The 71,509-nt window shown below is 46.9% G+C and overlaps 3 protein-coding genes across 3 annotated transcripts in view; 1 reads left to right on the top strand and 2 right to left on the bottom strand.

Moving 5' to 3' along the window:
* The window catches only part of LOC120853034 (stimulated by retinoic acid gene 6 protein-like), a 41,126-nt gene extending 35,574 nt beyond the window's left edge, over positions 1–5,552 (bottom strand). Inside the window, exon 1 of the mRNA XM_040226651.1 lies at positions 5,445–5,552. Coding sequence (XP_040082585.1) covers positions 5,445–5,464 — 20 coding nt within the window. The 5' untranslated portion in view covers positions 5,465–5,552. The remainder of the gene's footprint in view (positions 1–5,444) is intronic.
* A 19,109-nt stretch (positions 5,553–24,661) lies between these two features.
* Positions 24,662–37,892, top strand: IGFBPL1 (insulin like growth factor binding protein like 1). Its single transcript, XM_040226523.1, has 4 exons — positions 24,662–25,109; positions 34,527–34,636; positions 35,320–35,436; positions 37,355–37,892. Exons 1-4 carry the CDS (start codon positions 24,662–24,664, stop codon positions 37,502–37,504), a joined length of 825 nt encoding a protein of 274 aa, XP_040082457.1. The 3' UTR covers positions 37,505–37,892.
* A 10,071-nt stretch (positions 37,893–47,963) lies between these two features.
* Positions 47,964–49,880, bottom strand: ALDH1B1 (aldehyde dehydrogenase 1 family member B1). Its single transcript, XM_040226405.1, is given in 2 exon segments — positions 47,964–49,298; positions 49,301–49,880. Coding segments are annotated over 2 exon segments (1,551 nt in total). The 3' UTR covers positions 47,964–48,327.
* Positions 49,881–71,509: the final 21,629 nt, after the last annotated feature.

The raw sequence follows: 71,509 nt of genomic DNA, 5'->3' as shown, positions 1-71,509 counted from the left end.
ACATCAATAGCTTGAAATCAGCCAGGTTGGGAGTATTTACATCAGGGAGATGGGGGAGCACTACAAATCAGGCTCTGGCTTATGTTCTGAGACTGTCTAGAAAGTGGCAGAGAAAATGTTAACAAGACAGATTAAATTTAAACATGTTTGTAGCCATTACATTATCAATAGCAAAAAAAAAAAAGGAAATATTCTTCTAGAATTTAAAATTCTTATCTCATTCATCCAAAAAGGAGTTTCTGGCAAATGGAATTCTGACTCACACCTAGTTTCCACTGTTGCACGTTTGTCTTACTCATTAATGTCAATAAATATATCAACCAACACTCATGTCGGAAATAAACTCATGGGTCAATGGCAGGTTGACTACATATACAAGAGTTCTGGCAAAAATCAATGAAAGAATTCTGTGAGATTTAATTGGGTCTGTGCAGTTTGCAAGAAAGATCATTGTATATTTGTTATCTGTAAATTGTCTGTGATAACCTATTCTATCAGTACAATTCCCTGCTTTTGGACCAAAGAAAAGGTTTCTTTCTTGGGTTGGAGAGGGACACTCATTGGCTGTTTCTACCTCCTCATATGCCAGACCCCATCTGCTCCTCTGTCCTCAGAGCATCTGGGGTCAGCCCTCTCCAGACTGAGTGCCCCCTCAGCTCCAATCCAGTGCACGTCCATGGGCAGCTGACCTGGAGTCCCTGGCCTCTTGCTAGGTGAGGGAGTGTCTGGGACTCCCCTGCCCTGGGTTCCTGATCACACAGTGGACTGAAGTCCTTCACCTGGTTAACCAGTAGCCTGAGTGCTCTGCACACCTGGCCCCGTGATCAGTGTCCTGCTCCACGCTACAGGTTGGGGGGACGGGGCAGACAGAACACAGTCATCTTGCCCAGAGTGGCCCCTCTGTCCTCTGGAGCTGCCAGCCTCCTCTGAGGCCCTCATGTAAAGAAAGGCACCTGGCCAGGAAATACCACTTTGAGCCCACCCAGCCCTGCTCCTTAAAGTGCCATGGCTTCCTAGTCTCAGATGAGCCCAGGGTCTCAGTTTGGTTACTTGTGAACTGAGATAGTTGGACTGTTTGGGACTCAGTCCACAATCACAGCAGGGAGCCCACTCTGTGGAAGTCTTCATACATCTGTGTCCCCCACTGGAGGAGGTGCTCCCTAGGGGCAGGGACCTTCCTCATTCTTCTTATGTGTTCGGCCTCTGACCCAGCACGTGGCAACAACAGGTGCCCACTATGCTTAGTCATTCAGTCGTGTCCAACTCTTTTCGACCTCATGGACTATAGCCCACCAGGCTCCTCTTTCCCTGGGATTCTCCAGGCAAGAATACTGGAGTGGGTTGCCATACCTCCCTCCAGGGGATCTTCCCAATCCAAGGATCAAGCCCGGGTGTCCCAAGTTGCAGGCAGACTCTTTACTGTCTGAGCCACCAGGCAAACCCTGGTGCCCACTAATGCTTCCTAAATGGATAGACGGAAAGTTAGCCTTTCTCAAGGGCCTACAGTATGCCAAGCTATCCCTCGGGGCTACGCTTTTATTAGCTAATTTCAGCTTCATGATAGCCCTGTGAGAGGTACTATTATCACCCCATTTCACCTATGAGAAAACTGAAGCACCCGAAGGTAAGGAAACACATCCAAGCTTCCCCAGCCAGTGAGCAGCTGAGTCTGCATCCCCCTCAGCTTGCCTCTGACAGCTTCCCCAGAAAGTCAATCCAATGTGCCTTTCTGTCTGTTTCTCTCTCCACTGCCTGCTGCTCTATCCCTGTCTGTTGCTTTCAGTGACTCTCTGAGAATCAGGGGAAGTTCTACAATGAGAGACACACTGATAACCCTGTTTTGATTCCATTTTTTCCCCAGGGCCATTGTCTGTCTGCTTTGTGTGTCCAAATCGGTTTTTTCCTCCTTTGCCATGACTACTCCCATTCATCTGGACCTTGCTGGACAGCTAGGATGGGGCTTCCCAGGTGACTTAGTAGGTAAAGAATCTGCCTGCAATGCAGGAGATGCAAGAGATTCAGGTTCGATCCCTGGGTCAGGAAGATCCCTTGGAGGAGGGCATGGCAACCCACTCCTGTCTTCTTGCCTAGAGAACCCCATGGACAGAGGAGCCTGGTGAGCTATAGTCCATGGGGTAGCAAATAGTAAGACACAACTGAAGTGACTGAACATGCACGCATGTACAGCTGGGAATGATCAGCTCTGGTTGGTAACCTCCATCAGAGGGTGTGTATGGGCTGTTTTCATGCATGTGTGAGTCCTCAGATCTACCCAGAGGAAAAGCCTGGGATTGGAGTTAGAAACCTCGTGAGCTGAGGTGAATCATTTCTCCTGTTGAATCCTTGGTTGCTTTATCTGTAGAATGGATGGGATGCCAGCACTTTCCTAGATCCTTAGAGGATGGATAGGAATGGTGATTTGTTAACTGACAAGTACCATGCTTGCTGCGCCTCGGGCCTGCTTCCACCTTCCCTACGACTGCTTCCCACAGATGCTGTTTCATGAGGTGGGAGTGGAGTATTCCAGGCAGCAGCCTGGCCCCCAGAAGACCCTGGGGTCCCTCCTGGATGTGGGGTCTGACATTATCAAGAGACACAGGAGCCACTGAACCAAGGAGCTGGACTCCTGGCTGGGTGTCTTGACTCCACTGTTTAACCAGCTGGTCAACTGACTCAGAGAGACAGAATCAGCTCAGCCAAGTCAGGAACAGAGCTCTTTCCCAGGGCAGAAGGACTGCAAGAATTTTCCTGTCTTGAGCAGGGCACTGTAGTAATAACAGAGCTTTACAGTTTATAAAGAACCCTCATCACCAAGGTCTCACTGGATCCTCAGAGTACACCAGTCAGAGGGAGACTATCACTTGTTCTTGGGGGGACTCAAACACACATGATAACTTTAAGATGAGCTATTGATTGGCCTTTCGTCTCTGGCCTGATTCTTTGTTCCATCTTCTCCCAGGGCCTCTCTGTTTCCTCCTCTGGGTGTGCAGATCTCTGTTTATTCTCCTTTGCCTTGACCTTACCCCTTCAATTGGAGCTTACTGTTCAGAGAAGAATGGTCTGCATCTGGTAGCTACCCTCCTTTGGAGAGAGTGTATGGAAATGTTTTCACCCATGTCTGGCAAGTTCAGGTAGAGTTGCCATGCAAAAAATGGGTGATTGAAGAAGACAAAGGCCCCCCCTTTTTTTTTGGCTCCCTTCCATTCTTAACTGTCCTAAAAAGCACCATTCATTTTTATTTCTTTTATTACCTTACCCTTGTTTACTGTGCTTTTCCTAATAACTTCTTATACCTGACTCCTCACCCTAACATCTTTTTTTGTCTTTAGCTGCAAATGGTATTTACAGTGACAGCTTCAGTCATTGGGAGAGTTAACTCAGTTTTCCTGGGTCTCCTACATATTCAGGAGGTATACACGTGCACGTGTGCTAAGTTGCCCCAGTTGTGTCCAACTCGGTGTGACTCTATGGACTCTAGCCTGCCGGGCTCCTCTGTCCATGGGATTCTCCAGGCAAGAATACTGGAGTGGGTTACCATGCCCTCCTCCAGGGGATCTTCCTGACCCAGTAATCAAACTTGTGCCTCTTATATCTCCTGCATCGGCTGGCAGGTTCTTTACCACTAGCACCACCTGGGGAGCTCATACAGAAGGTATACATGTTATTAAACGTTTGTTTATCTCCTGTTAATCTTTTTTTATTATAGGAGTATCTTGGTCAAGAACCTAGAAGAATAGAGGAAATATTATTTTTTCCTTCCCCACAATAACATCTTGCAACAATCTAAACAGAGAATCCCCTGATACCAGGAAGCAATGGTTCTCCTTTTTGAGTAGTCTTTTTAGTTTTAGAATCATTTAAGATGAAATGTTTAAGTTTAAATGTTTGAGTGAGAATTCTTAATTCATGACATCTAGACATGACTTTACAGCTCTCAAATGCCTTTCATATTCTTTTCTCATATGATCTTTACAAAGCTATGGGTTAGGACAGGGGTTAATAGGTGAGGAAACTGATTAATAGATGAGAAAATGGAGGCTTTAAGATCTACTAAAAACTACAGAGCCAGGTTCCAAACCCAGATCCTCTGGGCTCTTCCCATTCTGTAACTTCAGAATGAAGGCAAACTGAAATCTGTTCACTGACCCAAGAACCTATCTGTGGTTCTCTGCTCAGTGCCCCCTGCCAAATTACATAGATCATGCCTTCTTCCCGGTTCCATGAAGGACCAATAGCAAAGACAGTCACCAGGTTTCTCAAAAAACTAAAAATAGACTACCATATGACCTAGCAATTTCACTTTTGGGAATATATCTGAAAACAACAAACACACTAAGTTGAAAGGACACATGCACCACAACGTTTGTAGTAGTACTATTCACAACAGCCAAGATATGGAAGCAGCTCAAGTGTCCATCAACAGATGAATGGATAAGGAAGATATCCTTTTCAGCCACAAAAAGGACAAGATGCTTGCCATTTGCAACAATATGGGTGAACTTGGAAGTTATGCTAAGTGAAATAAGTCAGACAGAGAAAGACAAATATCAATTGATATCACGTATACGTAGAATCTGAAAAATGCAACAAATTAGTGAATATAACAACAACAGCAACAAAAAACCAGACCCATAGACATAGAGAACAAATTAGTGGTTACCAGTGGTGAGAGGGAGGGCTTCACAGGTGGCACTAGGCATAAAGAACCTGTCTGCCAATGCAGGAGACGTAAAAGATGTGGCTTTGATCCCTGGGTGGAGGAGATCCCCTGGGGAAGGGCATGGCGACCCACTCTGGTATTCTTGCCTAGAGAATCCCACGGACAGAGGAGCCTAGCTGGCTATGGTCCATAGGGTTGCAAAGAGTCGGACACAACTGAAATGACTTGACACCTGCATGCATGCAGCGGCGAGAAGGAAGTAGAGAGGAGCAAAACAGGGGTAGGAAATTAAGAGGTACAAACTATTATGCATAAAATAAACTACAAGGATATATTGTACAACATAGGGAACATAGGGCTTCCCTACTAGCTCAGACAGTAAAGCGTCTGCCTGCAATGCAGGAGACCTGGGTTCAATCCCTGGGTTGGGAAGATCCCCCGGAGAAGGCAATGGCAACCCACTCCAGTACTCTTGCCTGGAAAAGCCCATGGACAGAGGAGCCTGGTGGGCTACAGTCCATGGGGTCACAAAGAGTTGGATACAACTGAGTGACTTCACTTTCATATGGAATATAGTCTATATTCTATAACTATAGAGTACAACCTTTAAAAATTATGAATCACTACATTGTGCAACTGTAACTAATATTGTACATCAACTGTACTTCAATTAAAGTACTTCTTTTATTAAAAAAATTACTTTTTTAATTAAAAAAGAAGACAGTTGCCAGGAAAACGCAGTTGTCCAGCATGACTTGTCTCAAGCTGGGCCCTGATAACTCACCTTGCATTTGGGGGAAACATCTTGGTGGAAAAGCACTGCTTGCCACCCTGCTGAGCAATCTGCTTCTCTGAATTGTTCTTTGGGCTTCTCTGGCTTGTTGTTGAGAGCTTCTGGTATTCTGATGTTCTGCCCAGTTTCTGTCACATCATCCAAAATTCCTCAGACAAAAACAAATATCTAGTCAAATATTTACCAGAGAAATGACAGTAGGTGGTGGCCTCCTTCCTTGTTTGGGAACACTACTGGCTATTCTTCGGCTCTTCCACCCTTCCCATGATTTCTCATTCAAAATCAGGAACTGCCCTCCGATTTTCTCTTTCTAAGACTCCTGCAATCTCTTTGAGTCCCTGCTGGCGGTGGGCACTGGCTCATTGAGATACTGAAGCTTTCTTCAGCAGTTGAGGCCTCTTTAGCTAGCTGTAAAAATTATTACAGGCAATAAAGAAGGACTCTGCCTACTCTGCCTCAAGGCAATAAACTAGGAAATTAGGACCACTGCCTTCAAGATTCTCTCTAGAAACAAGACCATTTGCTGGGAGGAGGGGCTAGAGACAAATTCAAAACAGAACCCTACTCCTGTAGCAGAACCAGGGCTAGCTGTCCACCAGGAATTCCTACTCCCCTGCCATAAAGTGAAGCTGCTGCTGGCAAGGACCTGCCCAACCAAGGGGCATATTTCCCAGCCCACTCCAGCATCTAGGAACAAACATGGGACCAAGGCTACCAATGGAATGTGAGAGAAGTGACGTGCATTACTTCCGGGCTAAGACAGTTAAGAAGCAAGTATGTTTTTCTACCCTCTCCTTCCCCACCTGCTGGTTTAGGATTCAAAGGCCTGAAAGGAATGGGAGGGAAGGAGCCTAGGTCCCTGGATCACCATGTAGAGGAAACTGTCCTCTATACCAGGGGTCCCCAACGCCTGAGTCACAGACTGGTACTGGGCCATGGCCTGTTAGGACCCGGGCCACACAGCAGGAGGTGAGCAACAGGCAGGCAAGCAAAGCTTCACCTGTATTTACAGGCACTCCCCATCACCTGCATTACTGCCTGAGCTCCATCTCCTGTCAGATCAGCAGTGGCATCTGATTCTCATAGTAGTGCAAACCCTACTGTGAACTGGACATGTGAGGGATCTAGGCTGTGCACTCCTTGTGAGACCTGAATACCTAGTGATCTGAGGAGGAGCTGAGGTGGTGATGCTAGCTGGGGATTGGCTGCAAATACAGATTATCATTAGACAGGCTTGGCTGCACAGAGACCATAATAAATCAATTGCTTGCAGACTCATATCAAAACCTATCAGACAGAGGCAAGTGACAAGTTGCAACTGGTGGCAGGCTTTAAGTCAGAATCTGACCTATTTTAGTCTGTGCATGGCCCACTCATTATTTCATTTACCACTCCCATCCAGGCCTCTTTCCTGCACTGAACACTTGTCTCAGTCACAGTTTTGGTAAGTCTGCAAGCTGCTGCTGCTGCTGCTGCTAAGTCGCTTCAGTCATGTCCGACTTTGTGTGCCCCCATAGATGGCAGCCCACCAGGCTCCCCCATCCCTGGGATTCTCCAGGCAAGAACACTGGAGTGGGTTGCCATTTCCTTCTCCAATGCATGAAAGTGAAAAGTGAAAGTGATGTCGCTCAGTCGTGTCCGACTAGTAGTGACCCCATGGACTGCAGCCTACCAGGCTCCTCCATCCATGGGATTTTCCAGGCAAGAGTACTGGAGTGGGTTACCATTGCCTTCTCCGAAGCCTGAAAGCTAACCCTAGCCAAAATGAGAAAAAAACAAATGTTGCTAGAGAGCTTGGGGAAAGACCCAATGATGAGAGAGCAGAAGCCTCTAAGACTGCAAACGAAAACTGCATTTAATAGAAAATACCAAGAGTCCAACTTAAATTATGGGTTTGTTGCAACAGGTGATTCCCATTCTTCAACCCTGGTTTGTGTAATATGTGGTGACTGGCTGCACAACAAAGCCCTGAAACCTTCAAAACTACTTCTCCACGTGGAGACCGAGCACCCTGCATTAAAAGACAAGACTTTGGAGTCTTTTAAAAGAAAAAAAAAAAACCTATGAACATGAAGAACAGAAACAATTATTGAAGGCCATCACTTCGTCCAATGTGTCTGCACTGAGAGCATCATTTTTAGTGGCTCACCGCACTGGTAAAGCTAAGAAGCACTTTACTCTTGCTAAAGAGTTCATCATGCCTGCTGCTAAGGACATTTGTCATGAACTTTTAGGAGAGGCTGCAGTTCAAATGGTAGCACATGTTCCTCTTTCATAACTGGCACCATAACTAGATGAACTGAGGAAACAGCAGGGGATGCTGAGGCTCTGTTGTCAGAAAGGATTCATGAGTCCCTGTGGCATGCAATGCTGACACTGACAAGTCTACCAACGTTGGCATCAAGGCAACAGGGCTGGTTTTGAGGGTGTGCTTGAGGATATATTATGTGCACTTCTGTTGCTGACCAACACCACAGCTGCAGAACTGTTCAAGCCTTTGAATGATTCAGTTCAGTTCAGTCCAGTCGCTCAGTCATGTCCGACTCTTTGCAACCCCGTGGACTGCACCACGCCAGGCCTCCCTGTCCATCACCAACCGCCAGAGTTTACTCAAACTCATGTCCATTGAGTTGGTGATGCCATCCAACCACCTCATCCTCTGTCGTCCCCTTCTCCTCCCGCCTTCAATCTTTTCCAGGATCAGGGTCTTTTCCAGTGAGTCAGTACTTCACATCAGGTGGCCAAAGTATTGGAGTTTCAGCTTCAGCATGAGTCCTTCCAACGAATATTCAGGACTGATTTCCTTTAGGATGGGCTGGTTGGATCACCTTGCAGTCCAAGGGACTCTCAAGAGTCTTCTCCAACACCACAGTTCAAAAGTATCAATTCTTCAGCACTGAGGTTTCTTTGTAGTCCAACTCTCACATCCATACATGACTACTGGAAAAACCATAGCCTTGATGAGACAGACCTTTGTCAGCAAAGTAATGTCTTGGCTTTTTAATATGATGTCTAGGTTGGTCATAACTTTTCTTCCAAGGAACAAGCATCTTTTTATGGCAGCAGTCACCATCTGCAGTGATTTTGGAGCCCCTAAAACTAAAGTCTGTCGTAGTTTTCACTCTTTCTCTATCTATTTGCCATGAGGTGATGGGACCAGACGCCATGATCTTCGTTTTCTGAATGTTGAGCTTTAAGCCAACTTTTTCACTCTCCTCTTTCACTTTCATCAAGAGGCTCTTTAGTTCTTCTTCACTTTCTGCCATAAGGGGATGCCATCTACATATCTGAGGTTATTGATATTTCTTCCAGCAATCATCCAGCCCAGTGTTTCTTATGATATACTCTGCATATAAGTTAAATAAGCAGGGTGACAATATATAGCCTTGACATACTCCTTTTCCTATTTGGAACTAGTCTGTTGTTCCATGTCCAGTTCTAACAGTTGCTTCCTGATCTGCATACAGGTTTCTCAAGAGACAGGTCAAGTGGTCTGGTATTCCCATCTTTCAGAATTTTCCACAGTTTGTGGTGATCCACACAGTCAAAGGCTTTGGCATAGTCAATAAAGCATAAGTAGATGTTTTTCTGGAACTCTCTTGCTTTTTTGATGATCCAACAGAAGTTGACAATTTGACCTCTGGTTCCTCTGCCTTTTCTGAAACCAGCTTGAACATCTGAAAGTTCACGGTTCATATACTGTTGAAGCCTGGCTTGGAGAATTTTGAGCGTTATTTGAATGCTTACATATCAGGAAAACTGAATCGGTCACTTTGTGTTGTTACATGCACAGATGAAGTGGCTGCCATGACCGGATGACTTTCTGGTTTCACTTCTCAGGTCAAAGAATTCCCTTCTGAATATGAATCTATGCACTGTGTTAATCATAGAGAAATACTGGCTAGCTGAAAAAAGTCACCTGAATTTAACAATGCTTTGCAGAATGCGATTAAAATTATCAACCACATTAAAGTACATGCCCTTAACTCAGATCTCTTCATGCAGCTCTATGAGGAGATAGACGCAAAGCATCCATTTGAACCCAAAGCATCTCATCTCATAAGAGAAGACTTATACAGAGAGATGAGATGTCTTTCTAAAGGTAGGTTGCTGGCCAGAGTTTTTGAGTTGTGAGAGCAGTTATAGAGATTTCTTTTAGAAAAACAGTCACCATTGGCAGCATATTTCAGTGACACAGAATGAGTCAATAAACCTGTTCAACTTGTTCGAGGAACTCAGCCCATCATCTCAGGAGAGAGTAACAACTGTGTTCAGTTGGCAGATAAAGTAGCTACATTCAAAGCCAAACTGGAATTCTGAGGGTGATGAGCGAACATCAGGATTGTTGACATGTTTCAAACATTAGCAGAGATTTTGAAAGAGACTGAGCCAGGGTCTTCTTTCTCCAAGCTGATGCGTGATCACCTATCTCAACTTTCAAAAGAATTTAAACATTACTTCCCAACCACAGAAGACCCCCCAAACTGGGAAGGAATGGATCCATGACCCATTGTGAATAAGGCAGCTGAATCGACCTTGTTCATGCTACAAGACGATCAATGGCTTGAGACGGCAAATGACAGTGGCCTTAAAAGTATGTTTGAGACAACTTGAAATCTCCATATATTCTGGATTAAAGTCAAGGAGGAATGTCCTGAGATTGCTGCAAAAGCACTGGAGAGCCTGCTTCCATTTTCAATACCTCATCTTTGTGAAGCAGGCTTTTCAGCAGTGAAAATGAGATTATGGAGTAGACTGGACATAAGTATCACACTTTGGGTGTCACTGTCTCCCATCACCCCCAGAGAGAACCATATAGTTGCAGGAAAACAAGCTCAGGGCTCCCACCAATTCTGCATTATGATGAGTTGTATAATTATTTCATTATATATATCACAAAGTTATAATAGAAATAAAGTGCACAATAAATGTAATGGGTTTGAATCACCCCAAAACCATTCCCTTCCACAGTCCATGGAAAAATTGTCTCCCATGAAACCAGTTCCTGGTACAAAAAAAGGCTGGGGACTACTGCTCTACACCTGTCCATGAGCAAGAAATAAAGGTCTATTATAATAAATCAGTCGAGTGCTGGCCTATTTGTTATAGCAGCTAGTGTTGCCCTAGCTAACACAGCACAGAATGTGGAGGACTTGTAAACATCACGTGGTCCAAGCTCTTGATATTTAAGGATAAGAAGACATGGGCTTAAGGAAGGGAAGTACACTAACAGGACTGACCAAGCCTCAGAAAGTCTGCTATGCCCACAGAACTGTGCCAAGGGTGTGAGCATTCATGCTGGTGCTGTGAGATTCTGTGCCCCAGAGCACTGCTCATTGAACTAAGGCTGAGCACCTGACCCAAGAACAGCCAGTCATCAATCACATCAATCTGTCATCTATGATGGACATCCTGTCCAGCAGGTCATCACTTTCAGGAGTCTGACCTTGAGACACAAAACAAGAGCCTAGCATTGGTCAGTGGGACCAAGAACCAAATGACACCCAGAGAGATGCAGGAAGCTAACGAGTGATCAAATTCTGATCACGGCAAATCATGACTCTTGCTCCTAAGAAGTATTAAGATCTCCTCGCATGGCCTATCAGAGAAGGCAATGGCATCCCACTCCAGTACTCTTGCCTGGAAAATCCCATGGACGGAGGAGCCTGGTGGGCTGCAGTCCATGGGGTTGCTAAGAGTCGGACACGACCGAGCGACTTCACTCTCACTTTTCACTTTCCTTCATTGGAGAAGGAAATGGCAACCCACTCCAGTGTTCTTGCCTGGAGAATCCCAGGGATGGGGGAGCCTGGTGGGCTACCGTCTGTGGGGTCACACAGAGTCGGGCACGACTGAAGCGACTTAGCAGCAGCAGCAGCAGCATGGCCTATAGATTTTGAATGACCACCCTGTTTCCATGATGACCTTCCAGAGCCAAATGGGAACTAGACCCGAGGCGTCCCTGTGGTCCACTCACCACATCCACTGGCTCTCAGGCCAGTTAATGGCACTTCACACCCTTATCACCCACAAATTGTGGCTCCTCCCCTTCTCTCACCTCACTCATTCTGCCTCCTGGCTCTTATCCATCCCTTTACGTTTGTCAAAGGGCTCATTCCTCTTTTCTCTTCTGCCAGCTTGGATATCCACTTGAGTTGCCTTGACAGTTACTCCCCTGCAGGAGGTAGGGCCCAACCTGGGAAGATAGTGGAAACTGAAGTACTCTTGGGTAAGGTTCCTTCCCTTCCTGCCAAGTGGTCTCTCTTTATTGTGTCTCTCTCCTTTCTGGCTTTTTCTTTAATCTTTCTTCTCTCCGGCTTAGTCCCCTTTGCTTCTTAGGGTTTCTTGGGGCTCTCTTGGGGCTTCAACTCACCACCATCCTGATTCTAGTTCCTGGTATCCTTTCATCCTCTATCCCTGGCTCCTTTTCTAGTTCCTGGTATCCTTTCATCCTCTATCCCTGGCTCCTTTTCTAGTTCCTGGTATCCTTTCATCCTCTATCCCTGGCTCCTTTTCTAGTTCCTGGTATCCTTTCATCCTCTATCCCTGGCTCCTTCCCCAGACCTGCTAAGAGAAAATCTCCTCCCCCGTTCATCTTCCACTTGGTGCATCACAGCCAGTCTATGCCCTCCTGTCTTTGGCTCAGTCCTACACCCCTCGTATCAGTTTCCTAGGGACCCCCACAGCAGAAATCGAAAAACCAGAACTCTTATTTTCTCACAGTTCCAGAAGGCGGAAATCCCAGATCAAAGTTTCAGCAGGTGTGCTTTCTCCTGAGGCCTCTCCTTGGCTTGCAGAGAGCTGCCCTCTCCCTCTGTCCTCGCATGGCCTTTCCTCTGTGCCTGCTTCCTAGTGTCTCTATGTCTTTAGCTCCTTTTCTTAAGGAGACACCAGTCAGATTGCATCAGGCCCACCTCTTAAATGTCCCATCTCCCAATAAAGTCACATTCTAGAAAGCTGGATGCTAGGGCTTCAACATATGAATTTGGAGTAGGGGGACAATTCAGTCATAAACAGCCCTGGTCTAATCCGTTCTGATGGAGCAGAAGGGGGTCTTGGAAGCACTGAATAGGCACCATAACTGACAATTCAGACCACCTGTGTTTACCCACTTGCTCCCTCTACTAATGCCTAGAATGACACCTCCTACCTCTGCTCTCACCAGTGCTTGTTTATCAAGTCCTACCTTAAGCATGAGCTTCCCAGGTGGCTCAGTGGTAAAGAATCTGCCTTCAATGCAGGAGATGTGAGCTCGATCCCTGGGTCGGGAAGATCTCCTGGAGAAGGAAATGGCAACCCACTCCAGTATTCTTGCCTGGAGAATTCCATGGACAGAGGAGCCTGGTGGGCTACAGTAAATGGGGTCACTCAAGAATTGGACATGAATGAGTGATTAAACCTCAAACATAATATTGGCATAATATTCTGATGACTATGGTGTCATCTTGTTTCTCTTGGCTTGCTCCATGTCTCTTTTATGACATGTATTTATGTCTTCTTTATTTGTCCATTTAGCACATATTTATGGAGAAGCAGCCTGGGGCAATGGTTCAGAGTGTGGACTTTGAGGACAATTCAACAATTTACCGGCTGTAATTTTGGCCACGTTACATTGCAATCCCCTCTGATCCCCAGTATTATCTGAGACAAGCTGCCCCTACTCTATGACAGATGAGGTTGAAGTGAACTAACATAAGATGCTCAGGAGGGTGCCTGACATGCAACAAGCCCTCAGTGAACATGAGTGATTAGAGGCTGTGCCCAGACTGGGATGTGGAGCACATGGTCATGTCCAAGATCTCAGATCCTCAATCAGATCACAGTGGCTTGGAAGCTATGACTTGATCCAGTTCAACATGACATCTGGGATATAGGGGAGGCCTCATAAATGCTTGTTTCCTGAAATTGGGTCATTTGTAGTGATATGGATGGACCTAGAGTCTGTCATTGGAGAAGGCAATGGCACTCCACTCCAGTACTCTTGCCTGGAAAATCCCATGGACAGAGGAGCCTGGTAGGCTGCAGTCCATGGGGTCACTACTAGTCGGACACGACTGAGCGACATCACTTTCACTTTTCACTTTCATGCATTGGAGAAGGAAATGGCAACCCACTCCAGTGTTCTTGCCTGGAGAATCCCAGGGACGGGAGCCTTGTGGGCTACCGTCTATGGGGTCACACAGAGTCAGACACGACTGAAGCGACTTAGCAGCAGCAGCAGCAGAGTCTGTCATACAGAGTGAAATAAGTCAGGAAGAAAAAAACAAGTATCATACGTTAATACTCATATGTGGAGTCTAGAAAAATGGTACAGATGGACCTATTTGCAGGACAGGAATAGAGACCCAGACATAAAGAGGGACATGTGGACACAGGGGAGAAAGGGGGAGGTGTGGAGGAACAAATTGGGAGAGTAGCACTGACATATATACATTACTCTATATAAAATGGATAACTAGTGGGAGCTGCTGTATAGCATAGGGAGCTCAGCTCAGTGTTGTGTGATGACCTAGAGGGGTGGAGACGGCACTGGCACCCCACTCCAGTGCTCTTGCCTGGGAAATCCCATGGGCGGAGGAGGCTGGTGGGCTGCAGTCCATGGGGTCGCTGAAGGTCGGACACGACTGAGCAACTTCACTTTCACTTTTCACTTTCATGCACTGGAGAAGGAAATGGCAACCCACTCCAGTGTTCTTGCCTGGAGAATCCCAGGGACGGGAGCCTGGTGGGCTGCCGTCTATGGGGTCACACAGAGTCGGACACGACTGAAGCGACTTAGCAGCAGCAGCAGCAGAGGGGTGGGGTGGGGGGATGGGAGGGAGGTCCGGGAGGGACATATAGCTGATTCACTTTGTTTTACAGCAGAAACTAACACAACATCATAAAGCAATTGTGTGCATGTCAAGTCGCTTTTAGTTGTGTCCAACTCTGTGTGATCCTATGAACTGTGGCCCACCAGGCTCCTCTGTCCATGGGATTCTCCAGGCAAGAATACCGGCGGGGGCTGCCATGCCCTCCTCCAGGGCATCTTCCCGACCCAGGGACTGAACCTGTGTCTCTTATGTCTCCTGCATTGGCAGGCGGGTTCTTTACCACTAGTGCCACATGCTAACATACTTTCCTTTATCAAATTTATATGAGGATATATTTTCCAAAAATAATGGATCTTCCCGACCCAGAGATCAAACCTCTTGTCTCTTAAGTCTCCTGCATTGGCAGCTGGGTTCTTTACCACTAGCACAACCTGGGAAGCCCTGTAAAGCATTACACTCCAATTAAAAAAAAAAAAATTGAAAGAGAAATTCCTCTGTTAGAAAATCCAATAAATAAATAAACGCTTGTTCTCAAAATTTTAAATGATAAAAGAAAAATAAAAAGACAGAAATACAAGGATCAGTAAAATGTAACTATCTTACTGGTCACCTGGAAACAAACAAAAAAAAACGTATAAATGTGTTTCCTCTGAAACCAGGCCCTCTTTTTCCCAGAAGAAGCAGTCCTTAGTGCATCCATGCCATACCATTCAGAGAAAGGAATTGCAAAGCTCTTTATCAGGCACATGCAGATGCTGTCTCTTCTGGGAGTGCCACCTAGATGCTTCCTGGCTCCATTGCCCAGGCTTCAAATGGATATTTTACATTCTTGGATTCGCAAGGTGGTATCCCTCACAATTCTATAACTGCTCTCTCCACAGCATCAAGGAAGAGTCATTACTGAATTGCCACCAACTATCCTGGGGAGTTGGGAATGCAACCGCAATAAAGTGGGAGGAAAGCTTCAGCATAATTTCATCCTCAGTAATAAGGACCCATTTCTAAGCAACCACCATGCTCCAGACATGACCCCTTTGAACCTAGAGATAACCCTGTGTGATATATATTTCACCCCCACCCCCACCATACTTTCTCATTTTAGTGTTGAATCTAAATGGAGAACTCGACAAATATCTGTGGGACATTTCAACATTTGATTTACCTCTACCATTCTAACCTCTGCAAGACTTTGGAAGATTGCTTCTTTAAAAAAGAAAAATTATTTATTTGGCTGCACTGGTTTCAGTTGTGACACATGGGACCTTCGATGTTCAGTTGAGCCATGTGGCATCTTTCAGTTGCAGCATGTGGGATCTGGTTCCCTGAGTAGAGATAGAATCCAGGTCCCTGCATTGGGAGCATGGAGTCTTAGCCACTGGACCACCAGGGAAGTCCCTGAACATTGCTCAGTCTATCCAACGTACACGAATTTCTTTTTGAAACTTGGGAGCATTTGAATACTTTTGATGAGTTCATCCAGGTTATTGACAAAACACATTGAGAGCCCTCCCACTACAGACCTCTTTCCAGGAGCTCCGTTTAATAGCGCTGCAGTTGGCAGAATGTGAGGAAAGAAATGACCAACTACACCAGAACCCAGGTGAGGAAGACACACGTTGCCTGAGGCCTGTGTTTGGGAGGGTCCAGAGTTCTGGAGACACAACAGAAGGATACTCAGCAGTGCATCACAAAGGCCATGCTTGTTTCCAGAGTGTTGGAAGGTTATCACAGGACAGCATTTATTTATAAACATATGGCTTAATTATTTAATTTAAAAACAAAGAATCTAAAGATATCTGGAAGACCTAGTGCAATTTCTTCCTCAAGCAATATCGATGGCTTTCTGGAACAGGTATGATCCTTGACTAGGGACTGCTACTGCTGAGTCACTTCAGTCGTGTCCGACTCTATGTGACCCCATAGACGGCAGCCCACCAGGCTCCCCCATCCCTGGGATTCTCCAGGCAAGAACACTGGAGTGGGTTGCCATTTCCTTCTCTAATGTATGAAAGTGAAAAGTGAAAGTGAAGTCACTCAGTCGTGTCCGACCCTTAGCGACCCCATGGACTGCAGCCCACCAGGCTCCTCCGTCCATGGGATTTTCCAGGCAAGAGTACTGGAGTGGGGTGCCATTGACTAGGGACAGTATTTCTCAAAACTTCGGAAAAGAATGAAACGATCTTATACTCGGGTCCTATCCCTTCTCTGGCTCCCCCTGCTGGCAGAAGAAAGACAAACTCCTTGGCTGAGCTAAATCTAGTGACCTTTGTGACGTGGCTCTAATTTATATTCTCAGACTAGACTCAACTCTGGAAAAGTCCACAAGACAGGACTGATCTCTCCAGTGCCACCCAACCCCTCTCCTCTGCCCTTACCCATCTATCCAGGTTACAGGATTACAAAGTAGCTGGTGTCCTAGGAAGCATGGTGGTCCCTGATGGTGCATCCTGCCCTCTCCCCAGGTCGGCCAAGGTCCTGCCCTAAGGACAGTGTCCTCCCTGGGGAGGGTTTCAGTGCTTTGCTGTTGATCACAGGTGGAGTGCAGACAAAGGGAAGCGATTGCTGCAGCAGGAGGCAGGCTGGACGAACTGCTGGGATGGGACTGCCCGGGCACAGAGAGGAGCAGCAGATTAGACCCCAGAGTGGGGGACTCATTTTAATCGTAGGCCAACCATGCCCAGGCAAAGGGGACCTGGCCTGGAACACCCACCTGAAAGACTGTGTGACTTTGAGCAAGTCCTTTCCTACTCTGGGCTGCAGTCACCCTCTCTGTAAAGTGAGGATATTAGAGGTGGTCTCTAAAGGCCCTTGTTTCCTACCTGACCTAGCTCAGGTGTCCCCTCTGTGACACTTTCTCTGATCAACTCACTGACCCTACTGCTTCAGGAAGACTCTCATATTGGAGCACTTGGTGATCATCTGTATTTATTTCTGTTCTCCCTTCCAAACCAAAGGTGCCTTATCCCAGGATTCTGGCTCATTTGAATTATTCAGTTCAGTTCAGTCATTCAGTCATGTCCAACTCTTTGCAACCCCGTGAATTGCAGCACGCCAGGCCTCCCTGTCCATCACCAACTCCCAGAGTTCACTCAGACTCACGGCCATCGAGTCAGTGATGCCATCCAGCCATCTCATCCTCTGTCATCCCCTTGTCCTCCTGCTCTCAATCCCTCCCAGCATCAGAGTCTTTTCCAATGAGTCAACTCTTCACATGAGGTGGCCAAAGTACTGAAGTTTCAGCTTTAGCATCATTCCTTCCAAAGAAATCCCAGGACTGATCTCCTTTAGAATGGACTGGTTGGATCTCCTTACACGCCAAGGGACTCTTCAAGAGTCTTCTCCAACATCACAGTTCAACAGCATCAATTCTTCGGTGCTCAGCTTTCTTCACAGTCCAACTCTCACATCCATACATGACTACTGGAAAAACCATAGCCTTAACTAGATGGCCCTTTTTTGGCAAAGTAATTTCTCTGCTTTTGAATATGCTATCTAGTTTGGTCATAACTTTCCTTCCAAGGAGTAAGCATCTTTTCATTTCACGGCTGCAATCACCATCTGCAGTGATTTTGGAGCCCCCCAAAATAAAGTCTGACACTGTTTCCACTATTTCCCATGAAGTTATGGGACCAGATGCCATGATCTTAGTTTTCTGAGTGTTGAACTTTAAGCCAATGTTTTCACTCTCCTCTTTCACTTTCATCAAGAGGCTTTTTAGTTCTTCTTCACTTTCTGCCATAAGAGTGGTGTCATCTGGATATCTGAGGTTATTGATATTTCTCCCGGCAATCTTGATTCCAGCTTGTGCTTCTTTCAGCCCAGTGTTTCTTATGATGTACTCTGCATATAAGTTAAATAAGTTGGGTGACAATATACAGCCTTGATGTACTCCTTTTCCTATTTGGAACCAGTCTGTTGTTCCATGTCCAGTTCTAACTGTTGCTTCTTGACCTGCATATAGGTTTCTCAAGAGGCAGGTCAGGTGGTCTGGTATTCCCATCTCTTTCAAAATTTTCCACAGCTTATTGTGATCCACACAGTCAAAGGCTTTGACATAGTCAATAAAGCAGAAATAGATGTTTTTCTGGAACTCTCTTGCTTTTTCCATGATCCAGCAGATGTTGGCAATTTGATCTCTGGTTCCTCTGCCTTTTCTAAAACCAGCTTGAACATCTGGAAGTTCATGGTTCACATATTGCTGAAGCCTGGCTTGGAGAATTTTGAGCGTTAGTTTACTAGCGTGTGAGATGAGTGCAATTGTGCGGTAGTTTGAGCATTCTTTGGCATTGCCTTTCTTTGGGATTAGAATGAAAACTCACCTTTTCCAGTCCTGTGGCCACTGTTGAGTTTTCCAAATTTGCTGGCATATTGAGTGCAGCACTTTCACAGCATCATCTTTCAGGATTTGAAATAGCTCAACTTGAATTCCATCACCTCCACTAGCTTTGTTCGTAGTGATGCTTTCTAAGTCCCACTTGACTTCACATTCCAGGATGTCTGGCTCTAGGTGAGTGATCACACCATCATGATATCTGGGTCATGAAAATCTTTTTGCACAGTTCTTTTGTGTATTCTTGCCACCTCTTCTTAATATCTTCTGCTTCTGTTTGGTCCATACCATTTCTGTCCTTTATCGAGCCCATCTTTGCATGAAATGTTCCCTTGGTATCTCTAATTTTCTTGATGAGATCGCTAGTCTTTCCCATTCTGTTGTTTTCCTTTATGTCTTTGCCTTGATCACTGAGGAAGGCTTTCTTATCCTTGCTATTCTTTGGAACTCTGCATTCAGGTGCTTATATCTTTCCTTTTCTCCTTTGCTATTCGCTTCTCTTCTTTTCACAGCTATTTGTAAGGCCTCCTCAGACAGCCATTTTGCTTTTTTGCATTTCTTTTCCATGGGGATGGTCTTGATCCCTGTCTCCTGTACGATGTCATGAACCTCCGTCCATAGTTCATCAGGCACTCTATCAGATCTAGTCCCTTAAATCTATTTCTCACTTCCACTGTATAATCATAAGGGATTTGATTTAGGTCATACCTGAATGGTCTAGTGGTTTTCCCTACTTTCTTCAATTTAAGTCTGAATTTGGTAATAAGGAGTTCATGATCTGAGCCACAGTCAGCTCCTGGCCTTGTTTTTGCTGATACTATAGAGCTTCTCCATCTTTGGCTGCAAAGAATATAATCAGTCTGATTTCGGTGTTGACCATCTGGTGATGTCCATGTGTAGAGTCTTCTCTTGTGTTGTTGGAAGAGGGTGTTTGCTATGACCAGTGCATTCTCTTGGCAAAACTCTATTAGCCTTTGCCCTGCTTCATTCTGTATTCCAAGGCCAAATTTGCCTGTTACTCCAGGTGTTTCTTGACTTCCTACTTTTGCATTCCAGTCCCCTATAATGAAAAGAACATCTTTTGTGGGTGTTAGTTCTAAAAGGTCTTGTAGGTCTTCATAGAACCATTCAACTTCAGCTTCTTCAGCATTACTGGTTGGGGCATAGACTTGGATGACTGTGATACTGAATGGTTTGCCTTGGAAACAAACAGAGATCATTCTGTCGTTTTTGAGATTGCATCCAAGTACTGGATTTCAGACTCTTTTGTTGACTGTGATGGCTACTCGACTGTGATGGCTACTCCATTTCTTCTAAGGGATTCCTGCCCACAGTAGTAGATATAATGGTCATCTGAGTTAAATTCACCCATTCCAGTCCATTTTAGTTCGCTGATTCCTAGAACATCAACGTTCACTCTGGCCATCTCCTGTTTGACCACTTCCAATTTGCCTTGATTCATGGACCTGACATTCCAGGTTCCTATGCAATATTGCTCTTTACAGCATCGGACCTTGCTTCTATCACCAGTCACATCCACAGTTGGGTATTGTTTTTGCTTTGGCTCCATCCCTTCATTCTTTCTGGAGTTATTTCTCCACTGATATCCAGTAGCACATTTGAATTATTAGGTAATACTATATACTGAATATACATTTGAATTATTCAGTTCAGTTCAGTTCAGTCGCTCAGTTGTGTCCGACTCTTTGTGACCCCATGAATCGCAGCACGCCAGGCCTCCCTGTCCATCACCATCTCCCGGAGTTCATTCAAACTCATGTCCATCAAGTCGGTGATGCCATCCAGGCATCTCATCCTCTGTCGTCCCCTCTTCCTCCTGCCCCCAATCCCTCCCAGCATCAGAGACTTTTCCAATGAGTCAACTCTTCGCATGAAGTGGCCAAAGTACTGGAGTTTCAGCTTTAGCATCATTCCTTCCAAAGAACACCCAGGGCTGACCTCCTTTAGAATGGACTGGTTGGATTTCCTTGCAGTCCAAGGGACTCTCAAGAGTCTTCAACACCACAGTTCAAAAGCATCAATTCTACAGCGCTCAGCTTTCTTCACAGGTAATACTATATACTGAACTAAACACTGAGGAACATTTCTAGGTCTGTAATCCCTGAATTGTCCACAAGGTGGCAGTCTGCACAGGTGGCTGCTATACAAACCTTGCATGTTGGTTGAAGCGCTGGGAGATGTTGAAGGAAAAACAGAGAGCACGGAAGGAAGGAGGACTCTCCTAAAAGACTTTTCCTCTGGCTCCTCAGTAGGTATATGCTGTGCTCTCCCCTCCACCTTTAAAGTGTCCATCTCAGTCAGCCATGCAGGCCTGAGCTACAGCGGCCAAGCCTGGATTTCATGTTTCCAGGCTTCTCAGTTGTCTGGGCAAGGCTGGTGATCTGGCCCTCACTGCCCTCTCCAGCCTCCTCCGTCAGCAGCTGCACCCCTCCTCCACCCCACTGAGCTCTGCGAACTGCGTGAGCTCTCTTCTGCTCCTGACTCTGCCTGTTCTCTCTGATCTTCATGCCTTCAGACACACTGTGCCTTCTCTTCGCTGTCCTCCCAGGCAGCACCTACTGGTTCTTCCAGACCCAGACGGCTGTTGGTGAGGATGTGGATACAAAGAAACCCTTATGCACTGTTGGTGAGAGTGTAATTTGGTGCAGCCACTGTGGAAAACAATATGGAGTTTCCTCAAAAAACTAAAAATAGAACTACAATATGACCTAGCAATTCCACTCCTGGGAATATATCAAAACTCCCAAAACACTAATTCAAAAAGATACAGCCATCTCAATGTTCACAGCAGCACTGTTTACAATTGCCAAGACATGGAAGCAACTTGTGTCCATCAACAGATAAATGGATAAGGAAGAAGTAGTATAAAGAAGCGTGTGTATGTAATATATAGAAGTATACATATATATATATATATATAGGCTTCCCAGGTGGCACTAGCGGTAAAGAACCTGCCTGCCAATGCAGGAGACTTAAAGACTCAGGTTCCATCCCTGGGTTGGGAGGATTCCCTGGAGGAGGGCATGGCAATCCACTCTGATATTCTTGCCTGGAAAATCCCATGGACGGAGGAGTCTGGTGGGCTACAGTCCATAGGGTTACAAATAGTTGGACATGACTGAAACGACTTGGCACACATGCACACATATACATACATGTATGTGTGTGTGTGTGTGAGTGTGTGTGTGTGTAACAGAATATTATGCAGCCATAAAAAGGACAAAATTTTGCCATTTGCAACAACATGGATGAACTTGGAGAGCATTATGCTAAGTGAAGTAAGTCAGGCATAGAAAGACAAATACCATATGATATCACTTATATGTGGAATCTAAAAAAGACAACAAATTAGTGGATATAACGGAAAAGAAGCAGACAGACATAGGGAACAAACTAGTGGCTGCAGTGGGGAGAAGGGAGGGAGCAGGGGCAAAACAGGGGGGGACAGAGATGCAAACATTAGGGATAAAATAAGCTGCAGAGATACATTGTACAGCACGGGGAATATGGCCAACATTTTGTAACAATTGTAAATGTTATATATATTGTATATTGTATATATATTTTAAAAAGACCTAGTTCACAAAGCACCTTTTCCAGAAAGCCTCCTTGATTCTTTTTCCCCCAAGTTTGTTTCTGTAGCAGCATTTATCACACTGAAATTGCTTCCTCTCTGCCTGCTTTCTTAAGTACTCGCTTGCTCATCTATCCCTCAGCCCCTCCGTGTCCTGCATAGGCCTGGCGGGCAGGGCTAGGTCCTCTGAGAGCGTGCTGAATGAACAATGAAGCAACGAATCTATGAATTAGGGATATGCTGTAGCGAGATGAATAGAGAAACTCCTTCTTCCCAAAGGGGGATTCATTTAAGAGAAAAATCTTATTTTTCTGCTGACCCTGGTTCAGGAAGAGACCAAGTGCTCCTTAGCACAATAAAGGCACATTATTACTTTGAAAGGAGCAGGGCCAAAGGCTTGTTAAAAGAAGCCAACACTTGCCTCATGTGAGACTAGGCTGTGTCGTCTTCTAAAAATGAATATTTTTTAGTCTCCCTTTGGCAAGGTGACTTCTCTTTCAATTATTTATAAGGAAACTGGGGGAGCCGGTTTACTCTCCTGGCAGAAAAGGAAAGTTCCAGGGGCTTCCTACCTCTAACAACAGCACTTATTCTATGTTCACAGAACTGATGCTGGGGTTCTTCTGCCAGTTGCCAAGTGTGCCTAGTTGTTCAGGACCTGGAGAAGTAACCACAGGTGGGTTCACTGTGATTGGAACATGGGCCCTGATGGCCATAAGCCCCCACTTTGACTGTGCAACAGTGGACCACTCTAGTAAGTGATCACAGGTTCCTCTGGAAGGGCTTAGAGGAAGATTTATAGAATTTCTACAGAATCCTTCAAGAGGGCATGGCCTCCTCTTCCAACCAGCAGTTCCACAGCTAGATGAAATCTGATTCTGGATAAGAGACCATGGCTTACAGTGATTTTAATTGGCTTTTGAACACAAGATCCACAGTTTTTCCTACTGTAACAGAGTGAGTCACCTTCTAGTAGGATTCCTAGAGACAACGAGGGTTAGGGGGTGAAGGCATGAAAAGCCACTAATAAAGACTGGTCAGCAAGTCCTTCCTTCCATCCAGTGTCTTCATGTGGCCACACAACGAACTCCAGCAATCAAGACTCTCTTGGGTCTCTTGTTTGGCACCCCGCCCAGGACTGGGCCATGGACATGGTACAGAGTCTGACTCTGAGTAAGCACAGGGCCACAGGAATAACAGTATAAATGAATGAAAGAACCTGTTCCACTGCATCTTTCCAACACACACACTCCACTAAGCCACAGATACGTCGACACGTGCTCCAGGACATCGAAGCATTATTTGTAGTAACAAAAGTACTGAAAACAACTGGTTAAATAACTACAGTTTTCTGCATTTAAACACTCTGCAAAGTTAAAAAGTCCAAGGACAATCCAAAATGTATCACCATCTGATCACAACCAAAGTCACTGTTGACTGTGAGATGCACCATGCCTTTATGTAGCCTGTGTGCTCAATCATGTCCAACTCTTTGGGACCCCGTGAACTGTAGCCCACCAGGCTCCTCTGTCCACAGAATTTTCCAGGCGAGAATACTGGAAGGGGTTGTCCTTTCCTCCTCCAGGGGATCTGGCGCACCCAGGGACTGAACCTCTGTCTCTTGCATCTCCTGCATTAGCAGGTGAATTCTTTACCACTGCGCCACCTGGGAAGCTCTTATGCAGCATCAAGGCGGCGCGGGGGGGGGGGCCGCCGCCGCTGGGGGGAAATGAGCCAGTAAAACTCCACTCCATTGATTGCACAAGAGGTTGATTTCAGAGATGGTAAGAGGCGGGGGAACTATGGGAAATACTGTGGGTAGAAAAACCAAGCACAAAGTAATGTATAGGGTATTCGTGTGTGTCTGTGTGTGTATTTAAAGGGAGGGGCTATGCAATCATACGTACTTTTATAAAAATCAAAATTCCTGGAAAGATACCCAAGAACCTGATTACAGGTGTGCCCTCTTGACACTAGGTTGGGGCATTGGGATATCAGGTGGAAGGGAGGTCCTCTTTTCATAGTTACATTCATTTGTTAACTTTGACATTTTAAGCCATATATTCCTTTTTTAAAAATAAAATTTGGGAAACTACTAAATGCAAAGTAAAATAAAAGAAAGCATCCTTCTGGATTAAGGGGCACAGTACTTTGAGCCAGCCTTAGATCCGGAGATTGTATATCCAATCCTTGATCTACTAGAGCGACCTTGGGCAAGTTCCCGCCCCTACGGGATCTCCAAGAGCCCACTGGTTGTCGAAGAGCGGATCTCAGAACATCCCTCCATCTCAGAGCCCAGGCCGGGCCAGCAGCCCACCCCGCTGCGCTAGTCTCAGCTGGGCAGCCGACTGCCAGCGCCCGGCGGTGCAGGCCCGGCCAATCAGCGGTCGCGGGGCGGGCGGGGTGGCGGCGCAGCGCGCGCAGAGAGAAGCTACGAAGCAGAGGCACCAGTGCCGTCCGGGAGCGGACCATGCCACGCTCACCCGGGCTCTTCCTGCTGCTGCTTGCACTGCAGCCGCTGCCAGCCCTGGGCCTCGGGCTCCGCAGCGCAGGCGGACGAAAGCCGGAGTGCGGTCCGTGCCGACCAGAGCGCTGTCCCGAGCCCGTGGGCTGCCCGGTGCCTGGCATCGTGGCGCGCGACGAGTGCGGCTGCTGCGCGCGCTGCTTGGGCGCCGAGGGCGCGAGCTGCGGGGGCCGGGCCGGCGCGCGTTGCGGCCCAGGGCTCGTGTGTGCGAGCCGCGCCGCGGGGGCCGCGCCCGAGGGCACCGGGCTGTGCGTGTGCGCGCAGCGCGGCTCGGTCTGCGGCTCCGACGGCCGGTCGTACCCCAGCGTTTGCGCGCTGCGCCTGCGCGCCCGCCAGGCGCCCCGCGCGCTCCCTGGCCACCTGCACAAGGCGCGCGACGGCCCCTGCGAATTTGGTGAGTCTAGCTTCTGCCCCGCGGTGCTGGGGCGAGTGAAAAAGAGGGACCCTGACCCTCTGGGGCGTGGGGTGAAGGATCTTTTGCTGCACAGCGGTGGACAGCTCTGCCCAGGCCTCAGTTTTCCCTATGGGGTCAGTTTTCTCACCTGGCCAGTTACTCAAGGAGACGGGGGTGAGGGGTGTGTCGGGGAGGGGGCAGGAATCCACATCCTGAACCCTCTCTTACCAAGCCCTTGGAGTCCCCAGTCACCTAGCTGGTCGTAATTTTGGTGAGCCTGCTGTCCCTTTTGGTACTTAAGTACTTACTGATAAAATCGTTTGCAGGTCTGGCATATTTGCCTCGGAAAGACTGAGAGTGTGGGAAGCAGAGTGTTCCCACTGGGTCCAGCTCCCTGGGGTCCCACCTTGGACCTGACGGGGGTGGGTTGTGTGAGTGAAGAGGGAGAGCAGATGGAGATGCTGGAGGAGGAGGAGGAGGAGCTGGAGCTGCAGATTGGGACAATGAAGTCTGGGGATCAGGGCACCGGGGTTCAGTGAGTGTGGAGTCCCGCCCTGCAGGGAATCTTGAAGAACCTCTCACCCAGGACAGGTAAAACCTTGGGAGACCTAAACTCTGAAGAGATTGTAGTGCCATCAGAGGCAGACCCCAGGTTTTATAAGACTGAAGTTTATAGAATTTGGAGGGTCCCACTTTAAGTAAGTGGTTCCACTTTAAGTAAGGGCTTCCCTGGTGGCTTGGAGGGTAAAGAATCTGCCTGCAAAATGGGAGACCTGGGTTCGATCCCTGGGGTGGGAAGATCCCTTGGAGAAGGGAACGGTTACCCACTCCAGTATTCTTGCCTGGAGAATTCCATGTACCGTGTAGTCCCTGGGGCTGCAGAGTCAGACACGACTGAGCGACTTTTACTTCACTCTAAGTAAAGTAATAGAAAATGATTAATTGCTTGGGACCTAAAAACAGAAGCTTCATTAACATCACAATAAAGCCATTTATGGGTGCCATATTTGCTCACTTTCTACATGTAATGTTTCAAAACCAAACAGAAATAAACCAAAATATTAGTATAGGGATGCCCAGTCAAGCACCCTGCTGGGCCATTAGATTTTGGAGAAATGCCCCTTGTCTAGGTGGTCTGGAGGGGAAGTGGAGTATAGGTGAGCTTGTGCCAGGGGAGTCCCAAGGAGGCCCACCTTTGGGGTTCTGGTCTGGGACTGGAGACCCAAGAGCAGATCTAAAATTCAGTGTCATGACTTAAGCTGTGACAAGGAAGCCTTGGGGGTGGGGGACGGCCTTTGGAAATTTGTAGTATTATCTTTCACCAAGAATCCCAGTTAGATGCCCTCAAGTCCTGGAGACCCAGTGGGTTGTTGGAGATGAGGCAAGAAGGCCCCTGTCTCTGGAAACTTGGAAATAATGTGCTGCCCACTGAGGGGTCTGAGGCAGCCCGGAGAGCACAGGCAAGTGACTGCTGGCTGTTCCGCACTGGGGCTCCCCATGGAGGAGAGAGCTGGCTGCTGCTTCCCTGGCTGCGGCTTTGGGCTGGGCCCTTGCAGGGGCTGTGTCAGCCCCCGTAGAGTCTCTGTTGAGCTCCTTCCACTTCGAACCTTTGTTTCTGCCCTGTGGCATTTAAACAGCCCTGTCTCCTTCCTTCTCCTTTCTGTCATCTGTTTTTACAATCTACTTTCCTCAGCAGTTAATTCTGCTGAGGCAAGTCTCTTTGTTCCCAGACAGGTAACACTTCCACTCCACATGCAGGAGACATGAGAAATGCTGGCCAGGTCTCCCGACTAACCGGTGCTGATGTTCTCAAATGATCCCTCCCTGGACTGGTACTCTGTTTCTAAGAGAGAGCTGCCTTGAAGGCATTTAGACCCAATCTACTATTACACGGAGGAGGCCGAGATCCTCGGGGCAGGGGACTCGTCCAGGGTGACCAGGGTGACCAGTAAAACCTGACTGGCTTCCAGGTCCCCAGCACCCTGTTCAGCACTGTTTCAGGATAGGACTTGAGAGTATTAAATTGGGCAGGTAGCGGTTGCCATGGTTACCAGAGTGTGGGCAGATGGAGGTCCCGTACCCCTAATTCATGGAAAATTACCAAATGACAAGTAAATGTGACAGCCCCTTCACTCTGATCTGTGGGCTCTGAGCCCACCACAGGCACAGGCCCCGGGAGTAAAGATGTTTATGGAGCCAAACACAAGTAATTCAGAAGCTGCTTTTAATGATCCCAGGAGTGACAGGCGTCAGGCCTCCGCACAGTTTAGCTTTCCTTCCCTACCAGCGGCTGTGTCATTGGCCACTACCCAGACCCCAGCACTATCATCCCATTGCGTTCTGTCCTGAAGTGTTTGTGTGGCCCCTGCTCTTGGGTCCTGGTGAAGCAGGAAGGTGTGGACCAGGGATCTTTTCAGCTAGGGAAAATGGCACCTCATTGTGTGCTGCCCTCGAGCCAGCCTTTATTCAGACAAGACGACGGGAGCACTTTCTAACAATGTCCCTGGGGACCTCGCTGCTTGATGGGAAACAGATCGAGTCAGAGCAGCAGCTGTTCTGCTTCAGTATTGGCAAGAAAGTCACCCCTCCCCTGTCCTCTCCTGTGCCTTCAATAGGCCAGCACCTGACTTTAAGGGAATGAAGCCTCCGTAAATATTAGGGTTCGCAGTGTGGGACGTGTTTGTACCCAAATACCTCTGGTGTGATTTCAGGCTTAAAATCTGACCTTTCCTCCTATGCTCTGAAATGCCCCAAAATTCGAATTATGAGAGTAATCCTGTGATCAACACACATGTATTGAAGACTCACTGGGCTCCAACATAAAAATAATTTTTGGCTATTGGAAATCGCTTTTGCATTCCATCTTCTTTCTTGATTTTTTACAACTACCCTGGCCAGGTCTCACTCCCACTTAATGGAAGGACAAACCAAGGCCGTTAGAAGAGAGTTTCCTGGAGTCACATGACTGGTTGCCGGCCGAGGTGGGGCTCCAGTTCCTGACTCTTTTCAGATGGAGTCATGTATCTATAACCTGCTGGCAACTTGATGAGAAAGGTGCTGCCAACTGGCTACCTTTGAATCTTTAGTTTCTCAGTCTGAATCCACCTTCCTTTTCCCCTCCAAGGCTCGCTGCTGGTGCCTCTGTTTCAGCACCTGGTGATGGCTCCTCAGAGGAACAGGGATAGCTTCACACAAGGGGAAGCAGCTGAGTGGCGCTTGAAAGATGAGTAGAAACTTCCTGGGCTGAGAAGCGGGGGCAGAGAGGCACCGCATAAACCAAGGCAAGGAGGTAGGAGCTCCTGGGGCAAGTGTGAACAGTGGAGCCATAGGCAATTCCCAGTGGGCTGGTTGGCAGAGGAGATGAGACCCAGAGTCGTCTGGGGCAGGCTCGTTGCGGGACTGGCGTGCCATGCTGCGGGGTGAACCTTCATTCTGTACTGAGGTATTGGTTCCATTTCTCAACAGTAAGGTGGTGGTGTCGTTAGTGTTTTGTTATCGTTACTTTTAAAAGCTGCTTTGTTCCATGTACCGTGATCGTTTGCTAGCACTGGGAGGAGGTTGGGGTCCTGCAGACAGCAGGTTGAGGTCGTGTTTTGAGTGCTGCGTTAGATAGGAATGGGGTACCATGCCAACCAAGCCCCTGAAGCACCAGTGAGCTATTGAGATCCTAAATCTTAGAAAATTCGCCTTGGTTGAAATTCCAGCTCCACTTAGAAATCTCAGCCTGTGCAAGGCCCGTGTTACCAGGTAACCAGGAGATGCAGCGAATGCCACTTTGTGAGAGGGACAAAGAAGGGGGGCCTCGTGCTCAAAAGCCTTTCATACTGAGGGAGGGGGCTTGAGGCGCACACTGCAGGGAGCCGGATTAAGCTGTTTCTGGTTCCACATGTAATGCGACTATTAGCATAAATTATCAGGGCTGTTCAGTGCGCTGATTATTAAACCCTTTGGTTGTGTGCTTTTCCATATGAGCAGATGGGTTCCTGGGAGATGACTTTTGATATTCTTTCTTTCCCAAGCACCATTAACTTTAGACAAATCTTGGAGGCATTAGGGAAGATCTTTTATTCCAGCCATCAAGGACATACTCAGTCCATGGGGTGGGGGCACAGCTCCCCACACACTATAGTAATAATGTCGATCCCTTTCATTTCTATAGATCCACCAGGTTAATAACACAGTCACATCCATTCTTTCCCTTCAGCCTGGAGGATGTGGGGCTGTGGTCATTATCCTCATTTGCAGATAAGGAGAAAATTGTTAGCAACTTGCTGGGTGGTTGGTGGCCAGACCCCCAGGCATTTTGGGTTTCCCTTGGTAGTGTTTGAGCTTCTCAGGTGGCTCAGTGAGTAAAGAATCCACCTACAATGCAGGAAAGATCCAAGTTCGGGCCCCAGTTTGGGAAGATCCCCTTGAGGAAGGCATGGCAACCACTCCAGTATTCTTGCCTGGAGAATCCCATGGACAGAGGAGCCTAGTGGGCTGCAGTTCACAGGGTCACAAAGACTCGGACACGACTCAAGCAACTGAGCACACAGGCACAGTCCTGTTTTGCCCACCCTCTGTGCTGTCTCTGAGGGTGTACACCTCGGTGACTGTTCTGTTCCCTGATGGGTGGGCTTGTGCCATCCCAGCATTTCCAGGGCTGTAGCTGACATGAGCAGAAGGAAGCAAGTGTTTAGCAAGGAATAGCTAGGGAGACAAAACCAGCAGATTCCCAGGCGGGGCTGACCAGGCACCATCCTCTCCTGAAAGCCATGTGACTCTTGCCAAAGGCCAGTGGAGAAGAGAGCCCTGGCTCTTCCAGGAGGGTGGCAGCTCAGGTGGCAGTGGGCCGGGGTCTCCAGAGAGAGGGCTGCGGGCCACGGCCTCTGGAGCCTCCGGGGAAGGGCTCACGGATAGCCCACTCCCCAGAGGCCAGTGGAGGGTCTCAGCATCTTCACAGAGACTACCCGTGGGGTAGCACACCCTGTGGAGTCTGCAGGTCCCTCCGTGCAAGCTGGAATTCTTGTGATTGTCCTCACAGGAGCCCCTGCGGAGGGCAGCGGGGGTAGAATGGACTCCTGTACCCATTTTAAAGAAGAAGAAACTGGGGTGTGGGCGAGACAGGACTGAGCCTGAGTTCCCAGGGTAGTCACGAGTTGCAGGGCCTCAGTGCCACACTTCAGTGAGCTCTTGGGAGCAGTAAGACTGGGAGCATCCTGCCAGGATTATGGACACACCACCCATTTCATGGTATCTTCACAAGAGCTGCTTCCTGGGGTGATGTTGGGAGGGTTTCATTTCTGTGCAGAGGAGTAAATGTGGCGGGCCTGAGATTGTTGTCCTTGGAAAGGCCCTCTGAGAATGTGGATGTGCGGAAGCGTCCCACCCTCTCCAGAATTGAGAAGAGTCACTCACTGCATGTGAACTGTACAATCCGCACGGTGTATGCTGCACACCTGCTTTCCTCTTGGGAATCTGGAGTTTTGGTATGTAGTAGGCAGAGGGTGCCTAGGGGACTGGCTCCCAATGTAAACCCTAGGCGCTGAGTGTCTAGCGAGCTTCCGTGGTTGTCACAGGTTGTGCTGGAGAATTAAGTGCCGCATCCTCTGTGACTCCACTGGGAGAGGCTTCTGAAAGCGTGCTCCTGGTTTCCTGAGCCTTTGCGCCATGAATCTCTTTTGCCTTCGCCGGTTTGCTTTGTCTCCTTTGTTGTAATAAATCCCACTGTGAATAAACTGTGCCAAGTCCCGTGAGTCCTTGTAGCAAGTCATTGATCCTGGGACTTGTCTTGGGGACCCCCAACACAATACCTTAGGAACTCATTCTTATTCTGGGATGGAGTCCATACGGCTAACATATGTTTCACCCTTAAAATTCATGTGGAATTAATGGAATCAGAGTGCCTAAGTCTGCATCCTTGCTCCCCCAGGTGCTTCACCTTTCTGAGCTTTGGATTTCTTATCTGTTAAGTGGGGCTAAAAGCACCTACTTCCCATGACTGGTGTGAAGACGAGAGGGTGTCGGACATGGAAGTGTCATCTCAGGAGAAGGCAGGATGTTATGGGACTGAGCCCCCTGGGCTCATAGTCTTACCCTGCTGTGTAAGGCTGGGTAACCCTGGCTAGCTCCCTCAGATGGCAGCTGGGGAGATTGCTGGAAAGATCAAATGGCTTAACCCTGTAAGCAGAAGGGTGGCATTATTACTGTCATGATGGGATTCCCAGGTGGCTCAGTGGTAAAGAATTCGCCTGCAGTGCAGGAGACACAGGCTCAATCCCTGGGTTGTGAATATCCCCCTGGAGCAGGAAATGGCAACCCACTTCAGTATTCTTGCCAGGAAAATCTCATGGACAGAGGAGCCTGGTGAGCTGCAGTCATGGGGTCACAAAGAGTTGGCCACGACTAAGCACACACACACACACACACACACACACTATCACGATAATGATGGCTGATTTCAAAGAGCTATTATGGATAAAAATCTCTAAATTTAAAATCAGATATGTTTAAATTAAAACTAGATTAAGCTACAGGAGGAAATTTTTTGGAATAACTGAACACTGCTATATCTTGAGTTATGGTAGTGGTTACACGGTGTATGCATTGTCAAAACTTAGAACTGTACACTAGAAAGAATGAATGTACTGTGTATACATTTAAAAATAAATCAAAGCTTGAATGTCACTTTATTGCCAAAAGCAGTGGGCTCTTTTGGAAAAGAAATGCTCTTTTCTGGCGTGAAACTAGTGGCAAAGGCAGTATTTCCGAGACGGTCTTTAACTGTAGTTATGGAAAAAGAGGGAAATGCAAGGAGAGAGAGAGAGAGATGAAATGTGATTTACTGGCTTATTCATTTAGGCTTGAAAGGGACTGATGAAATCTCATTTAAAATTTATGGCTCTGCATGAACGGAAGTAAAACGTGTTGATTGAGTGTCCCTTTGGAATCTATTGAGGGCTTTAGAATAAGATGCAGTTCTGATTGTTCCCACAGCGAGCCATTTGAGGACTGGTGTGGGCTCCGGGGGAGGCGATGCTGGCAGGAGGATATGAATAAATTAGACTGTCTTTGTTGTCCATTGCAGATGGGGCTCTGCCATAGAGCAGGGGTGCTGTGGTTCTTTGTGGTGGTTGGCAGGTGGCTGGGGTGTGTCGGGTGATGTTAGAAGCCTGGAAACCTTGGTTTATTCGGGGGACTGGCTACACTCGGGGTTGTGGGTAGAGGTGTGGTGCTTAGAGGGCATTCAGTTGGTCACAGCTGAAGGAGTGAGCTGATCGGCCTGAGGGGGAAGAAAACAGCCTGGGGTGAGGAGAGCAGGGTTTGTATCCAACTTACTGGAGGCCACTTGAGGTAACCAGGGCTCTATAGGGCTCCTGGCAACCCTGGGATCAATAAGTGGGAGTTACAGGATGCAGGTTTTAACTCCAGGTGAGGACAGCCTTTCTTACTAAAAGAGTCAAGGATAGAAGAGTCAAGGATAGAAGGGCCTGGCTTTATAAGTAGTGAGCTCTCCATCACTGGGAGCATGCAAGTGGAGGCTAGATGAGTCCATCACAGACTGTCAGGCACATGCTTTGGGGAGTTGGGGCTCTCCAGTTTGAAATAAGAAGCTCCAAGACAGCTTCCCAGAGACCTTTTGGCATCAGTTTGACAGGGTCTGTTTCCTAGTCTGTCTAGAGGGTCCAGACCTGTCTCATTTCTGCGCCCTTTCATTCCTTCCCTCCATGCTCTTCATCCAGCCTTCTGTCTCTCTCCCTTTGTTCTCCTTTTTCACTGCAGCCTCACCTTGGCTGGGAAAGGCCCTTTCCTTCTCCAAGGCTGGCCTGTGGACGGCAGAGGGCATGTCCATCAGTCACCAGGCAAAGTGCCAAGAGTCGTGGACTCTGCAGTTTGATGCCCAGGGATGAATGTGTTTACTCTTTTATTGGTCATGTGTTTCTTTGCGGAGTCATCTGTTTGACAGGCCTACCCTGCCCCGCACTTGCACACTGCTACCTTAAACCCTCCCTTTCACACTCAGCACGTACTAAAATCAGCTCAGGGGCTATTATCCTCATCTCAGAAAGATCCCCTGGAGGAGGGCATGGGAACCCACTCCAGTGTTCTTCCCTGGAGAATCCCATGGACAGAGAAGCCTGGCAGGCTACAGTCCATAGCATTGCAGAGTCGGACACAAGTGAAGCGACTTAGCACACACACCTCCCCATCTTACAGACAGCAAACCTGAGCAGAGAGCGTTCTCTTGGCCAGGCCTCCTCATTGCACCTCCCCAAGACCACACTGGCCTCAGCTGTGAGGGTGGGCTGGGGAGACCAGATGAAGCACCTGCACGGTGAGGCAGACTGAGATTCAGCAGGTCAAAGGGGGCAGGTCCCTGGTACTGCACTAGGACACACCCCCAGGCCCTCAGGATGGGCAGCTGTGGTGCATCCCAAATAGAGGACAGGCAGGGCAGGGTGGGCAAGCATGCTGAGGGCCAGATGGAGGGCCTGAAGGCCAAGACAGCTGGGCTTACTTCTTTTAGGCCCAGTGTAAGCAGAGTAGGGGCTGGCCACAGGGAGAAGGACAAACAAGTGCGGAGTATCAGCTAAGAACATCTAACTCAGGACTTCCCTGGTGGTCCAGTGACTTTCCCAATGCAGGGCGCTGGGGGTTTGATCCCTGTTCGGGGAACTGATCCCACGTGCCGCAACTAAAGATCCAGTGCCACAACTAAGACCCAAATAAATGATAAAATAACCATTTAAAAAAGAATGTCTAACTCAAATGCCATGTGCTTTCCCGTCCCACCTGGCAAGCCCACGCCCTCCAACTTTTCTGTAAAGTCCTGGCAGCCTAGCACCGCATTGCCCAATTCCCTGATTTACTTTTCTCTGGCAGTAGCAGAGGCTCAGCATCCATGCCCGCAGTTTTGCCCTTGAGGATGGGGATGGGGAGGTTGGTGGAGCCTGTGATATGCAAATGAGCATCTTGAACCGCAGGGGGTCTCAGCAGGGGGTGAGGGCAGCTGTGCTTTGTGGCATTATTCTTTGAACGCCCTCGATGCAGAAGGAGAAAAGCCCATCTGTTAGAAGACACCAGCCCCTCCCAGAGCCTGTCACCCTGTCGTGTCGTTGAGCTGTAAGCAGATGGCAGCTGGGAGGGATCCTGGGAGGGGTCCTGGGAGGGAGTGTGATGAGACCACAGACAGAAGTCGTCTTTCCGCTCTGGATCCCTGTTTTCCTGTTGGTAGAACAGAGGCAATGAAGGATGAGATGAAGGCATCCTTTCAGGTCTAAGGAGCGCTCCCTTCTAGGATTCCTTGCCTCTGAGTGTGTCCTTTCCGTGTGGGGAGGGCTCACCTGCCCTAACATGTTATGTGCAGGCAGGGGATCTCAGAGGTGAAGGGCTTGGCCAGGGTCAAGGTTGTCTTCCCTTGTCTTTTTCTCCCAGCTCCTGTGGTCATCACCCCACCCCAGAGTGTTCACAATGTCACCGGGGCACAGGTGTACCTGTCCTGTGAGGTGAGGGCTGTGCCCACCCCAGTTGTCACGTGGAGAAAGGTATTTATATCCAAGAACTTCTCTGCATGTGTGTGTGTGTGTGTGTGTGTGTGTGTGTGTGTGTGTGTGTGGCTGGAGGAAGGTATAAATGTTTTTAAGTGTGTGTGTGTGTGTGTGTGTGTGTGTTTATCTCTTATGTGAATTGGAGGATTACAAAAAATATGTTTCATTCCTCTGCCTCCAGATTTATGATTTAAAACTTTTACCCCAGAGAAGGGGTGTGGCTGTTTGCTTCCTTTGCCACTCAGCTGTCCAGGAAGTTCTGCTGTTTATCTAGCCTAGGTCTGCTGAGATGAAGTTAGAGCCTCATCTACTGGATCTGGGTTTTAGAAAGACTTTGTTGGTGGTAGGTGACCTGATCCTATCCTAAAACTAGATCTTCCTGCAGCTCAGTTTTTGAGAGATGGAGATGAGTACAGCCTATGTTGTTTCCTTATCTTAACAGCCCTGAGAAGGGCCATGAAATTCTGGTGGTGGTGATGTCTGTATCTCTGCTGTCCAGCAGGGGGTGCTGCCTGTACATATATTCAGGCTTAAGAAGAAACTGATGTTTAATAGGAATGAGATACTAGGGTCTCAGCCTTCAAGTCAGCGCGAAGGTGAAGACAGTGAGGATGTCTGTGGGCTGGTCCTTATTCAGAAATGATTTTCTAAATCACTCCTGGTTTTTCTGTCTTCTGTAGGTCACACGGTCTCCTGAGGGCACCCAGGTAATGGAGGACCTGCCTGGGGACCACATCAACATAGCTGTCCAGGTGCGAGGGGGCCCTTCTGACCATGAGGCCACGGCCTGGGTTTTGGTGAGTATCTTATTTGTTGATATTCATGGGCTTCCCTGGTAGCTCAGCTAGTAAAGAATCCACTTGCAATGCAGGAGACCCCGGTTCAATTCCTGGGTCAGGAAGATCTGCTGGAGAAGGGATAGGCTACCAACTACAGTGGTCTTGGGCTTCCCCGGTGGCTCAGCTGGTAAAGAATCTGCCTGCAATGTGGGAGACCCGGGTTCAATCCCTGGGTTGGGAAGATCCCCTGGAGAAGGGAAAGGCTACCCACTCCAGTATTCTGGCTTGGAGAATTCCATGGGCTGTATAGTCCATGGGGTCGCAAAGAGTTGGACACGACTGAGTGACTTTCACTTCACTGGCTGTTATTGACTGGCCCTTATAAAGCACCTTTTATATTTCTGTGACACATTACACCTTTCAAATGTTCTTATCCACTTCTCCCTGGGCTCTACAGTAACTGTGAGGAAAGCAGGGCAGGTAGTATAATGCCTGAGAGCAGAAGTGATCTCACTGGTAGGCAGAATGTGGCCTCAGAAAGATGTCCATGTCCTAATCCCTGGAACTGGTGGATGTGTTATATGGCAAGAGGGGAATTCTCAAGAGGGGAATTAAGGTTATTAATCAACTGACTTTAATAAAGTTATCCTGAACTATCTAGGTGGGCCTGATACAATCACAGGAGTCTTTTAAATGTAGAAAAGAGAGGCAGGGGAGAGAGCCAGAGATGGCAGTGTCAGAAGACATGAACTACTATTGCTGGCTTTGAGGAAGCAGGAAGGAGCCACAGGCTAAGGACTACAGGCAGCCTCTAGAATGCTTCCTTTAGGGCATCTGGAAAGAAGACAACCCTGCTGATACCCTGACTTTAGCCCACGGAGACCCATTTGGACATCTGACTTCAAGAGGTGTACTTAGTAAGTTTGTGCTGTCTTAAGCCGTTAAGCATGTGGTCATTTGTAACAGAGCCATAGAAAACTAATACACTTGACTAAGAGCACACGGCTGGTAAAGGGAGTAGCAAGGGTGGGGGGCGGGGTGTGGACAGGACATTCCCATCCTCCTCCAGGGCTCTGCCATGCCACATGCAGCGGTGTGGCTGAGAAGAGGGAATGCCCTGTGATTGAAAGGGTGATGGAGTAAGGAGGTAAGAGCCCACGTGGGGCTAGTCACTCTACCTCCCTGAGCTTCAGGGTCCACAGCCATAGAAAGGGGGCTTTGGACTGGACCATGTCTGGTGACCCTAACAGTCTGTGACTTACCGGTGAGTCTCCTGTAATGTGAGGATAACGATGCTCCGCTTCAGCCATGATGGGACCAAAATGAGACAGGGTGCATAAACCCTCTCAGGTCTGAAGTGACTCACAGTTGAGAGACGCTGTTCTGATGAGAGAAAGCAAGAAAGGAGGGTGCTGCTGTGGGTCTGCTCTGCAGGGGTGTGAGATGGCTCTCCAGAGTGCCCTTCTGATTCCGTCCCCGTCTCGGGCAGGTTTGGCAACTTCTCCACCCAGCTCAGAGGCTCAGGATGCAACTGGGTCCATGGCTTTTTCAAATCTAACACACTCCCCTGCTTTGTTACAAGGAGAGGCAGGGGAAAGGTGTTATTTTGTCCATGGGGTCACAAAGAGTCAGACCTGACTGAGTGACTGAACACAGACACATTTTCCTTAGAATCTGAACCTGTCACCTTCAATAAGAGGACCAGGTTGCTCTCAGTAAAAGGCAGGATGCAGGAAACATTAAAATGAGAGCCAGGATACAGAGGGTACTGAGAAGGAAGCTTAACTCTGTCTCAGCAGCCAAGACAAGAAGAGAAATAAGAGGGTGAACTCAGTCTTATTCCAAAAAGCTGTAAGTGTTCAGGATCATTATGAACTAAGTAAGTGATTTTGCTGTGTCATATGTGACTGTATAAACTTGCCTGTTTAACTTCTAGATCAACCCTCTGAGGAAGGAAGACGAGGGGGTGTACCAGTGCCATTCGGCCAACGCAGTTGGGGAGGCCCAGTCGCATGGCACGGTGACCGTGGTGGATCGGAGTCAGTACCGAGCACCCCGCTTCCCAGCTCCAGACGACCGCCTGTGATGGGGGCACGTGCGTGTTTCAAGTCATCTGAGTTTGTACACCTCTGTCACAAGAGGTTGAGATGAGTTATAAGATGCATAATAAATAAGAAGAAAAATACTGAATTGAGGGAAACAGAGGAATGCAAACCAAGAGCAGAACATATCACAGTTGGCAGGTAGACTCTGGTGTGTTCTACACATATATCACGCTGGGCTTCCCACTAGCATGCCAAGTCAAGAGCTGTGAACGTTAGGGGTGTCCAGGTGAAAGAGACCACTATTTTTTTTTTTATTTTTTTCTGTTTCTGAGGCTGAATGGAATATTTCCTCCAAGTCTGCGCTGTGAGGGTGCTGAGAGGGCAGACATGGTCACTGTGACAGTGCCCGGGTAAAAACATGCACAAAGAAAACAGTCTGAGCTTCATGGTTCTGTTCCCTTATGCGTAGCTCTGCAAGTAGATAGCAGAGAAGGCAATGGCCCCCCACTCCAGTACTCTTGCCTGGAAAATCCCATGGACGGAGGAGCCTGGTGGGCTGCAGTCCATGGGGTCTCGAAGAGTCGGACACGACTGAGCAACTTCACTTTCACTTTTCACTTTCATGCACTGGAGAAGGAAATGGCAACCCACTCCAGTGTTCTTGCCTGGAGAATCCCAGGGATGGGGGAGCCTGGTGGGCTGCCCCGTAGGTCGCACAGAGTCGGACACGACGGAAGCGACTTAGCAGCAGCAAGTAATTAGAGCTTCTAGAAACAGGGAGGAAAATGTAAGGTGTAAAATCGTCAAACAGAAATTCAGTTAGGAGATGGCTCTTACAGTTGCCCTCCTAATACTTTTAGTTTTTTATATATGTGTATTATTTATATGGCTCAGCAGTAAGGAATCTGCCTACCAATGCAGGAGATGCAGGTTTGATCCCTGGGTCAGAAAGATCCCCTGGAGAAGGAAATGGCAACCCACTCCAATATTCTTGCCTGGGAAATCCCATGGACAGAGGAGCCTAGTGGGTTAAAGTCCTTGGGGGTCGCAGAGTTGGATAAGACTTAGTGACTAAACAACAACAACAACAAATAGAAACATTTATGTATCAAAAAGTCAGGTATCAGGATTTTTTTCCTTTATGTATATTTATGTATATACACGTGAATATATATATGTTTCATATTTTAAATATATGTATAAGTATATAATTATATTTTAAAAACAGAAATAATACCAGGCTATGAATATAGTCTATTATAGTTGAGTTTTCAAAAGAAGTCACAAAGAGTAATGGAATTTTAAGCCATTGCCACTGCCCAGCTCTTGAGTTTTCCCTGCAGCTTTCAGAATAGGCTGGCTCTTGCTTGCATAACTCCGGGGACACAGAGCTCTGTACCACCAAAAAACCATCTGTGGATTTTTCCAGTAATTGAAAGTTCTTCCTCATATTACACTGGAATCTGCCTCTCTGAAATGCCCACCCATAGGTCTTATATGTAATTCTGGGATCCCCATAGGCACCTCTGCTCCCACCAGCACCCCTCCTGGCTGGGGAGAGATTTAAAGTTAGGGTCATTACCCCCACCTTCTGTCTAACATGTAGTTGAGTATAACAGAGCAGGCTTCTTTTCTCTAATTTTTTTTTCCCCCTCTTTTCTTCTAGGGTCTTAGAAACTTCATCACAGGATGATGGAAAAGTCAAGTCATGGATCATTTCACTTTGTGAAGAATTAGAAAAACTGTGTTTGTAGGTGACCCCTTTTGTATGTTTTTAAGTATTAGATGCAAACTAGATTCGTATGCAGATGTAGTTTTTAGCAGAGCAAACAAACCTTGGGAAAACAGACTGCATGTAGCCTTTTTATACTTTTGAAATGAACAGCTCTGTGAGAATTCTTTTTAGCTTCTCCCTCCAAGGGAAGGTCACATTTAAGTCCATGTAATTCTATAGGGCTGGACCGAAGTGTGTCAGCTGTGACTCTGCCTCATTTGTCTATGGTTGATTAGTGGAGCTCTGTGATAGACAGTGTGTGTTTTAGGAGGAGGGGGAAGGTCTTGCTGTCCTCTGCCTGACCCCTAACTTGCTGTGTGATCTGCCCTCCCTCTCTGGGCCTTGGTCTCTTCAGCTGTGAATGTGCTATTTGGACTGTATGTAACCTATGTCCTTTCAAACACTGCCATCCTGGAGTAAGATGGTCCTACAGAAAAAATATGAGAAGTGTAGTCTCAGCATTCTTTTAAAAATAGTATTCCCTCAAAAACAAATGCATTGCTTCACATGAGGGTATGGAGAGCTGGCTATAGCTTATCTATTCCTGCTATTTTCCCATTTTAAAGAGATTTAGTCCTACATGGAACACTTAACCAGGCTCAGAGGCTGGGTATTTGGGGACTAAGATATCCACTTATTAACAAGCCCAGCATTCTTTAACCAAGCAGGCAGTGGAGACTTGGCTTTTGGACATCAGATTGTAAAAAAAAGGAGTCAGCTGCTCTCTCTGGGCTGTAGATTAGAGTGCAGTAAAGTATATTTTACTTAGAGATGTTCTGAGTTCACCCAGAAACAAAACTTGCTTGCTTTTTTCTTAAGAAAGACAGATGGAGAGTATTTAATATCTGGCTAAAGAAATAGATCCCCTGGGTGATGAGTAAAATTCTTTAAAATCAAAATTGGGATCTCACATGTGGATAGTTGTTAAATTTCACGAAACACTTCTCTGTCTGCGGTCACTTCCCATCTCTGGGATGGCAGGTAGGATGCGCATTAATGTCCCTCCCCCTTTACAGATGAAGAAACCAAGCTCTGAGAGCACAGTGCTTGCCTGAGGTCTGAAAGCCTCTGAGAAGGACTGGAGCTGAGGGCGCCTGGTCCCCTGGCACCGTTTCCACTCCATGGTGCTACTTCTCAGAACAATTTGTATCCTTGGGAAGGAAGATGCTGCCAGTTCCATGGGTTTCAGGGATTCTCCTCAAGGTCTGTCTCAACTTTTAAACCAACACTCTCATGACGCTCACTTTGAGCATTGCATTTTGGAGTCTTTTTGGAATTGCATTTTCTTCCTTTAAGCCTGGCTATTCTGCATCTGAAATGTTGGGGTGGCATCACCCTAACGAACACAGCAGGGGACTGTCCCGGAACTCCAGAAACATGAGGTTCATTTGGGAATGCGTCTGTATCTTGCTGGGTGACCCTGAGCAAGTCCCCTTCAAAGTAGGGAATGAAACTAGATCAGTGGTTTTCAAACTTTAAAACATTGGAACCCCTTCTTTGAATAAAGCCAGAACTGAAATTGATCACAAATGGGAGGCTGTGCTTGTCTGTTGGAGGCTGGGCCTTCTAGGGGACCAGCTCACATCCCCTTCCTACACAGCACACCAGCCCACCCCCGTGAGAGTGACTTCTGTGTCCAAGTCTGTGGTTACTTCCTCTGTGATTTGAGTGACTGGGAGATGGCTTGGGAAGACACTTAGTGAAACTATGTCAGAGGAAAAGGGAACTGTGGCTGGGGAGAACAGCATCATGCATTTGCTGATAAGCGCATTCAGCAAAATCAGTTGAATCACCTCAAATTTGCCCGGTGAGAGCTGGATGTGGACCCAGAGAGCAGGATGGATGGAGCCCTTGGGTGACAGGGCCGAGCATCAAGGCTGCAGGAGGCCGGGTTCAGCATTGTAATGATGTATGAAAGTAATAATGTTACACTGTGTGAAGTTTCCACCAAAACCAAAAACGTAGATTAATATGATTGTTCCTACCTAATCACTTTTCCACTGTGAGAGCCCAGGACCTCTCTGAGGCTAAACAGATATGTGCTGTGAGTTACCATTCAGAAACAGAACTCCCTCAGAGCCTGAGTTTTCTACCCTATTTTGATACATGTGATGATGTCACATAACCCTTGCACTCCAAAAATAACTGTTTTTAGGGACAATCTTTGTGGTTTCTGTACTTGAAACTGCTGTAGGTGGATCCAGGCCCCGCTGATACTTCTCCGTCATTCCTTATGTATCATGCCCTTTTTTTTTTCCCTGCTTGCCCACATCAGCTGCTTTCATCAGAATCTTCCTTACCTCTCACATCTGGGCTGTGGTTACAGTCCTGCCTGGTCATCTTGCTTGCAATTCTTAGCAAGCCCTAACTAATCACCTACTGCCAGACTGAACTTTCTCACTGCCTCTGAACTGGTGTCTCCCACTGTATAAGGCTCAAATGGTAAAGAATCTGCCTGCAATGTGAGAGACCCAGGTTCAGTCCCTGGATTGGGAAGATCCCCTGGAGAAGGGAATGGCAACACACTCCCCTATGGAGAATTCTATGGACAGAAGAGCCTAGCGGGCTACAGTTCATGGGATTGCAAAGAGTCGGACACAGCTGAGCTACTAACACTTTCACTTTTCACTGTTGAACTCATTCACTTAGATTTGCCTTCTGCTACCTCCCACATGCACCCAGAATAGCATTCTCCAGAGAACAGAAGGGTGCAAACACTGGCGATATGAAGGTGTGTGCGACCTGGGCCTTGCATTCAGGTGAGACTGAAGTGGGGATGAGTGGGGCAAGGTTGCCATCCTGCCACACAGCACAAAGTGTCTGCTTTGTGATCAAAGTAGGGGGAGATCAAGAACACTTCCTGGAAGAGGTGCCATCTGAGTGGGGGATGGAAGTGAGTGTGGGAGACTCTGGGCTAGGCAAGGAGCACACAAAAGGAAGAGGGGTGGGGAAGTCAATGTAGTTTGTGCATGGGGACTAGTGACTGGCGGTGGAGCTCTAGTGGCAGGTGGGTTTTTGGCTACACCCCTAAGTGTCATCAGAAGAGGTTGGAATTATGCTATAAGAAGTGGGCCTGAATCTCAGTCTTCTGTTGTCAGCTGGGTTATAACTGGGCTTGAGGAAGAAGTCAAAAAGCTAGTGTTCAATCCCAAAGGTATTCACTTTCCATCTTAAACAGAAAAGGGTGGTTTTCTTTTTTAATGATTTTTTTTCTTCAAGTTTTAGGGTGAAATGAATCCTGTCTGAAAAAAATTGCCTTCCCCTCTCCCCTAGAGATGCATGACGCAAAAGAAATTAATAAGAGTGAGCAAATCAGTTGACAGTGAACAGTCTCCCTCTAATGAATTTCCTCATCCCCAGCCTTCACCAGAGCCTCTTGAACATTAAATCAGAGAATCATTATTATATGATATTTTAATTAATTAAGGGAAGAGAAAGTGCTATAGTGTCTGCAGCTGAATAATGAATTCAGAACTGAATACACTTGCCCACTCTCACCTCAAGTCAACACCTCTCTCCTGGGGCGTGAATGTTTCTACAGTCAGGGCTGCCTCTGAGTTCAGCCTTGACTGTGCCTGTGTCTCCTTTCATTGTGGCTGCTTCTTCCTTATCCTGATTTCCCCCATGATATTAGGGAATGGTTGGATGTCAGGAGAAAGAGTAAAAATCATTAGTATCAATACGAGGGAGTGGGGTGGGGATGGGGAACAGAAGCCTCTCTCATCTCCATTGGTAAATCCACCCAGCACACACATCCGCAGAGGACCAACTGGGACCCGGGCCCTGCTTGGTGCTGAGGGATCTACTGTTGCTCACACCCCCAGAGTCGCAGCCCTGGCTCAGAGAGCTGGACCTGTCTCTTGCTTCTGAAGGTGCCCCACTCATTCCTCAGGAAGAACAGGCATTAGCTTTGAAGCTGAAAGACCCAGAACCAAGGTCAAGCCCTCCCGTGGTCTGTGGGCCTGGGGCACTTCCCTCTACTCTAGGAGCCTTCTCCTCATCAGTTCAGGGAGGTCAGCATCACTGCCCTGTGCTGCTGCCCTGAAAGTCCCATGTGGGAACGGATGGGCACTGTCCACTCTGAGGGCTGTGTGCCTGGTGGCGAGGATGCAGGGAGAGAGGTCAGACATGCTGGAGGTCTATGGGAGACATAATGGGACAGAAAATCAAACCCATTTCATTATATACTCACTAACAAACAGCTACCACCAGGCAAGACTAAAAGTATGATGGTGCTATGAGTTCAAAGAGGCCAGAGATGGCTTGATTGAGATGGTCAGAGAAAGCATCCTGGGGGAGGAGGGTACCTCCAGAATGGTTCCCCGGCAGATGGGTCCCCAGCAGGGCTCCGAGACAATGGGCTGACTTTGGGAGAGGGAGGAAGGCGCAACAGCATAAGCAAAGTTGGAAGGTAGGCGTGAACAGCCCCAAGGAGGATTAAACTCTAAAAGCATCTTTGTAAGAAACACTCTAACCACTGTGCACGCCTGCAAGGAGGTGCTGTGGGTGGTGTGCCAGAGTGAGCTGTCCTCTGTCTGAAACCTGAGGACAACATGAAGTATTCCCATAATTAAGTAGCCTTCAAATTAATTAACAAAGTAGCCACCAGAGGTCAGTCTCACACCCATAATACAACCAACCCAAACTGAAGTTCTTAAATGGCCTGGAATCTGGGTGATGGAGCGGCAGCCCCGATGGCTCCAGCAAAGAAGCTGGGTGTTTGGGATTGTTTGGCATGGCTGTGGGCGCTACAGACTTTGGCGTTTCATTAGATATACTCTTAGTGTGACTCCCTCTCCCCTATCTCCTGGACCCAATGCTAATGTGTGTGTTACTCAGAAGGGGGGTTGCCCACACCAACAAGCAATTCTCAGACACCAGCAGGGAGTGGAATTCAACTCAGTTCTGACACTATCTACCCAGAGATGGGGACAGGGCCACTGGACGTCTCCCCACCCTACACACCCCGAACTTCAGATACCAGTCACAAGTTCAGGTTGTCACCTGTACTTCTGACTGACAAGCTTGGATTGGAGATTCCCATGAACCCCTCTTTGCTTGGGTTCAGTTAATTTGCTAGAGCATGGACTTCAGGAATCATTTTACTTACTAGAGCTCCAGTTTATTCACAAGAGAATGTAATTCAGGAAGTCAGCCAGACAAGATGTACATGGACAAGGTATGGAGCTCCCACACCTTCTCCAAGCTCCCCTCTCTCCCTGGAGTCTCCACATGTTCACCAAAACTTCCTGAAGCCAGTCTTTTGTGGTTTTATGGAGACTTTGGGACAGACATGATTGATTAAATCATTGGCCATTGGCAATTGATTCAACCTCCAGCCCTTCTCCCCTCCTGAGAAGTCAGAGGGGTGGGACTGAAAGCTCCAGACCTCTGATTCCAAGGTTGATTCTCCTGGCAATTAGCCCTCATGCTTATGGCCCAAGAGACACTTCATTAACATAACAAAAGATGCCAGCAATCCCACTCCTGGGCAGATACCCTGAAGTAAAGTCGCTCAGTCGTGTCTGACTCTTTGTGACCCCATGGACTGTAGCCTGCCAGGCTCCTCTGTCCATGGGATTTTCCAGGCAAGAATACTCTGCTGCTGCTGCTAAGTCGCTCAGTTGTGTCCGACTCTGTGCGACCCCACAGATGGCAGCCCACCAGGCTCCCCCATCCCTGGGATTCTCCAGGCAAGAACACTGGAGTAGGTTGCCATTCCTTCTCCAATGCATGAAAGTGAAAAGTAAAAGTGAAGTCGCTCAGCCATGTCTGACTCTTAGCGACCCCATGGACCACAGCCTACCAGGCTCCTCTATCCATGGGATTTCCCAGGCAAGAGTACTGGAGTGGGGTGCCATTGACTTCTCCAGAATACCCTGAGAAAACCATAATTCAAAAAGACACAAGCACCTCAAAGTTCATAGCAGCACTGTTTACAATAGCCAGCACATGGAAGCAACCTAAATGTCCATCGACAGATGAATGGATCTTGATGTGGCACACATATACAATGGAATATTATTCAATCGTAAAAAGGTAAGAAATTGGGTCATTTGTAGAGACATGGATGGACCTAGAGTCTGTCATACAGAGTGAAATAAGTTAGAATAAAACAAATATCGTATATTAACACATATATGTGGAATCTAGAAAAACGGTACAGATGAACCTATTTGCAGGGCAGGAATAGAAATGCAGTCATAGAGAATGAACCTGTGGACACAGGTGGAGGAAGGTGGGGTGAACTGGGAAATGGGAATTGACGTACGTGCACTGCCAGTTGTAAAACAGAGAGCTGGGGGAATCTGCTGTATAGTGTAGGAAGCTCAGTGAGGGGAAGATGGTGGGTGGGGGGTCCAAGAGGAAGGGCGTGCGTGTATACATACAGCTGATGCACTTCATTGTACAGCAGAAACTAACACAACACTGTAAAGCAACTATACCCCAGTAAATTTTTTTAATTACGAAGTAAAGACAACTTTATCACTCTGGTCACATAGGTAAATTCCAAAGGTTTTAGGAGCTGTGCCAGAAATGGATGAAGACTGAATACATACTTATAATTGATGGTATCACAACTCCCTTCTGGCTCATAGCATAGGCACATGGGAAAATGATTCCAGATGAGTTGCATACAAAATTTCTCAGCTTCCCTTTCCTTATCTGATAAAAGGGGTAACCCTACTGCCTACTTGATAGGATTATTATAAGACTTCGAAAACACTGTAAGGCATAGTGATCGACAAGGCACTTGTTTTACGTTTTTTGAGTGGGTGGAGGTCCTGGAACTGCAGTGTTTATGACCAAGTGAAGTCATGCAGGCAGTGTCTACATTTGGCAATATTGCCCGGTTCAACCTCCCTGTTCACACCTGTCTGCATTCAGAGCAATGGTGATGAGTGCTGAGAGTCTGCAGAGGCTGCGCTGATTGGGAATCTGACCTATGTGACTCCTCACTCTCAGAATTTCAGGGTGAAGTGAGGGGCTACAGTCCATAGGGTAGCAAAGAGTCAGACAGACTGCAGTGACTTAGCATACACACACGAGGGACCTAGAAGATTATCCTTTCCCAGTCCCACTCTGCACTGGGATGCCCTCTATCAAACTCTTCTTTGGTTTAGAAGTATTGAGAAGCAAGTGAGGGATGGATCTTTTAACTTATTGAGATGTTGCACATTAGTGATTAGAGGCCCCACCAACCCAGCCACCCAGGCACTCGTGTCCCTACTTCACAAGAAACTTTCACTATTGTGCAAAGTGTCAACAGCCTCCAAGAGAAATAGGTAAAAGGTGCACTTCAGGGGGCAGTAAGAGTCACTCCAGTCTTAGTCAAATGGAAAAAGGGGGCCCTAGGAAGCAGAGATGAGGGGACAAATCGGACACTGACTCCATAGGAAGCAATTTCAGGCCAACTCCAAGGTGGGATACTGAACAAAATCACCTTGATGCCTAGGTGAGACATGGGGTATTAAAGAGATGATGAGGGTGCGTTCACAAGGCTGAGTGGACCTAAAAGTATGGTGAGCCATGGGCAGCAAGTTCTAGAATGGAAGACAAGGAGAGAGGGAATCGGCATTGTTTCTGTATCATGCTGTAGCTGACTTTGACTCACTCCCATCAGTTGGGGAATGGAGTTGTGAGACTAACAACAAACATACTGAACTCTCAGGTCTGCAATTCCTCAAACCCCAGGGTGTCAGGATGGCCTTGATGTTGAGTTTGGCTTGAGGGCTGGTGTGTTTTGGTGAGAGTTGGAGGGACAATGCCAGTGGAAGCCTTAAAATGAGACCTCGAATAGATTCGCTCTAGGCAGAAGCCAGCACTTTTATCTCAAGGTCTTAAAGTTGCACTTTGTCACCCAGGTGAGAAAAAACAAAATCAAAACTAGAAGTATTATGCAGGGGATTATTGACTATTGGGGTCCCTTCCATCCCTAAGACTCTGTAAAATGTTCATCAGCAAGAGACTATTGATACAAAATAGATTTGCAAGCAGAATGTGTGAGCTTGTTTTAATTTTTAACTAATGAATTCACTCTTTTAAAGTATATAATTCAGTGCATTTTAGTATATTCACAAAGTTGTGCAACCATCATCACTAATTCCAGAAATTTCAAACTTCCCCAGAAGAAATCCTATACCCATTAACAGTTATCTCCATTCCCTCCCCACCCCGACTCCTGGCCCCTGGCAACCACTAATATACTTTCTGTCTTATGGACTTGCTTATTCTGGATATTTCCTATAAATGGAATCATAAAACACGTGGTCTTATACGTCTGATTTCTTTCCCTTAGAATAATGGTTTCAAGGTTCATCGATGCTGTAGCACGTGTCAGTATTTCCTTCCTTTTTAAGGCTGAACAGTTTAAGAGACATTCCACGGAAACATTTTGTTTATCCACTCATTAGTTGATTGACATTAGGGCTGTCTGAGATTATTTTAAAGTAATGGTTATATATGCATTTTATGTCCACTCTCTTTCAAATTAAGGAAAATCAGTAGCAAAATGAAGTAATGCAAGCAAGTAAACCAGCCAGCAACTGGTACTTAGAAGAAAAGCTTCCTTGATTTTTAGGGTATGTCACTGGAGAATGGGACCGAGATTATGGGGCTGAGTTTATTTTTATTTTATTTTATTTTTTATTTTACTTTACAATTCTGTATTGGTTTTGCCATACATTGACATGAATCCAAATTCCTGATGACTTTCAATCCCCTGGGAGAGTCTACCCACTAAGACATCAGTTAATTCACCGGGAAGTCCTTGGACCAGCAGGAAGAACTAAGAGCCATGGTCTGGATCAAGGATTTTTTATCTGTCTTTCAAAGACTACTAAGGTTTCATAGAAGTAACACAGGCCCACCAAGGGTGCTGGGGTACAGGTGGATAGGACTCGGAGTCCAGCCCCCATCCCAGCTTTAACTACAGTAGCTTTCATTTTAATTGCTTTCTTTGTTGCGGTTGCCCCTAAGAGTTCATCTGGCACAAATAAAGGGAAATGGCTAAACAAATGTTTGGCAACCACTGGTAGGTGGCTGTGGTGGCATCCTTGGCCTAGAGCTGGGTCTCCCTGGAAGCTGTTCTCATGAGTTCTTCTGCGGAACCTTCATGGTGACCGTCTTCACCTCTGTGTAGGCCTTAAGCCCATCTTCCCCCAGCTCCCTCCCATTGCCAGATTCCTTAAATCCTCTGAATGGTGTGTGGCAGGTGACAATGTTGTAGGTGTGTACCCACACTGTTCCAGTTTGGAGTGCCTGCGTGAAATACATGGCTTTGTCCAGATGCTGGGTGAACACAGCAGCAGCCAAGCCATACCTGGTGTTGTTGGCCCTCTCAATCACCTCCTCGATCTTCTTGAACTTAAACAATGGCTGCACAGGCCCAAAGATCTCCTTCCTAGCGATCCTCATGTCATCTTGCACACCACCAAAGACGGTGGGCTTGATGAAGAAACTTTGTTCTCCAAAACGCTCCCCACCGCAGAGAAGTTTTGCCCCCTCCCTCTGGCCAGGCTAGATATAGCCCAGGATTCGTTCAAAGTGTTCCCTGTCCACCTGGGGCCCCTGTTGGGTGTCCAGCTCAAATGGGTTCCCGACTCTCCTCTGCCTAGCTTTCTCCATGGTTCTCTCCAGAAACTCATCATAGATGGATTCTTCAATGAAGGTCCGGGAACCTGCACAGCAGCACTGGCCCATGTTGAAGAATAGGGCCTCGTGGCACTGCTCCACGGCATGGTCCATGTTGGCATCAGCCAACATGGTGCTCGGGCTCTTCCCGCCCAGCTCCAGGGTGACTCTCTTGAGGCTGAAATTGCCGGCCACCTTCTGGATCAGGTGGCCCATCTCAGTGGAGCCGGTGAAGGCAACTTTGATGATATCCTTGTGATGGGCAATGGCTGCTCCTGCTGTTGGGCCATAGCCTGTGATGATGTTCACCACCCCGGGGGTAAAGCCTGCCTCCTTGATGAGGAAGGCCAAGTACAGGGCAGAAAGAGGTGTCTGCTCTGCCACCTTCATGACCACAGTGTTGCCCGTGGCAAGTGCCAGGGCGAGCTCCAGGTCTGCATGACCAAGGGGAAGTTCCATGGGATTATCTGGCCACACACACCAACAGGCTCATGCCAGGTGAAGCAGAAATGCTCACCATCCATGGGGATGGTCTTGCTGTGCCACTTGTCCACCCAGCCAGCAAAGTACCGGTAGACCTTGATGACCTCACCCAGCTCCAAGACATAAGACTCTTGGAAAGGCTTCCCATTGTCCAGGGTCTCCAGTGAGGCTAAGTAGACATGATCCCTTTCCATTAGGTCAGCCACGTGGTTCAGCAGCTGGCCTCGCTCTGAGGCATCCATTCGGCGCCATGGAGACCCCAGTTAGAAGGCTGCATGGGCTGCCTTCACTGCCAGATCCACGTCCGCCCAGTCCCCTTCAGCCACATGGCTGATGACCTCTCCCATGGCAGGATTGACTGTAGGGAAAGTCTTCTTGCTGACTGCATCATGCCACTCGTTGCTGATGAGTAGCTGGTTGTAGTGGATGTCTGGGTTTGGGATGGGGCTGGGAAGGGCTGCTGCTGAGAAGTACCAGGTGGCGGAGTGGTGCAGGGCAAACAGCCGGGACACCAGGAAGCGCAGCATGCTGAGTACTCTAGAGAAGGACAGGAGCCAGGGTGAACAGGCAGAATGAATCAGGGGCCCCCAAAAGCCCACCAGCTAAGATTTCCAAGAATCTAGTGTAACGGGGTGCCCCCTCCGAAAACATGGATCCAAAGGGCTACAAAAGCCCTGAAGAACACTTTGGTCCAAGTCTGTTGTGTCCCATCTAGCCTCTGGCTCACTCCTTCACCTCTTCTGGGTCTCAGCTCAGATGTTACCTTCTCAATAAGGCCTTCCCTGTGCTCTACTGTGCTTAGTCACTCAGCTGTGTCTGACTTCTTGGGACCCATGGACTGTAGTCTGCCAGGCTCCTCTGTCCATGGGGATTCTCCAGGCAAGAATACTAGAGTGTGTTGCCATGCCCTCCTCCAGGGGATCTTCCCAACCCAGGAATCGAATCCAGGTCTCCCCCATTGCAGGCAGATTCTTTACCATCTGAGCCATTAGGGAAGCCCAAGAATACTGGAGTGGTAGCTTATCCCTTCTCCAGGGGATCTTCCTGGCCCAGGAATCGAACCAGGATCTCTTGCATTGCAGACAGATTCTTTACCAGCTGAGCTATATAGGGAAGCCCAAGGCCTTCCCTAACCGCCCTTTATAAAATTGCCACCTTCTTCAGCCCTAGGACTGTCTCTCCCTCATATTGTGCTCTATTCCCCCCCCATCTGACATACCAAATAGTATATGTATATGCTTACATGTTTATTGTCTGCCTCTCCCCAATAAAATGTCAGCTCGATAGGGGCAGGTATTTTTTTCCTGTTTCATTCATTGCTATGTTGTTGATGCCTCGAATCATGCTGGCTACAGAGCAGCTGCTCAGTAGGTAGTTATTAAATGATAGACCAAGGAAACTAAAGATCAAAATATCCACTGAGGCTGTTTAATTGACCTAGTGAAGTGAAAGCGAAGTCGCTCAGTCGTGTCCGACTCTTTGTGACCCCATGGACAGTAGCCTACCAGGCTCCACTGTCCATGGGATTTTCCAGGCAAGAATACTGGAGTGGGCTGCCATTTCCTTCTCCAGGTGATCCTCCCAACCCAGGGATTAAACCCGGGTCTCCTGCATTGCAGACACTTTACCGTCTGAGCCACCAGGGAAGCCCCTTAATTTACCTAATGGTAGAGTAAAAACCAGAGGGACTCAGAGCCAGAGCTATTCTCTGAGAGGGGCTTGCTTCACTTCACCTCTGTGCCTCTGTTTCTTCACGTGTGAAATGCCTCATGGGGCTACGCTGAATGGTGTTGTGCATATAAAAAGCCTCGCACAACCACCCCGGTCATCAGAGCTTGGCACTCTCAGAAACCAGCCCAGCTCAGCCCTTCAGGCACTGCTTCAGCTTTCCCAGAAGTGCAGTGAGTCCGGCAGCTGGAAAGAAGGCTCTGTTTACTTTGGCCTACAACTCTGAAAACAGTGTGGACTTTATTAAAATGACACCTATAACATTTAAGGGCTTCCCAGGAGGCTCTAGAGGTAAAGAACCCTCCTGCCAGTACAGGAGACATAAGAGACTAGGGTTCGATTCCTGGGTCTGGAAAATTCCCCTGGAGGAGAACATGGCAACCAACTCCAGTAATGTTGCTGGGAGAATCCCATGGATAGACGAGCCTGGCGGGCTACAGTCCATAGGGTCGCAAAGAGTTGGACACGACGGAAGCAACCTAACACACATACACACACACAACATTTAAACAGTCTATAAAATTTATTCAATGAAATTTAAATAGTATATAGATTTCCTAGATTCACTGAAGCAGTTACTCTCCAGCTGGGACATCAATCCCTCCACTTTTACTGGCTCACTTAAGCCTCACCTCACCAGCCCCCCAAATGAATTGCACCTGCCTTACCCCAGCACCCCCACTCTCTGCCACTGGGAAGGGAGATGAGGAAATAACTCATCCAGGAAAACAAAGCTCCAACCAGATCCCTGTGAAAGTCATTCAGTCCTGTCTGATTCTTTGTGACCCCATGGACTATACAGTCCATGGAATTCTCCAGGTCAGAATACTGGAGTGGGTAGCCGTTCCCTTCTCCAGGGGATCTTCCCAACCCAGGGATTGAACCCAGGTCTCCCGCATTGCTGGCGGATTCTTTACCAGCTGAGCCAGATCCCTGGCCCCACACAAACCAGTGCTGCCCAGGAAGCCATCCCTTGGAAAGACACTGAGCCAGCAGACTGTCAGGGGTGGATGCAGGTCCACTCAGGACTCTGCCCCATGCTGGGACAGAAGCATCCTTGGGTGCAACAGGCCTGTGTCTACAGAGGGAGGAGTCCCAGGGGAGGTCAAGATAAGGGGAATGGGAGGTTACCAGTCCTTGGGGTGGGGGCGGAGGGGCTACACAGGAGGGAGGGGTTTTCACAGACTAAGGCTGGCGAGTCTGCTTTCCTGTCCAGCCAAGGCTGCTACTTTAACTCTAGAGGCCCATGTTGGGTGTGCACTAGTGCCACCTCCTCCCGACGGCAGGAGGGCAGCTCACAGCACACCAAGCTTTAGTTTGCTGGCCCCGTCTTCTCAGCAGTCAACTCCCCAAGTGGCCAACAGCCCTGAAGGGATTTGGGCATTTGATAACCTCCGTCTGGAAGATCGTTGGGGATCAGAGGTTCTGGGATTCACTGGAGACACAGGGCAAGTAAGAACAGGAGTCTCGGCCTGGATCCCGCAGCCCTAGTTTTGGGTTTCCTCCCTACTATGGACAGTTTCTCACCATTGCCTGTATTCGTGACCACTGCCAAGGACCGGACCTTTTGGGTCATCCAGGACCAAGTGGCTCCCACTTTACCCCTTATGCGGGGAGGCTGTGTGTGTGTCCTGGCCACTCGATAAAGTCAGGGGCTCTCTGCTGGAGTAGGCCGGGTGGACAGGGTGCAATGAGGTCCAGCTACCCAGAAGGTTTCGAGGGTGTGAGTCTCCAGGCCAGATCAAGCGCCAACCAGGAACCCGGGTGCGGGAGGAGCGGTGGGAAACGTGAAGACGTTCCCTCAGTGCACGCTGTGGGTAGTAAGCCCCGACATGGGGAAGCCAAGACCCTAAGAGGAAGATTCCACTCTGCAGGGATGGGAGCTTCGGCCTGCCCCGGGGGTCTGGGGGCGGGGCGAGGGGGGCGGGGAGGGCGCCAGTTACCTGCGGCAGACTGGGGCTCGCGTTGGCGCGCAGGTTCGGACTCTCTCAGGTCTAGCCCCTCCTCCGCCGGGATGCTCGCCGCAAGCCCCGCCTCCTCCCCGCGCGGTCCCGGGGCTCAGCAGCCAAGGAGGTTCCGCCTACTCCTGGGGAGCCGCTGACCTTGCGCCCCGCGGCCAATGCTCCTCCCTTCGGGTGCCCGCGGGCGGGCTTCTGGGACTGGGAGTGGGAGGTCAGGTAGCGCTGTACCTTCCGTGAGTCCCAGCATCACCCCTCCATGCCTACACCCCACCTCCGGTTGTATCCCACACCACCCAAGCTCTCTCCTCTCGAGTCAAGACGCTGAGTGGGCCGGACTTCCCAGGTCACAGGAAAGTGGGAGACTGGACTCCGATTGTATTTGTCCTTTCCCTCTCACACACGAGGCGCCTTGTTAGGTTGCCATCATCTGAACCGCTCCAATGGCACCCCACTCCAGTACTCTAGCCTGGAAAATCCCACGGACGGAGGAGCCTGGAAGGCTGCAGTCCATGGGATCGTTGAGGGTCGGACACGACTGAGCGACTTCACTTTTACTTTTCACTTTCATGCATTGGAGAAGGAAATGGCAACCCACTCCATTGTTATTGCCTGGAGAATCCCAGGGATGGGGGAGGCTGGTGGGCTGCTGTCCTTGGGGTCGCACAGAGTCGGACACGACTGAAGTGACTTAGCAGCAGCAGCTTAACCTCTTCTGTCTCTCCCAGCTCTCTCATTTTTTCCCTTGACTCGTTTGTCTTCCATTCTCATTTCTTTTTCTCCCAATTGATTTTATATTTGTATTTGTGTTTTTGTTTTTTTATACTTTTATATTTTTTAATTTTATATTTGTATTTTTAAAAGCTTCATTTTCCTTACGGACATAAAGAAGATATGCATGGGGTGGGGGAGCGGTCCTAAGATGGCGGAGGAATAGGATGGGGAGACCACTTTCTCCCCCACAAATTCATCAAAAGAACATTTCAACGCTGAGTAAATTCCACAAAACAACTTCTGAATGCCGGCAGAGGACATCAGGCATCCAGAAAAGCAGCTCATTGTCTTCGAAAACAGGAAAAACTATAAAAGACAAGAGACAAAAGAGGTAGGGAGGGAGTTCGGTCCCGGGAAAGTGAAGTCGCTCAGTCATGTCCGACTCTTTGCGACCCCATGGACTGTAGCCTACCAGGCTCCTCTGTCCCTGGGATTTTCCAGGCAAGAGTACTGGAGTGGGTTGCCGTTTCCTTCTCCAGGAGATCTTCCCAATCCAGGGATCGAACCCAGGTCTCCGGCATTGCAGGCAGACGCTTTACCATCTGAGCCACCAGGGAGGGAGCTCTGTCCTGGGAAGGGAGTCTTAAAAAGAGAGAAGTTTCCAAACACCAGGAAACACTCTCACTGCCAAGTCTGTGGCAAGCCTTGGAAGCACAGAGGGCAGCATAACAGGGAGGAAAAATTAATAAATAATTAAACCCCACAGATTACGAGCCCAACAGTAACTCCCCCAAGTGGAGAAGCAGTGCAGCTGCATGCCTCCGCCACTAGCAAGTGGGGGCTGGGCAGGAAGGCGTGGGCTGCATTGCTTTTTAAGGATCGGGCCTGAATGCCCCGAGTCTAACCAGAGTGAACTAACTTGGGCTATCAAACCAGACTGTGGGATAGCTACCACGTGAAAAGCTCTAACATAAGACACCGCCAGGACCTTGCACAGAACAAAGGACAGAACAGAATTAGCCAGCTGCAGACCATACCCCTCAGGTGACAGGCAGCCAGAGCAGGAAGGGCCGGAAGGGGGCAATAGCAGCCCCAGAGAGACATTAACTACCAAATTGCAAACAGGCTTCTTTGCTAACTAAGACTTCTTGGGGTTCTGGACAGTCATCATCCGCAAGAGAAGGTGCGCCAGTTGTACAGCCAGAAAACTGAGCAGCAGGGATGGGAGAGGTGATAAGTCGCAGCGACCGTGCTCACCAAACACCTGAGCTACTCGGACCTGGGAAGGGCACAAAATGCAGGCCTAACGGAGTCTGCGCCTCTGAGGACTACCTGAGTGCCTGAGCCTGAGCTGCTTAGACCTGGGAGGTGCATGCAGCCCAGGGCCGGCCTCAGACAGTTCCCGGTGGAGCAACCTAGAGCCTGAACTGTGCACCGCGAGTGGGGGCAGGCCCAGTGTGGCTGAGACACTGCGAGCACAAGCCAGTGTTATTTGCAGTGTTCCTCCCTCCCCACAGTGCGACTGAACAAGTGAGCCTAAAAAAGTGCCCACCACCGCCCCCCTTGTGTCAGGGCGGAAATCAGACACTGAAGAGACCAGCAAACAGAAGAAGCTAAAACAAAGGGAACTGCCTTGGAAGTGACAGGTGCAATAGATTAAAACCCTGTTGTTAGTACCGACCACATAGGAATGAGCCTATAGATCTTGAGAAATATAAGCCGGACCAAGGAACTATCCGAAAATGAACTGACGCCACACTGCCCACAACAACACCAGAGAAAGTCCTAGATATATCTTTACTATTTTTACGATCATTCTTTTTTGTTTTGTTTTTTCTTCTTTTTTTAAAAACATTTTAAAAATTTAAGTCCTCTATTTCTCCTTTAATTTTCATTTTTATAACCTACTATTACTTTTCAAAAAAAGACCCTATTTTTAAAGCAAACTTCATATATATATATTTTTTCTTTTTAATAATTCTTGTGACTTTTTTCTTCTTCTTCTTCTTTTCTTTAATACTGTATTTTTGAAAATCCAACCTCTACTCTAGATTTTTAATCTTTGCTTTTTGGTATTTGTTATCAATTTTGTACCTTCAAAAACCCAATCTTCAGTACCCATTTTTACTTGAGAGCGAGATTACTGGCTTGGCTGCTCTCTCCTTTGGACACTCCTTTTTCTCCACAAGGTCACCTCTGTCTCCTCCCTACCCCTTCTCTTCTTTACCCAGCTCTGTGAATCTCTGTGTGTTCCAGATGGTGGAGAACACTTAGGGAACTGATTACTGGCTGGATCTGTCTCTGTCCTTTTCATTCCCCTCTTTTATCCTCCTGGCCACCTCTGTCTCCTTCCTCCCTCTCCCCTTCTCTGTATAACTCTGTGAACATCTTTGAGCGGTCCAGACTGTGGAGCGCACATAAGGAAGTGATTACTGGCTAAATTGCTCTCTCCTCTTTTGATTCCACCTCATCTCATTCGGGTCACCTCTAACTCCCCCCGCCCCCCTTCTCTTCTCCATGTAACTCTGTGAACCTCTCTGGGTGTCCCTCAATGTGGAGCAACTTTTCATCTTTAACCTAGATGTTTTATCAATTGTGCGGCATAGAAGGAGAAGACTAGAGACTACTGTAAAAATAAAACTGAAAACCAGAAGCAGGAGGCTTAAGTCCAAATCCTGAGAACATCAGAGAACTCCTGACTCCAGGGGACATTAATCGATAGGAGCTCATCAAACGCCTCCATACCTACACTGAAACCAAGCACCACCCAAGGGCCAACAAGTTCCAGAGCAAGACATACCAAGCAAATTTTCCAGCAACACAGGAACACAGCCCTGAGCTTCAATATACAGGCAGCTCAAAGTTACTCCAAAACCATTGACATCTCATAACTCATTACTGGACACTTGATTGCACTCCAGAGAGAAGAAATCCAGCTCCACCCACCAGAACACCGACACAAGCTTCCCTAACCAAGAAACCTTGACAAACCACTGATACAACCCCACCCCCAGTGAGGAAACTCCATAATAAAGAGAACTCCACAAACTGCCAGAATACAGAAAGGCCACCCCAAACGCAGCAATATAAACAAGATGAAGAGACAGAGGAATACCCAGCAGGTAAAGGAACGGACAAATGCCCACCAAACCAAACAAAAGAGGAAGAGATAGGGAATCTACCTGATAAAGAATTCCGAATAATGATAGTGAAAATGATCCAAAATCTTGAAATCAAAATGGAATCACAGATAAATAGCCTGGAGACAAGGATTGAGAAGATGCAAAAAAGGTTTAACAAGGACCGAGAAGAAATAAAAAAGAGTCAATATATAATGAATAATGCAATAAATGAGATCAGAAACACTCTGGAGGCAACAAATAGTAGAATAATGGAGGCAGAAGATAGGATTAGTGAAATAGAAGATAGAATGGTAGAAATAAATGAATCAGAGAGGAAAAAAGAAAAACGAATTAAAAGAAATGAGGACAATCTCTGAGACCTCCAGGACAATATGAAACGCTCCAACATTCGAATTATAGGAGTCCCAGAAGAAGAAGACAAAAAGAAAGACCATGAGAAAATTCTTGAGGAGATAATAGTTGAAAACTTCCCTAAAATGAGGAGGGAAATAATCACCCAAGTCGAAGAAACCCAGAGAGTCCCAAACAGGATAAACCCAAGGCAAAACACCCCAAGACACATACTAATCAAATTAACAAAGATCAAACACAAAGAACAAATATTAAAAGCAGCAAGGGAAAAACAACAAATAACACACAAGGGGATTCCCATAAGGATAACAGCTGATCTTTCAATAGAAACTCTTCAGGCCAGGAGGGAATGGCAAGACATACTTAAAGTGTTGGTAGAAAATAACCTACAGCCCAGATTACTGTACCCAGCAAGGATCTCATTCAAATATGAAGGAGAAATCAAAAGCTTTACAGACAAGCAAAAGCTGAGAGAATTCAGCACCAACAAACCAGCTCTCCAACAAATGCTAAAGGATATTCTCTAGATAGGAAACACAAAAAGGGTGTATAAACTCGAACCCAAAACAATAAAGTAAATGGCAACATGATCATATTTATCAGTAATTACCTTAAACATAAATGGGTTGAATGCCCCAACCAAAAGACAAAGACTAGCTGAATGGATACAAAAACAAGACCCCTATATATGTTGTCTACAAGAGACCCACCTCAAAACAAGGGACACATACAGACTGAAAGTAAAGGGCTGCAAAAAGATATTCCATGCAAATAGAGACCAAAAGAAAGCAGGAGTAGCAATACTCATATTAGATAAAATAGACTTTAAAACAAAGGCTGTGAAAAGAGACAAAGAAGGACACTACATAATAATCAAAGGATCAATCCAAGAAGAAGATATAACCATTATAAATATATATGTACCCAACATAGGAGCACCACAATATGTAAGACAAATGCTAACAAGTATGAAAGGGGAAATTAACAATAACACAATAATAGTGGGAGACTTTAATACCCCACTCACACCTATGGATAGATCAACTAAACAGAAAATTAACAAGGAAACACAAACTTTAAATGATACAATAGACCAGTTAGATCTAATTGATATCTATAGGACATTTCACCCTAAAATAATGAATTTCACCTTTTTCTCAAGTGCTCACGGAACCTTCTCCAGGATAGATCACAACCTGGGCCATAAACCTAGCCTTGATAAATTCAAAAAAACTGAAATCATTCCAAGCATCTTTTCTGACCATAATGCAGTAAGATTAGATCTCAATACAGGAGAAAAACTATTAAAAATTCCAACATATGGAGGCTGAACAACATGCTTCTGAATAACCAACAAATCACAGAAGAAATCAAAAAAGAAATCAAAATATGCATAGAAATGAATGAAAATGAAAACACAACAACCCAAAACCTGTGGGATACTATAAAAGCAAGTGCTAAGGGGAAAGTTCATAGCAATACAGGCATACCTCAAGAAACAAGAAAAAAGTCAAATAAATAACCTAACTCTACACCTAAAGCAACTAGAAAAGGAAGAAATGGAGAACCCCAGGGTTAGTAGAAGGAAAGAAATCTTAAAAATTAGGTCAGAAATAAATGCAAAAGAAACAAAAGAGACCATAGCAAAAATCAACAAAGCTAAAAGCTGGTTCTTTGAAAGGATAAATAAAATTGACAAACCATTAGCCAGATTCAGCAAGAAACAAAGGGAGAAAAATCAAATCAACAAAATTAGAAATGAAAATGGAGAGATCACAACAGACAACACAGAAATACAAAGGATCATAAGAGACTACTATCAGCAATTATATGCTAATAAAATGGACAATGTGGAATAAATGGACAAATTCTTAGAAAAGCACAACTTTCCAAAACTGAACCAGGAAGAAATAGAAAATCTTAACAGATGCATCACAAGCACGGAAATTGAAACTGTAATCAGAAATCTTCCAGCAAACAAAAGCCCAGGTCCAGATGGCTTCACAGCTGAATTCTACCAAAAATTTAGAGAAGAGCTAACACCTATCCTACTCAAACTCTTCCAGAAAATTGCAGAGGAAGGTAAACTTCCAAACTCATTCTATGAGGCCACCATCACCCTAATAAATACCAAAACCTGACAAAGAGGCCACAAAAAAAGAAAACTACAGGCCAATATCATTGATAAACATAGATGCAAAAATCCTTAACAAAATTCTAGCAATCAGAATCCAACAACACATTAAAAAAATCATACACCATGACCAAGTGGGCTTTATCCCAGGGATGCAAGGATTCTTCAATATCCGCAAATCAATCAATGTAATTCACCACATTAACAAATTGAAAAATAAAAGCCATCTGATTATCTCAATAGATGCAGAAAAAGCCTTTGACAAAATTCAACATCCATTTATGATAAAAACCCTCCAGAAAGCAGGAATAGAAGGAACATACCTCAACATGATAAAAGCTATATATGACAAACCCACAGCAAACATTATCCTCAATGGCGAAAAATTGAAAGCATTTCCCCTAAAGTCAGGAACAAGACAAGAGTGCCCACTTTCACTGCTACTATTCAACATAGTTCTGGAAGTTTTGGCCACAGCAATCAGAGCAGAAAAAGAAATAAAAGGAATCCAAATTGGAAAAGAAGAAGTAAAACTCTCACTGTTTGCAGATGACATGATCCTCTACATAGAAAACCCTAAAGACTCCACCAGAAAATTACTAGAACTAATCAACGAATATAGTAAAGTTTCAGGATATAAAATCAACACACAGAAATCCCTTGCATGCCTATACACTAATAATGAGAAAGTAGAAAAAGAAATTAAGGAAACAATTCCATTCACCATTGCAACAAAAAGAATAAAATACTTAGGAATATATCTACCTAAAGAAACTAAAGACCTATATATAGAAAACTATAAAACACTGGTGAAAGAAATCAAAGAGGACACTAATAGATGGAGAAATATACCATGTTCATGGATCAGAAGAATTAATATAGTGAAAATGAGTATACTACCCAAAGCAATCTACAGATTCAATGCAATCCCTATCAAGCTACCAGCGGTATTTTTCACAGAGCTAGAACAAATAATTTCACAGTTTGTATGGAAATACAAAAAACCTCGAATAGCCAAAGCAATCTTGAGAAAGAAGAATGGAATTGGAGGAATCAACCTGCCTGACTTCAGGCTCTACTACAAAGCCACAGTCATCAAGACAGTATGGTACTGGCACAAAGACAGAAATATAGATCAATGGAACAAAATACAAAGCCCAGAGATAAATCCACGCACCTATGGACACCTTATCTTCGACAAAGGAGGCAAGAATATACAATGGAGTAAAGACAATTTCTTTAACAAGTGGTGCTGGGAAAACTGGTCAACCACTTGTAAAAGAATGAAACTAGATCACTTTCTAACACCATACACAAAAATAAACTCAAAATGGATTAAAGATCTAAATGTAAGACCAGAAACTATAAAATGCCTAGAGGAGAACATAGGCAAAACACTCTCTGACATAAATCACAGCAGGATCCTCTATGACCCACCTCCCAGAATACTAGAAATAAAAGCAAAAATAAACAAGTGGGATCTAATTAAAATTAAAAGCTTCTGCACAACCAAGGAAACTATAAGCAAGGTGAAAAGACAGCCTTCCGAATGGGAGAAAATAATAGCAAATGAAGCAACTGACAAACCACTAATCTCAAAAACATACAAGCAACTCATGCAGCTCAATTCCAGAAAAATAAATGACCCAATCAAAAAATGGGTCAAAGAACTAAGTAGACATTTCTCCAAAGAAGACATACAGATGGCTAACAAACACATGAAAAGATGCTCAACATCACTCATTATCAGAGGAATGCAAATCAAGACCACAATGAGATACCATTTCACACCAGTCAGAATGGCTGCGATCCAAAAGTCTACAAGCAATAAATGCTGGAGAGGGTGTGGAGGAAAGGGAACCCTCTTACACTGTTGGTGGGAATGCAAACTAGTACAGCCACTATGGAGAACAGTGTGGAGATTCCTTTAAAAACTGGAAATAGAACTGCCTTATGACCCAGCAATCCCACTGCTGGGCATACACACCAAGGAAACCAGAATTGAAAGAGACACGTGTACCCCAATGTTCATCGCAGCACTGTTTATAATAGCCAGGACATGGAAGCAACCTAGATGTCCATCAGCAGATGAATGGATAAGAAAGCTGTGGTATATAAACACAATGGAGTATTACTCAACCATTAAAAAGAATACATTTGAATCAGTTCTAATGAGGTGGATGAAACTGGATCCTATTATACAAAGTGAAGTAAGCCAGAAAAACACCAATACAGTATACTAACACATATATATGGATTTTAAAAAGATGATAATGATAACCCTGTATGTGAGACAGCAAAAGAGACACAGATTTATAGAACAGACTTTTGGACTCTGTGGGAGAGGGAGAAGGTGGGATGATTTGGGAAAATGGCATTGAAACATGTATAATATCATGTAAGAAACGAATCTCCAGTCTTGGTTTGTTGCAGGATACAGGATGCTTGGGGCTGGTGCACTGGGTTGACCCAGAGAGATGGTATAGGGAGGGAGGTGGGAGGGGGGTTCAGGATTGGGAACTCATGTACACCCGTGGCGGATTCATGTTGAGGTATGGCAAAACCAATACAGTATTGTAAAGTAAAATAAAATAAAAAATAAAAAAAAAGAAAAGAAAATACCTGAATGAAAATAAATAAATAATATGTCCTGCCCCCCCCCCCCAAAAAAAGATATGCACAATGTAGAAAGCTTGGAAAATGCAGAAAGGTACACAAGAAGAAAACATACTACCTTCAATCCTTCACTCAAAATTTGCTATTCACCTTGCTGATAGTTTTCCCTCTGCATTTTTCAAAAATTCTTTTAAAAGCAGTGTCCAATATGAATTATATGATGACCTCTATTTAGCTACCTTTAAAAAAAATGTAAAAAAATGAACTTTTCCTCACGTCACTAATCAAGGCAAGGATACTAGAGTGGGTTGCCATTCCTTCTCCAAGGTATCTTCCTGACCCAGGGATCAAACCTGCAACTTCTGTGTCTCCTGCATTGCAGACAGATTCTTTACCACTAAGCCACCAAGGGAAAATTAATTAAAAACAACATTATCCTCTCCAGTGTGGCGTAGATTTCTGCAGCAGGGTGGATTGTTGATGAACATTTAAAATTTTGTCTCCATCTTGTTGCTGTAAAGGATGCCATGCATGTTAAGTCACTTCAGTTGTATCCAACTCTTTGCGACGCCATGGACTGTAGACCACCAGGCTTCTTTGTACATGGGGTTCTCCAGGCAAAGATACTGTAGTGGATTGCCATGCCCTCCTCCAGGGGATTTTCTGGACCAGGGGATCAAACCTGAGTTTCCTGTGGCTCCTGAATTGCAGGTGAATTCTTTACCACTGAGTCACGGGGAAGCCCCATAAAGGATGCTAAATCCTGAACTTGCATCTGTCAATCACTTCATCTCCACTACACCCTCCTGCTTGTTGGAGAGGTTGGAAAGCTACGAGGTTGTTTATTCACAAGGCTGGTAGGCCATATCCATCTCATTCTGGCAGCCAGTCCAGAAGGTCAAGTACTCCCTGATTCTCCTTCCCTCCGGCCAGTTCAGCAATTTTTGCCAGCACCCAATATCTGTATTAAATCTCAACCTCTCCACATATTTAGAGTCTTCACATTTTCCTGTTTGAACCTAATTCACATAATTCTTTCCTTAAGCTACATCTCTGTGAACTCTCTTTTTACCATGTCATCCTTAGGATGTTCACAGTCCTTGCTGCAAAATTTGGTTCTTCACTAAAAGCATTATATCTTGTGTCTTGCCACATCTATGTTCATGTTTTCCCAACAACCATGTGGCCCCTTGCAAAAACCCTTCTGCCTCCCCTTATAGGCTTGGCCAGCCTAGCACCCCTTGGGTACTTGACATGGCACTCATTCCATGGTGGATTGACTCAAGGATTACTTGGTCAATTAGTAACAGGCTTCATTGATAGAGGCAGTGAGTCCATGACAAAGCAAGTATCAGTCTTCACGTGGTCAGACTGCTTGGAAAGCTGTGGTGGGTGTGAGAGGCTAGTAGCAAAGAAGAAGTGGCCCCCTGGGGAGAGGTTGAAGGCTGTGTCCTGTGAGAAGCAGCTGAAGGAACTGGGAGTGTCCACCCCTTAAAGCTCAGGGAACAGGACTGCACCTTCCAAATCTCCAAAGGACAAAAGCAGACATAGTCTGAGGGGTCCTAGAAGATGGAGCCAGACCCGTGAGGGTAAGTTACCTGGGACAGAGGAAGAGCCTCAGGACAAAGCAGAGCTGGCCAAGGTTGGGTGGGAAGGGCTGCCTTGAAAGGTAGTGAGCCCCTCATCATTGGAGAAGAAAAAAAGGGTAATAAAACCACTTGGCAAGATGGTTTATTCTGTAGAGGAGAATACCAAATAAGGACTGAACTAGACAGGTGGTTCCCAAACAGCTGTGCATCAGAATTGCCTGGGGACCATAATAAAAAAAATAACAACAAAAAACTTTATAATCTCCCTGGTTTACCTTTAAGAGATTCTAAATTATTAGATATTGGTGTAACTCAAGAATTTTTTAAGTTTCCCATATGCTTCTGACGCACAACTATATTTAGGAAGCATCAGCCTAAGTGGTCTTTGGGATTCTATGACTCCATCACGGATGGTTTTCATAAAGAGACTTATTGAGGGAATGTTTTATCTGCACCTAGATTCCATTCAGCAGGTCCACCCCTGACATTTCATAAGCTGTGGCTGGCATCGGAAGTCACCAAAGTAGTCAGTCCTGCTGAAAGGCATTTGTAAAAACATGCAAAAATTAAAAAAAAAAAAATTTCCACAATGCTTGACATTTATGATTTGGAGAGAAGGATGAATGTGCAATAACTCAGGGTAAAATGCACAGATAACATTTGCAGAAGGAATATTTTAGATTCAGCTTTTTAACTAACAAAAAAAATCCAGGCCTCTTAGATGAATATTGAGCCTGGAGCTCCTGTAAGTGTTTGGACTAAAAGAATTGAAGGGAAATGGTGAGATAACACAAGCCTCAGTCAGGTCATTGTCAGCAAGGAATGTCATCCAGGGATGTGTTTACACTGCCCTGATGTGGAAAGAGAAGCTGTTTATTTTCTTCAAGGTTTTGAAGCCTCGGATCCCTAGAAAGTTACTGGAGAAGATTCCAGGCTTAGAGATAATGAACAGATTTCAAACAAAAAGACATGTAAGCTGCCCTGAACATTGATTCTACACTGAACGTAGCAGGTCCCTCTGTTTTCAGCATTTGAACTGCAGATGGAAGACCCGGTCAAGACCCCGAGAGAGTTGCGGGGAATGGAAGTTTAAAAATAAAGGTGCATGTAAAAGCAAACCAAAATATACCCCACTTTTTCTCTTAAGTGATCCTCCACACTCTACTAAATTTACACTCTGTGTACATGAACTAAATCTGAATGTTGCCAAACCAAGCCAGTCCTAAGTCTTTACCACAAACTCAGTTTCCCTCTCACCTGCCTGACTTCCTTGCTCACTCCCTCCCACACAAGCATGCAACCAACATTGGGATGGAAGACACGGCAGCACTGGGCGTCTGCAGTTAAGAATCCTGAGGTAGGGAGGATTGGGCGGTGGGGAGGTGATCCTGGATTATATGGGAGCTCCAGTGTAATCACAAGCGTCCTCATCAAAGAGAGACAGGAATGTCCACATCAGAGAAGATGTGATGATTGAAGCAGAGGTTGGAGTGATACAGCCACAAGCCAAAGAATTCAAGCAGCTGGGAAAGACAAGGGAAGAGTTTCCCCTTAGTGTCTCCAGAAGAGTTTGCCAACACCTTGATTTTGCACAGTGATACTTATTTCAGACTTCTGAGTCCCCAGAAGAGTAAGATAAAGTTTGTGTTGCTTTTAAGACACTACATTTGTACTAATTTGTTACAGCTAACAAATGGAAAACGAATACATTGATTTACTCATTGATAGTCCTTGTAAGCATTTGGGTTTATGGCCACTGGTCTAGCTGGAGCAGGTCAGGTGGCCGACAGTATTCTGTTGTGTAGACACACCATAATTATGGTGGACATCATTTCTTTTGCCTGCCCAGCATTCCTTTTAAAAACGGCACCCCCTCTCCTCCCTCTCCTGCGAAGAACTAAAAAGCCTCTTGATGAAAGTGAAAGAGGAGAGTGAAAAGTTGGCTTAAAGTTCAGTGGTCAGAAAACTAAGATCATGGCATCCAGTCCTTTCACTTCATGGCAAATAGATGGGGAAACAATGGAAACAGTGAGAGACTGTTTTCTTGGGCTTGAAAATCATTGCAGATGGTGACTGCAGCCGTAAAATTAAAAGATGCTTGCTTCTTGGAAGAAAAGTTATGACCAACCTAGACAGTATATTAAAAAGCAGAGACATTACTTTGCCAACAAAGGTCCATCTAGTCAAGGCTATGGTTTTTGCAGTAGTCATGTATGGATGTGAGAGTTGGACTATAAAGAAAGCTGAGCGCTGAAGAATCGATGCTTTTGAATTGTGTTGGAGAAGACTCTTGAGAGTCCCTTGGGCTGCAACGAGATCCAACCAGTCCATCCTAAAGGAAATCAGTTCTCAATATTCATTGGAAGGACTGATGTTGAGGCTGAAACTCCATTACTTTGGCCACGTGATGTGAAGTACTGATGCTGGGAACGGTTGAAGGTGGGAGAAGGGTTCAACGGAGGATGAGGTGGTTAGGTGGCATCACCGACTCAATGGACATGAGTGTGAGTAAACTCTGGGAGTTGGTGATGGACAGGAAGGCCTGGCATGCTGCAGTCCATGGGGTCGCAAAGAGTCACATGTGACTGAGTGACTGAAGTGAACTGAACTGAGCTCTCCTGCCTTCACCAACAATATTTTTGAGTCAGAACTACCCATCGTAGCATTCTGTAAAATGAGAGAGATCTCGTTACATCTTGTTAACTATAAATGCCTTCTTTTCTGTGTGTCTAACAAGCCACCCAGTGATACCAATGCTGCTAGTGCCAAGCCCATGCACTGCATAGCGAGAGTGGAGAGTGAGGTCTGAAAGACTAGTAAAGCCCCACTGAATGAAGAGGCAAGTTGGAGTTGCAGGTGATAGGGATAAGCATGTGCTCACTCCTGGAGGTGAGAGGGGTCAGAGTGTATTCAAAGAACTGGGAGAAGACAAGTGGGACAGAAGCAAGAAGCACAAAGGGATGGATGGTTCTGGAAGAGGCTGGAGGCATGGACAGGGACCAGACTACATAGAATTTTGGAGGCCTGGGTAAGAACCCTGACTCCTGGGCCAGACTCATTGGATAAATAGAACATGTTCCCACCTGGAGGAGCTGAGAAGACAGCAGAGAGACTGACCCAAACAAAATGAACACAATAAATTGTCATATACCTCTAACAGGTATTAGCATCTGGCTCTGTGGAAGCACAAGGGGGCTTCCCAGGTAGCACTGTGGTAAAGAATTTGCCTGCCAAGCAGGAGACATAAGTTTGATTCCTAATTCAGGAAGATCCCCTGGAGAAGGAAATGGCAACTCACTCCAGTATTGTTGCCTGGGAAATCCCATGGACAGAGCAGCCTGGCAGGCTACAGTCCATGGGACTGCAAAGAGTCGGACATGAATTTGTGACTAAACCACCACCACCACCACCAGTGGGTGTGAAGTGATATCTCACTGAAGTCTGTGGAAGCACAAGGAGAGAGCCCAGATTCCCTCCTCCTGGGACTTCTTGGGAGAAGATGACCTTTCAGCTGAGCCATTTATTAGAATCAGTTCAGACACACATGATTAAACAGAGGTTTTCAACTGTGGCTGTGTGTCAGCATCACCGGGAAAGCTTTCTGAAACACTTCTGCCTGAGAAACACTCCAGACCAATAGAATTGGAATTCCTTCAGTATTGTACTGTGTTGTCTGGTTTTTGCTGTTGTTTCATTTTGTTTTGAAGTTCCTCTATTGATTCTAATATGTAGCCACACTCATGAGCTAACTTAAGAGAAAATTCAAAATAAAAGTGGCTTAAAGGAAGAGAAGTATATCTTTCCCTCACTTGAAAAAGTCTGGAAACAGACTGTCTAGAGTAGGGCAGGGGGCCCCAGCTCTGTCTTCCTTTCAACAGTAGAGGATCCTACTAGACTTTTGAGGAAAAGGAGGCCAGTTAACATGATCCCAATCCCATTTGCGATTTGAAAAGATCATACTGGTTGAAGCATGTGTCTCCTCTAGTTTCCTGGGAAAAGTTATGTTACCAAGTTATGTTACCAAGAACAGCAGGTGTTGATAATTATTAAGCTGGCTGCTGATGGGCACAGGGGATTCATTATACTCTTTCTTTCTGTGTGTGTATTTAAACTTGCTGATAATAAAAAGTTTAAAAAAATTAAGAAAAGGTTATGTTACCACATCAATAGGATGTGTTCTCCTGGTTCAAAGCCTCTGTAATGGATCTGTCCCTTTGTGACCCTTATGAATGGTCCCAAGGGGTCCATGTTTTTCTAAATCCATAGTTAATTATTGGACAGCAATCACAGAACCAGACAGGAGTTGAGCAAAGGGCATGGGGGCTGGACTGAGAGCCTGGCTTCTGGTCCCCACACCAGCCTCTCCATGTGACCTTGGGCAACTTCCTCTCTCTTGGCCTTGACCTTCTCCACTATAAAAGGAGGGGCTATGAGATGAACAAAAGAGCTATTAGGTGATCAGGGCCCCAGAAAGTTCTAGTAAAGCTGCTAATTGTTAGCAGAGTCCTTGGACCACAAAGTTTGGACTCCAAATACAAGCTTTCTTATGAAACCCGGTCAGCTGACTTTCCCATCCAGTTGTCTTCGATGGATCTGGGCCATGATGAGGCAATGGTTGAAGCACAAAGAGTTGGCAGGGACCAAATGTACCCTCACACACTTGCTTGTTGGGTGAACCTGGTGTGCTGCCCCACTGTTAATGACACACAGTGTGGTTTGCCAACAGACTCACCAGGGCCCCTTGGATCCAGCAGCATCCAACTCCTAGGTGACCAGAGGAGGACAGCAGGGATGAAGAGCTGCTCAGGAGTTCCTTGACTTTCACCTCTGTCTCCAGTCAGTTCTCTCTGCTTCAAAGACTATTTCCTCAGCACAGCCCTCACCAGGCCCAGCAGTTCCCACACTGATGAGCATCCAGCATCCATTATCCCTTGCTCACTCAGCTTCTGTTAGTGACAACCCTGTCACAGAGGCCCTGGCCATGCAGAGATGAACCAGCCACCATCCCCATCCTCAGATCACTCACGTGCTGGGGAGGCAGAAACTGGCATGCTTCTCTCACGTGGCAGAACACAAAGAAACAAGAGATGGAGCAAAACAAATCTGGGAAAGTCTGGGGAGGCTTCCTGGAAGAGGTGATACTTGGGCTGAGTCTTGAAACTTGAAAAGGGCTGGGGGGAGAGATGCCATTTCTGGAAGACACAGTTGCATATGCTAAAGGCCAGAGATAAATGGCAGCTTGGTGGCTCAGGGAGAGTTGAGTAGCTCCTGCTGGCTGGTACCTGTAGTGTGATGGGCAGGAAAGGGAGCAGTGAGAAAGCCAAGGCTGGAGCACTTAGAGGGAACAGATCACAAAGGGCCTGAAGTGTCATGCGAAAGGTCTCAATGTCATTCTGAGGAGTCACAGAAGGACTTTAAGGCAGGAAGATTAGAGAGAGAATCTTTTAATTTCATCAGATCCCATGGCAGTGAGTGAAGATTAGGTTTAGCTCTGAGTGACAGAAACTCTAATAACAGTGGCAAGAGTTGATTTCTCTAAATAAGTAAAAGAATCCCAGAGGTAAGCAGTCTAGGAAGGTGATAAATGATCCTCAAGGATACTTGCCCCTTCTGATTCATCATTTGGTCATCCTTAGCAGCGAGCATTATCTTCATGGTTCAAGAAGGCAGCTACCGCATCCGTACTTCAGGTGGCAGAAAGGAGGGAGGAAGGGAAAACAAAAAGGCAAAGAATGCATGCCAGCTGCTTTTAAAGAAGGGTCTCTGTGGAGAAATGAACTGACAACTTGGCATCAGTCAGGCACTCCTGCCCCACTCTCTCATGGCCTCTTAACTTAGGCTCTGTAAACAACGATATTGCTGACCTTGGTAGCACTGTGCCTGTGTCCACTTGGCCATGAGTCACTTTTGTCCTGTCTTAGTATATCAGTAGTCTTTGAAGACTCCCAGCTGCTGCTGCCCAGAGAGAATAAACAGTCTCCACGGCTCCTCGAGTCTTCTTCCAGCTTTCCTGGTCATGCCTTAACTACCCTGGGTTCATTGAAGCATGTGGTTGGCAAGATAGTCTCCAAAGCTGCCCCGAAACACATATACTTTCATCCCATTGGCAAGAACTTAGTCACATGGTACAGCTAGCTGCAGTGGAGGCTGGGAAAGTAGTCTTCATTTTGGGTGGTCATTTTGAGGGCTTCCATTTCTGTGACTGCGGAAAGACAGACATGGGGGATAACTAGGAGTCTACAGACCCTTCTGCTGTGAAGACAAGTGTTAGCAATTTCACTGACAAATGAGGACACCGAGGCTGAGAGAGAGAAAATGACTGACTAGAAGTGGGACATCTGGAATTGCAAAGATTGACTGAGAATGCCACACTCTTAAGTACCAGGCAAGTGACTGTAGGTGGCTGGCCCAGGGTGAGTCTCTCCTCTCCAAATCTGGTTCCATAGATCCTGCCAGGCATCTGCCTCTGTGTGTCATCCGGCAGGAGCCGCCCCTACCAGAGAGGATTCCCAGGACGGCTAATCCTGCCCCCGGCCTCACAGAATCAGGGACAGATCAGGGAACAAGTGGACTGTTAGAGCTTCAGGTCCAACCTACCAGTGTACAAATGGGGAGACTGCGGCCCAGAGGGCCAAAAGGATTTCTCCAGGTCCTACGGGGAATCCATGGGGAGGAGGGAGTTGGATGAGCATCTGTAATAAGGACCCACAGGTGGCACACACAGGCTTATCTATTGTTCACCTGTGCCAGGTGTGATATTTAAACAACCTTTCAGATAGGCTGCATCCTCATTAAGGCATCAGCTGCAGGTTGGTGAAATCGCCTCAGGGTTGGAATAAGAAAGGTGTTTCCCACTGCACATCTGTTCATATGGATTACGTATCCCCAGAACAGAGCGATGTGTCTCCACAGTGAGGACAATGGAACCGCAGAGGAGAGAGGGCATGAGGGTAGTGGGCAGAGTCCCAGGCTGGGGGAGGGGGGGCAGAGGCCTGGATCCCAGGCTGCCTGCCTCACTGGGCTCTCTGGATCTAACTGTCCATGGAGTGAGAGGATTAGGCTAGATCACTGACCCAAATGAAATCTTATGCAGAAGGCCAATGTCAAGCCAGGTAAAAAGAAGCAGCTTGGCAGACCCCACCCCTGGTGACCCCGAGACTGTTCCAGGAGCCTGTGGCTCCATGGTCCTTCCAAGCTATGCCCCTGGGCTGAGGGGGTCTAGGAATATTCATGAGGAAGGAACAGCATAAAGTGATGGGGGGCAGGAGCCAGGGAGTGTGGCCTCCACCTGTCCTGGTGAGAGTCCTCCTTGGGGTTGCAGGACAGTTGGTCTGTCCTCATAGGGCCGAACTTTTGGACGAGATGACCTGCTAGAAAGGAGAGTCAGAAGACAGATCAGGGGTCCCTGGCTGGGAGGGGGCCTCATTCCCAGCTGCACAGTGAGTGCTCCCACAAGCTGGGCTCTACTCTGGGGTATAAAGGTTGGGGAGGCTCCTCAGAGAGCCAGTATCAAGACTGGGAAGTACTTGAACCCATGGAGGGGCCTAGGCACACTATTCAGAACACTGACTGACGTAATCTCCAGCACTGACACCATACATGAGCCTGGCTCTAATTCTTCTGTGGCTTGTTCTTATGTCCCCCTCGCTTGGCCAGGCATTGCTCCTCTGGATGCTGAATCATGGGAAGCTTTGTTGAGGGGGCGGGGTCCTAGGGCAGGGATTTGGAGGCTAGATGGAGGTGAGCTACTGGGGGCTTAGATAGCAGCTGCTTACAAACTGGTAAGTGATCATTTCATTTTAAAACACCGATATAGCAGTACTGGGGCTTCCCAGGTGGTGCTAGTGGTAAAGAACCCGCCTGCCAACGCAGGAGACATAAGAGACGAGCATTCAGTCCCTGGACTGGGAAGATCCCCTGGAC

The sequence above is a fragment of the Oryx dammah genome, unplaced genomic scaffold, assembly GCF_014754425.2.
Source record: "Oryx dammah isolate SB20612 unplaced genomic scaffold, SCBI_Odam_1.1 HiC_scaffold_1, whole genome shotgun sequence".
NCBI classification, from domain to species: domain Eukaryota; kingdom Metazoa; phylum Chordata; class Mammalia; order Artiodactyla; family Bovidae; genus Oryx; species Oryx dammah.
Note: the sequence above shows the minus strand (reverse complement) of the source record. Positions and strands in the feature narration are given on the sequence as shown.

Bases quoted from the DNA above. Each gene is read 5' to 3' on its own strand.
- IGFBPL1 (XM_040226523.1), top strand. From the start codon at position 24,662: ATGCCACGCTCACCCGGGCTCTTCCTGCTGCTGCTTGCACTGCAGCCG. The intron at 25,110-34,526 runs GTGAGTCTAGCT...TTTTTCTCCCAG, and splicing joins CGACGGCCCCTGCGAATTTG to CTCCTGTGGTCATCACCCCA. The intron at 34,637-35,319 runs GTATTTATATCC...TGTCTTCTGTAG, and splicing joins CAGTTGTCACGTGGAGAAAG to GTCACACGGTCTCCTGAGGG.